Source organism: Magallana gigas, chromosome 2, assembly GCF_963853765.1.
Source record: "Magallana gigas chromosome 2, xbMagGiga1.1, whole genome shotgun sequence".
Lineage (NCBI taxonomy): Eukaryota > Metazoa > Mollusca > Bivalvia > Ostreida > Ostreidae > Magallana > Magallana gigas.
Genome location: NC_088854.1, coordinates 57,493,205 through 57,565,293, shown reverse-complemented (window position 1 = coordinate 57,565,293; position 72,089 = coordinate 57,493,205). Strand labels below are relative to the sequence as shown.

The 72,089-nt window shown below is 34.3% G+C and overlaps 3 protein-coding genes across 17 annotated transcripts; 1 reads left to right on the top strand and 2 right to left on the bottom strand.

Annotated features, from left to right (window-relative positions):
* Positions 1 to 5,550: 5,550 nt before the first annotated feature.
* LOC105327191 (QRFP-like peptide receptor) lies at positions 5,551 to 25,640 on the bottom strand. Of its 12 annotated transcripts, XM_034447768.2 has the most exons (6): positions 24,061 to 24,462; positions 13,330 to 13,427; positions 13,185 to 13,230; positions 11,296 to 11,393; positions 7,675 to 7,818; positions 5,551 to 7,517 (listed from the first exon to the last, which is right to left on the bottom strand). In XM_034447768.2, the coding sequence occupies exon 6, from the start codon at positions 6,935 to 6,937 to the stop codon at positions 5,759 to 5,761; it is 1,179 nt and encodes a 392-aa protein (XP_034303659.2). In that variant the 5' UTR covers positions 6,938 to 7,517; positions 7,675 to 7,818; positions 11,296 to 11,393; positions 13,185 to 13,230; positions 13,330 to 13,427; positions 24,061 to 24,462; the 3' UTR covers positions 5,551 to 5,758. The 12 variants fall into 12 exon arrangements, with proteins under 12 accessions (XP_034303659.2, XP_065933523.1, XP_034303662.2 ...); XM_066077451.1 differs by lacking the exons at positions 13,185 to 13,230; positions 24,061 to 24,462 and adding an exon at positions 25,297 to 25,640; XM_034447771.2 differs by lacking the exon at positions 7,675 to 7,818.
* Positions 25,641 to 32,183: 6,543 nt separating this feature from the next.
* Positions 32,184 to 60,006, bottom strand: LOC105318609 (cys-loop ligand-gated ion channel). 3 transcript variants are annotated; one of them, XM_011415814.4, is made up of 10 exons: positions 59,487 to 60,006; positions 43,679 to 43,807; positions 43,224 to 43,418; positions 39,407 to 39,664; positions 38,934 to 39,089; positions 35,809 to 35,982; positions 35,184 to 35,231; positions 33,448 to 33,465; positions 33,201 to 33,276; positions 32,184 to 32,723 (listed from the first exon to the last, which is right to left on the bottom strand). In XM_011415814.4, the coding sequence occupies exons 1-10, from the start codon at positions 59,712 to 59,714 to the stop codon at positions 32,566 to 32,568; spliced, it is 1,440 nt and encodes a 479-aa protein (XP_011414116.3). In that variant the 5' UTR covers positions 59,715 to 60,006; the 3' UTR covers positions 32,184 to 32,565. The 3 variants fall into 3 exon arrangements, with proteins under 3 accessions (XP_011414116.3, XP_011414118.1, XP_011414117.3); XM_011415815.4 differs by lacking the exon at positions 59,487 to 60,006 and adding an exon at positions 52,632 to 53,544 and having other exon boundaries at positions 32,191 to 32,723; XM_011415816.4 differs by lacking the exons at positions 33,201 to 33,276; positions 33,448 to 33,465 and having other exon boundaries at positions 32,186 to 32,723; positions 59,487 to 60,003.
* A 1,665-nt stretch (positions 60,007 to 61,671) lies between these two features.
* Positions 61,672 to 70,884, top strand: LOC105318608 (mucin-2). 2 transcript variants are annotated; one of them, XM_011415812.4, is made up of 11 exons: positions 61,680 to 61,867; positions 62,268 to 67,180; positions 67,313 to 67,413; positions 67,534 to 67,598; positions 67,699 to 67,895; positions 68,122 to 68,287; positions 68,525 to 68,686; positions 68,782 to 68,917; positions 69,089 to 69,217; positions 70,029 to 70,082; positions 70,690 to 70,884. In XM_011415812.4, exons 2-11 carry the CDS (start codon positions 62,269 to 62,271, stop codon positions 70,762 to 70,764), a joined length of 5,997 nt encoding a protein of 1,998 aa, XP_011414114.4. In that variant the 5' UTR covers positions 61,680 to 61,867; position 62,268; the 3' UTR covers positions 70,765 to 70,884. The 2 variants fall into 2 exon arrangements, with proteins under 2 accessions (XP_065933518.1, XP_011414114.4); XM_066077446.1 differs by lacking the exons at positions 68,525 to 68,686; positions 68,782 to 68,917; positions 69,089 to 69,217; positions 70,029 to 70,082; positions 70,690 to 70,884 and having other exon boundaries at positions 61,672 to 61,867; positions 68,111 to 68,247.
* The last annotated feature ends 1,205 nt before the right edge of the window (positions 70,885 to 72,089 follow it).

Genomic DNA, 72,089 nt, shown 5'->3' with positions numbered 1-72,089 from the left:
TAAGCTGTGACTAGTTGGATGACTTTGTAAAATTAGACATTTTAAAACATTAGGCCTGCATAAAGCAATGTACACTAACCATTCACGTGTTGAATTTCTTACGAAGCCTGATCTTTAGTCTGGACAGCACGTATTTTTATTACGGGCCGCCAGAATGCGGTCCGTTATTGCCTGACGTCATGACGTCAGGCATATCGAAGGTTTAAAAGTTGCAATCTCCGAAACAGTGCAGACAATGGGACAAACAATATCATTAAATTTCACAAAAAAGATTAACCAATACATATTTAAGATGTCAGCATTTACATTCACAATTGATGAAAAATGTTATATGGCATGTAATAACAACAGCGAACAAGAGTTTTCAAGTAAAAGGGACGTTCACCATACAGTGCACGTGTGTAATCCTGATTTAAAAATAGATCAGCATTCCACTATATTTTTAACGGTGAAATAGGGGGAGGTGGTCATCACAAGAAGTTGTAACATATTGTCTATTACGGTACAATGTAAGTAATAATTGGTGTTGGATTATCATTATTACAAGAGAGTCATCAGTTTGGATTAAAAAATATATATATTTATACAGCTGGAATGATTACTAGAGGAACTAAATCGCCGAAGCGGGGTGTGACCCGATTTTCGTTCAGCTGGGCGATTTCATTAATCTTGAAAAGGGGTCATAACTCGCGTGTCTTACTAAATTTAACAATTACTAAACAGGTGTGTATCTTAATTTGTTAGATTTCTTCAAAAACATCCGATCCAAAGTATAATATAAATGTATGTAGCTGTTAAAAAAATTCATCTGAACCCCTCCCCATGGATCTTCTGCCAATGGATGAGTTCATTCGTTGCGTGAACGGTAATAGCAGGATTTTGCGCCATAATGTCTCATTCATACTTTTTGCGCACCGATTAGTTGACGAGTCGATCATGCGAATACCCCAGAGCACACCATGTGTTCACATCACAGGCGCGTAGCATCGGGGGTTGGGTTGAGAGGGGCTGCTTCCCCCCTCCCCACTTTTTTGGCAGATGGCACTTTTCTTAACCTTATATGATAAATGGAAATATCATGGATTGCCCCCCCCCCCCCCCCCTCCTCTTTTGTAGCAGCATGCAATAAATGAAACTGCAAATAAGGAATTCTATTTGAATTGAAGTTACAGTTAGGTTTTTTTTCATGAATTTGAGAATTCATCCTTTTTTAATCGCTTATCAAGATGATTTTGATGAAGCTGCCCACACACATTCAAAAACAATGCGTGTTTGTATACCCTTTCTTATTTCATATGGTTGGAATTTTTTTAAAATGCCTTTCAGTTGATTTTGCATCTTAATATAACAAATGCAATTTAAAAAAAAAGACTAATTACTCTCCAGCTTTCAAGCTTACATGCACTTATATGATATGTTTACATTCCTAAAAAAAAATTGAATAAACAAAATAAATGAATTTCAAGTGATATATATGTACATGTTCTAGACTGACATTTCGTTCTTTGCACGTTCCATTTATAAATTTATGATCAGCAGCGAAAATTAAAATTCATTTCTAATAAGATAGCCTAATTGATACATGCATGCTTCCATTGAATAATTTTGTTTAGCCAGGCAAGCTTTTTGGAAAGCTATTATTACTTGTTTGATATACATTTAAATACTGTAACTGCGTTTCTGCGGGATAGCTTTTTGTTTACAGAATTAATACTTTGCATATTTTTATGAATTAAAAGTAAATTTGCACGAAGAAATATGTTTTATGCCTTTTAAAAAAATATCATATATTTTTTGTTTTGCTCGTAAATGTAAATTAGGTCATAGACTGTCGTGTTAGGTGCGTTTTTATCGAGACTATAATCTATTCGGGAAATTTCGACATAAAGACCCGAATGACATGAAATTTTATATAAATGATATTACTTCATACTATGGCAATAATCATACAATTACCGTTAGAAATGCTTACAGTAACGAACTCGATTCTCAGTAATAGTAGTAAAATGTTAAACTTCAAAACGTGTAACTGAAAATATATTAAAATCTACCATAAAAATTAGTACAACCAACTCGTTATTTTCTTCTTTGTGATGTGTTTTTGATGTAAATAACCAATGATGATTCTTACAACAATTATATTTTTTGCGGCCCATTTGACGCTTGCGTCAATATGATTTCTTGTTTGTTTTTAAACCAATATTGATCAAAATATTCAAAGAATCAATTTAAAATATTCAAAGAATCAATTTACATGTTTACACGAATCTCTGATCCGAAATTAATTATTATATCTGAATGAGCATACATATATTATACATGTACACATCACACACAGAGAGAGAGAGAGAGAGAGAGAGAGAGAGAGAGAGAGAGAGAGAGAGAGAGAGAGAGAGAGAGAGAGAGCTCGAGCTCAGATGATTTTTTTCCTAAGTATATAATCTTTTTTATTACAAGAAGAATTCCCGGTATATTATTTACTGTTATACAACGATATACTCCCACTGTGCATTCATTACGACAATAAAAATATTTTGCTATATTCACTGTCTCTCTTTTAAAAAGTTATAAGTATTTCGGTAATGATCAAAAAGCAGGTCTGACGTCATGTTTCTAAACAGGGTCACAACCTGAAAATAACACCGCAATGAATAAATAGATCAAGGTGTGATATTAGCTGCAGATCTGTAGCTCTCTGGTTGAAAAAATTCGGATAGACAAACCAGAGAGCTACAGTTCCAAGCGTTGTAAAAACCTCCGATTTACGCCGCCGCTTTTGTGTCGCTCGCTTCGGGAATTATATCCGACTTTAAAAGCATTCAACCGCCTAAAAAATTGGATTTATTAATTAAACATATAGTTTACCCTAACTCTGCTAACTTTGTTTTCCTTTCAATGGTTCACAACGGCCATCCTTCGCCTTGGAATATCATCGTTTTAAAAAACTCGCCTTATGACAACCATGTTTGATCTCGAGTGCGTCGATTTACCCAAATGGACCCAAATGGCGATTCAAGCGGAAAACAATTATAATAAAATCCTCATAATTTAGGGAAATTTGGAAAAATAAAAGCCGAAGGTCCAAAACAATAATTATTTTTTTTATAACATTATTTCAGTATATCTTTAAAAATTGTTTTTGAAAAATAAAGATGAGCATTTTATCTCGATTTGTAAAAGTATATAATGTATGTAATTATATTCAAATAATATAAATATATATATTATATAAAAATAAAACAACTTTTTAAAATGATTTTAATTATTGTTATGGACCTTCGGCTTTTATTTTTCCAAATTTCCCTAAATTATGAGGATTTTATTATAATTGTTTTCCGCTTGAATTTGGGTTCATTTGGGTCCATTTGGGTAAATCGACGCACCCGAGATTTCGCTACTAGGTAAACATGGTTGTCATACGGCGAGATTTTTAAAACGATGACATTCCAAGGCGAAGGATGGCCGTTGTGAGCCATTGAAAGGAAAACAGAGTTAGCAGAGTTAGGGTAAACTATATGTTTAATTAATAAATCCAATTTTTTAGGCGGTTGAATGCTTTTAAAGTCGGATATAATTCCCGAAGCGAGCGACACAAAAACGGCGGCGTAAATCGGAGGTTTTTACAACGCTTGGAACTGTAGCTCTCTGGTTTGTCTATCCGAATTTTTTCAACCAGAGAGCTACAGATCTGCAGCTAGGTGTGATATCTAATTGTTGTGCTGAGATTGTTATACAAAGCACCACCTACGCCCTGCTAGCATACAGGGATGTTAAACGGCAAAACCTTTATTTCAGTTACATGTTTATCTCAAAACAAGTAATTACTTACTCTGGGTATAAGCTTTGTATATTTGTTTCGATCTGTGAAGTCTTGCACATAACCTATGAAAATTGAGAGGAATCTTATCATTCTAACCAATATACCACACATTGGCCGTTCTTAAAATCACGCACTTTTTAAGAATGTATGTTGTCAGAGTCGTTTATCGTTATTTTCCCCGGTTTTTCTTTCAGCAAAATTGTGCCGTGTTGATGCCAATGGGTTGTTCTGTCATTGCCAGTGTTTGTGTTTTCTGACAAATGTTTATTTGAAAACAAAATTTCGTGTTATGACTATTTTGTAGGGAGGAAAATAGTCAAAACACCAAATTTTTATATTTTTAAATGAACATTTGTGGGAAAACAGTCAGATAATTCACAACAAGAGAGTGGCATTAACGCTTATTTTCCCCTGTGTAACGGCTTGTTACTTAAGTACACGTTAAGAAAATTAAGGAGTAGAATCAAAACGTGTCACTTGTTGAAGGGTTTCTTTACTGTTAATTCATAAAAATCTTCATCTAAGACAAAATACTTTATTTCGGCACCGTGCAGCTCTGTTTGTTGTGTTGGTGCTAATTTTCAGACGTTTCTGTCATAATGATCCTGATAATTTACTTTAAAACCTTTAATTCCGTTTTTAAGATAAACATAATAAAACCAGTCGTCCATATATCAGGATATATCAAAATTTAATATAACTGAAGTTATAATAAAAAGGCTTCATCATTTGCCATCCCGCCGAACTACAAACTCATATTAAAAATTAACCATACCTATCCCTAATCGCAAAAAAAAACCCCGATTTTACGAAATCCTCGCTTTGAAATAAAATCTGAAACAATATATCATTAAAAACTAACGCCAAATCAAATATGGAATCCAGTCTTCTGAATGAAACATTGTTTTTGACGCAGCTAGGAATAAATGTATGGTATAGATGTATATGTAATTAGATTTACGATACAGTGTATTTTAATTTGTTACATATCAAACATACCCAACAAACCCCCCTCATACTTATAGCATTAATAGCCAAACTTACCCATTTAATTTTCAAATATAAAGATAACGACTTTTAAACTAAAAAAGTTCAAGGCGATAAAAATGTTATTTAAATTCATGAACTTGTCTTGCTTTCCCCCATTAGTCCGCAATTCTCTTCAACCAACTAATCGTCATTGTCATCTTCGCTTTAATCAGAGTGGAACTGCTGTTTCTTTGCAATACTATTGACAGTTAATACGTTTTTTCTTTATTAAGGCTCTTTTTTGTGTTTCCAAATCTTATAATGTATCTTGCGCATTGACAGAATTACGTTGGAAAGTTTATCACTTACAGACATTTCTTTCAGAGATGTTTCGTAATTCTGTAGTAAATATACACAGACAATGTAAAGGTTTTCAATCGCTCGCTTTGATACTGCAGATGTGAATAAGCTTCTTATAAACTGAGGTTATCCTGTCCGTGTCTGTGCGATTTGTATCTGTTTTTAATAAATACCCTACTAAATTGATAGGAACTAAAGAGTACATTTGCTTTTGATGCCCTAATCCCAAATTCTGTGTGTTGTTTAAACTATTTCAAGCATACATATAGGGCACTGAACACTTGCCGATCCTCTTAATATCAATTATTTCTTCCCAATTGGAGGCGAGTTGTTTAAAGTTGTTTCAAGACAAAATAAACTGGCTTTGACGCCGTCTAATCGCCATCGCGCTCTCCCGCTTTTGTTAACTCAACAACATCAGAACATGAGTCGGTTCTTTATATGCTGAGAACTTTATAACAAATAAAATAATTCATTTCAGAAAAAAACAAGAAAATATAGATATCACAATGTTAAATAAATATTAAGCAATAATCGGATGATGCCGTGTTAATCAAATAAATATTGTAATGACACAAGTCTATAAATAAGACTGTTATGACGTCATAATCAGTGAGCAGTGTGTCTTGATAATCTAGTCGTCAGTTCCGTCATTTCTTGACTTTCGGAACTCCCGTCCTTGAATTTCACCATCAGAATAACATCGGGCTTCGTGTTCAATCTCCGTCTACAACATAACCTTATGAACGCTTTCTGAAACCCACTACTCATCATGCAATAGCAGATCGGGTTTATCGCGGAGTTAGAAATTCCAAGCAACTGAAACAGAGGGTATATCTGTTCGGAAACGACAACGCTGGCGGTCGTGATGTTAAATTCTAACCAAATGTTGGTGAAGTTGTAGGGTAGCCAGCACACGCTGAATATGACGACAACACAGATCAACAGTTTGACCGTCCGCCGCCTCTGTAGAATCACCCTCCGAGTCTGGGTGATGGGTTTGTCGTTGTTCCTCCACAGTACCAAACTTATCTTAGTGTACGCAAACACCATAGCGATCAGTGGTATCAAGAAAATTGAGATAAATACCAGGATGTTGTACAACTCTTTCCCGTTCGGTATGTCCCAATGCTCGTTACAAATCCGCTTGCTGAAGAATGGCGGAATTCCGATGTTTTTAATATTGTTCACAACCAATAAAGGCACAAAGACGGCGAAAGATATGCACCAAATGGCCACAATTACAAAGTAAACGCGCCGTTTTGAGAATATGATTTTTGCGCGTAAAGGTCTGTGTATGGCAATGAACCGGTTGATGCTGATCGTGAGAAGGCTGAGAGAACTCACAGAAATCGCGCTTCCTTGGAGAAACGACGTCAGTTTACACATCCCGATGCCGTAGACGTAATCCTTGTAAACGTACGTTCCCAGCGTGATTGGAATGCAGAAAAGCACGACCAATAGGTCACTGATGGCCAGATTCACTAAAAACACATTGGTCAAAGTTCGCATGTGTTTGTAATGAAAAACTGTGACGATGACAAATATGTTTCCGAAAAGTCCGACGATGAAAACGATGGAGTAGAGAAACATCAGAGCGATGGTTCGCGGCTCCTTGTATCCTTTGAGCTCTTCTCGCATAGTTTCAGCAAATTTCTCCAAGTCGAAATCATAGTAGTTGAAAGTGTCAGCCCCGGTGAAGTTGGCATCCTCGGATAGGTATCCAAAAGAAAACTGGGACATAACGTCTCCCGTCGCGTTGTCACTTATGTTTTGCAGGGACTCCATGCTTTGCTTACCCGTCAAAGACTGAGAAAGCCATGTAAGATACTCAATGGTATTCACTGCGCGCCGCTGTATCGATATTTCACTGCAAAAAGACTACTTATAGAGGCAAAGAGGCGTACGCTGCTGGGTTAACAAGCGTTAAATATATGCAGAGTAATATCTACTGTAGCATCATCGCTGGTCAGTTATCTTTCGACGATGCTGATTCCATCACATAAACACGAATTCACAATCTCCAGAGTAAACAGACACTTGTACAGCGTAAATGTTTGCAACGTTTCCATTCCAAAAAATCAAAGAAAATTATCAGCAATAAATCACCATCTAAGAGTTAAGAGCTATCGGTAGTACATCGGTGATATCCTTTACACATGTTAATATAATGTTCGAGTTATTTTGTTTTTCAAGTAAACAAAATACACCAGCATGTGTTTTAATGATAATTCCCCTAACAGGCTGAATGAAGTGGCCGCGCTCTTATCCTCTCGCCAGGTGTATTGTTCCGTGCGACACACTGTCTACCTGAAGGCTGACCAGGGACTGAGGGAACGATATTAATCGACGATTAACTCCGATAATCCTTCAAAATATGAAATAGTCAACAAATTAGTAAATCTGTCAGTGCAAATCATAAAAAAATCCCATTTCCAAATTAGGTGAATGACACTTGAAAATAGATGAATGACAATTAGCTACAACAAAACATGTTGTCTAAAACGCCTAACAAATATTTGTACATCCAACCCTCCATTGAACCATTGATTGAACCAGCGCCTGAAACTGTAAAAGATTGCTATCCTGTCCAGAATAGAGGAAACTCCTGGAGACGACTCCATCATCTACATATATCCAATCTGATTAGAACACAGACGGCAAAATATCTAAAAATATTAAGAGACCAATTACATTAACTGTTGTGATAGTGTGATGCAATTTAATTATCACGTTTTATCTGGTTCCACTTGAATTTTTTTTAACTTGGGGACACAAACAGTGATCCAGAACGCAGGAACCGGGACTTTCCGCCTTGGACGCTTTGCTGGGGTTGGTGGGGAGGGGGTTCTAAACGAAGGGGGCTTAATATTATCTTGCCCGTCCTAGACTTCATCTATCTTTTTAACATGGAATAGCAATTGATTATCTATGTTATTTACACGATAAAGTTAAATGTATTTGATCCATTGCACTCGTCTGTTCTTCTATTGACTTCAATGTATATCCACGCAAAATTGATGAGTACCCAACACTCAACAACTTAAGTCCTTCAACGCTTTCCACATCCAATAGGAATTAATTCAAATGTAAAAAAAATTAAAGAAAACAAAATAACCAATATAGAGCAGTGTCGAATTTTCTACATTGTATTTAAAAAACACAACAAAACACGGGTTTTCTATTTTTAACATTAGTTATTAAAAATTCCAGACACACGTAATAACGCTAGCTATAAAACTATCAGATAACTTAACAATATGATGAAAAATATCAAAGTAAATCAGAGAGACACAGCCGTGTGGTCATTTTACTATTTTTAATCATGAGGAAAAGTCGGGCATTCTTGGTTTCATACCACAAACTTGGTATCAAGGTTATACAAAGGCTTCCTCCGCAACAAAATTGTCTTTGTCAAGGTTAATGGCCATTTCTATCTAATTCTGTGGGGGGAATATTTTCACGATCAACAAAGGATGCCCTATAGTTCAAAGACAGAAAGAATATATTTACTTAACAAAGATAAAACACAGAAAGAATTGAACATTAATTTTTGATTGCTAACCTTTATAATAGATACAGCACAGTTGCAAAACTGTGCATGCACTTAACACCCATGGCCAAATAGAATAAATATTGACTTAATTAATTGGGTTTTTTTGTGTCACTCAAAAACATGTCATCAACTTCGCAGTACTATTTCCCCCAAGAAAAACCATAGGTTATTTTTTGGGTTTGATAATTTAACCTTTGACCTATAAAGCTTTTTCAATTCTATTTGAAATATTTATTATAGTAAGAATAGTATATGGATTGAACAGATGACTTTTAACTATGTACTTTTATGTAAGCTTTTTAAAAAAAAAGATCTTGTCGTTAATTGTACTTTAGCAGTCTTTTAAATCTTTTTTATTAAGACGGCTAATTTGTCGTGGCCATTTTTAGACCATATTAATCTCTTTATGAAAAGAGCTTTGTATAAATAGGAACATGTCAACACTTTTAGCTAAAATGATAGAAAGTTCCCTTTTTTTATTTTACTAAATGACAGTTAATGGCTAAATAATCAAGTCCAAAAGTAGGTAGATCTGCTGTTAATTTGTTCACCATCCGGCATATTTTATTAAGTATTATGAATATTTTCTGGCAAAAATTATGTCGGGGGGGGGGGATCATTTAGAAAACTTGGGAATATCTACAAGTGATGCAAAAACTACTACTCGATAGGAATCATTGATATTTAACGGACATGTTTCTTTTTCTTAACATAAAAATGATATCGTACAGTGCTTTTTAACTCTTTAAAAACTTTTTTGCTTTCTTCTTTTTTTTAATCTATTTAAAAGAGAAAGCACTGATGATTAAATCCAACAACAGCTATACAATGCCATTGTCTTGGGCCTTTAAATGGTTAAAACAACAGCTCTTTGTCGTTGATCTATCAGTTGAAGTGTTATCAAATGTGTTATTATAAAAATAATAATAATAGTTTATTTCCAATTATGGGCCCAGAGGGCATACAAGTGAAGATTACAGATATTAGATAGAAATGCCTAAAAGAGAGATTCTACATATAAAAATAGGCCATACACATACATGAACTTGTAACAGCCGGGCAAATGTACATCAGTATGTCAAAACATATGAACAGTGTGCATATAATATATAGTCATAAAAGTAGTTTATACAAATATAAAGATAGTATCATGATTTGTATAAGTAATTCACCGGTCATTTAGATCTCAAAGTATTCTGTCTTTCTTTGAAAGCATTGATCAGAAATTCACTTAACTTTGTAAGTATTTTTTTGTCTTCATTCGACATTAACCAGATAAATTTGTCTTTCTTTGTTAAAAGTATAAAGTTTTTGTTGAGTATTGAGACATAATGGGAAAATGAATTTCTTTCTTCTTTATATAATGGACATTCAGTAAGAAAGTGACTTTCATCTTCTACACAATTTTGGGTACATAATAAACACGTCCTTTTGTTTCTTTCTAAAGGAATTCTTTGACGAGTATTATTTTTTGCAAATTCATATCTACCTCTTTCAACTCGTAAGTTGTGCACTTATTCTGAATCTACAAAGTATTTTTCTTATATTACGAGATTGGATAAACATATATGATTCCATTGTAAAATTTTCTTTATACAAAAAATAAGTATATGTGTTATTATATTTACAGAAAGATTTGCGACATAATTTTTTAACTTCTGGATGTATTAAAATCTTTTTAATTAAAACCGATTAAACCACTCCCGAAGATTTCTTCGAGGCGGCATGATTGATAACGTGCCGGATCAGAGACTAGGAAAATAAATAAGAAAAAAAAGTCTTTGATTAAAAATGTTAGGACCAATAAGCAACGATTGAACAAAAAACAACATCTGTGATTTAAGTTAACATACTGTCAAATATGTCTACAGGACGTCGGAATGTTGCTTTATCCGTTCATTTCTGTAGCATTGTTCCAAGATTTAGTGCGGAACTTGACTCTACTTGACTTGATGGGCGTCAAGGCAGATACAAAACCTTTGCTCAATGTCCGGAATCTAAAGAAGTTTACACTATATCTCTACACCTACGTAACTTTCACAGAAATGTGTTGGTTCTTTTGATTATTCTATCTTCATCTGAAAATCTACTTCTAAGGGAGAAGTTCTTTTCCCATTTGTAAGTTATATTTTTGACCACTTTGATCTTTGTAATTTTTCAAGGTAAAATAAGACTAGTTCTAGAGAATTTAAAAGTGTGGGACCAAGCACAAACCTATAAGTCATTTCATATACTGATGTTAATTTCCACAGTTTTTGGTATTTTTGTAAATACTGGCCATTTCTTTTGACAGTCTGGATAAATGGGCTAATAAAATCGAATATTACGGATTTTTTATCATTTATCATTTACAAGCATAAACGCTCACGGGGCTGATTAAGGGAACATTATTGAGATTTAATACTCCTATATTGATAAGTGGTGCATAGAAAATAGAAAACATGGCTCTTTTGATTGATTAAACGTGACAATTATCAAGGAGGCATTATAACGCTAGAAACTTATTAAGGTGATTATCCAAAATATATGCAGGTTTATCTGATGTTATCCGCAACATGCTTGTGTCTTAATAAAGGAAGTAGCAACTTACTGTCTCCCGAAAGTGGCGAACACATTCCCACAAAACCACAGAATCTCGATAGGATATTAAACATTCATCAGTTTTCATGTATAGGATTTAGTAATTTGCTGAAAAATATTAATAAAATATTAGCCGTTGGGGCATAAGTCGCGCTTTTCTGCATTTCTTTGAGATCTACATCATCATCAACTTAGTTTAAACATAACTTATATTAATGGTGTTTTAAACCTTCCATGTTCTGTCGATGTTTTAAACCGGACATATTGTGTCGGTGTTTTAAACCTTACAGATTGTGTCGATGTTTTAAACCTTACAGATTGTGTCGATGTTTTAAACCGTACATGTTGTGTCGACGTTTAAAACCGTACATGTTGTGTCGACGTTTTAAACCGTACATGCTGTGTCGACGTTTTAAACCGTACATGTTGTGTCGATGTTTTAAACCGTGCATGTTGTGTCGATGTTTTAAACCGTACATATTAGAATTCAGAAAGAAAGAATGTGTGAGCAAGACCTAAGGCACAAGCTTAAAAATACTCTTTTTCTCCAGACGGTAATTATCACCAGTACTGGTAGAAATAAAAACGATTTTTATAAAAATGTTGGAAACTTTCTATAATTCAAAACAGTATATGAAGTACCATATTTTTGATATATGATATGTGATACAGTAATACGATGTATGTTTATGATGAATACTTATTATTATAATTATTGTACAATAGATTTATGTACAATAATATTTTTTTCATGTATGTAAAACTATGCTTATTACACAGAAGATATACCGGTATTTATACGATACGAGTATCAAAATATGTATGTTTTGTGATGAAGAATGATTTTAATAAAAGATAAAAATATAAAAAAAAAACCCAAAAAACGTACATATTGTGTCGATGTTTTAAACCGGACATATATTGTGTCGATGTTTTTAACCGGACATGATGAGTCGGTGTTTTAAACATTACAGATTGTGTCGATGTTTTAAACTGTGCACGTCGTGTCAATGTTTTAAACCTTGCTTATTGTGTCGATGGGTTAAACCGGACATATTGTGTCCATGTTTTAAAATGTGCATGATAAGTCAGTGTTTTAAACCTTACAGATTGTGTCGATGTTTTAAACTGTGCACGTCGTGTCGATGTTTTAAACTGTGCATGTTTATCGATGTGATAACAACATGTCCAATGTTTTAAACCGTACATATTGTGTCGATGTTTTAAACTGGACATATTGTGTCGATGTTTTAAACCCTGCATATTGTGTCGGTGTTTTAAACTGTGCATATTATGTCGGTGTTTTAAACCTTGCATATTGGGTCGATGGGTTAAACCGGACATATTGTATCGGTGTTTTAAACCGTATATACTGTGTCGACGTTTTAAACCGTACATGTTTTGTCGATGTATTAAACCGGAGATGTTGTGTCGATGTTTTTAACCTCACATATTATGTGTCGGTGTATCAAACCGTACATGTTGTGTCGATGAATTTAACCGGACATATTGTGTCGGTGTTTTAAACCAGGGATGTTGGGTCGATGGTTTTAACCGGACATGTTGTTTCGGTGTTTTAAAGTGTCCATATTGTGTCGATGGTTTAAACCGGACACGTTGTGTCGGTGGGTGAACTGGACATGTTGTGTCGGTAGGTTAACCAGACTTGCTGAATTATTTGTAAGCATATGCTATGTTTGCGTACCCTTCTTTTGTAATTAGCACGAAGGTATATCCAAATAGTCTATTAGCTCGACAGGAAAAACATTCCGAAAGCCAATAATGATAGTAATGGAGACACAACAAAGGTCTTCAATACTAGAGAGAATTAAAATTCAATTGCTTACGCCATTAATCAGGAAAAATCTAAATAATAAAATACGTGAAAACATTGATTACCTGCGCACGCCAAACAGGGAAGCTCAAACATGTTCATGCATTACAGCTGTGATTTGAAATACAACAGAGAAATCATAAAGGCCTGAGCCACGAAATATAAAGAACATATCAACAGTCCATGAACTTGTGAATTACACTGCCTTACCTACTAATTCGTTTCCAAGGCTGAATCGAATCTGGCTCTTCCACAGTACTGTCGACGTCACAATGACAATGGCACGTATTAGGGTTCCAGATACGGCCCTGTAAAATGACAAGGGCTACACAACATTTGATGTTAACTTACATCACACATTATACAAGCACAACATTAGATGTAAATCTGATGTAAGCTGGAAGAATCTCGCTCTGTTTGATGTTAATCGGTCGTCCAGGTGTTGCTTGTACATGGATTCGTAACGAGGTACACTCAGCAACAATCAACAGAAATTTCACGTGTAATTCCCGTTCATAAATTTATTAAATACACATTAGTTTGCGAAGCAATCTTATTCTCCCCTGGAGGAGAGGAACTCTTTCCCTGTGTTCGCGGTATTTCCTACGAACGCAGATTAGAGTTTTATGATGAAAAATTCCGTAGTCGCCAAAGCTATATAATTTGCAAAGCCTACACATTAGCGAAGGAATGATCCGTAAGTTTTTCTCAATCAAGAGCGACAAAAAAGTATAATAAACTTTGACTGTTTTCAGATTATCTTTTATCTATATTACATAAAGCATGCATTGTTACAAGAAGCCTCAAGCTGCCAGTTTTCAATGATGCCATTTTAATGACCATGTTCTTCTTCAGTAAATTTAAAATGGCTCTCTGATTAAAGTGTGATGTCATTTAAAAATGTTACAATCAATAAAGAAAACTTTAGTAGGATGGAATGCTCTTTTTACGACTTTGTCCTCGTTAACTTTTAGTATATATGGTTAATGAGCAATCATGCTGGATTCTTAGGGAAAAAAAAAGTTTTACTCTCATTTTTACTACCGTGTGGACTTTTTTTAGTAGTTGCAAATGGCATATACAGGAAAGTTTTCCTTTCTAGAAAGGGGGAGGGGTTGACGCCTATCTGTTGTTTTTGTTGTTGTTGTTGTAAATTTAACTTAACCTTTAAGATTAACAAAATCTTTACTTTTCCGGAGTCAAGGCTCCCTCTCCCATTATGATGTCGTTGGAAGCCTTATCCAACACCAGAGTTTAACAAATGCCATTGGTGAGGTAGTATATGATTTAGACAAAGGTATAGAGAAACTGGAAGTCCTCCCCACGATATTTGGGCACTATAACGATTTCTCTCATGTATGGAGGAGCTATCATAATGACAGATCGATAGGCTGATCAAACTCATCGCGGGAAAACAGTACACCGCGTCCAGTCCCTAGTTCATCAAATTCTTATGGTGTTGTTTCTTCATAGCTACAAGCGGGGCTACAAGAAGCCTAATTACACGTAGATTGAATAGGTCAGGCTATTCATTTCGCCAACAATATTGAGAGGCAATAATGTCATGGTAACTGAGAATATATAGTAAATGCATTTAGTGTGTACAAATAGTGTTCATTAACACACTGAACTCTTCAGTCAAAATAAAGGTCATGACCCCGGAAATAAGATTGGGTGAAATTCTGCCCTGATATAACTGTTTATAAGAGTTTATACGATAAGCCCAACAACGTCACGCTTTTACGAATATGAGACGATTCCATTGACGATTACATTGAAATGGACTGAACAGCAGGCATTATGCCTATTATGTTCTCTCCTGAAACTTATGTACATCTCTTATATTAAAACAAGTTGCTGTCCTTTAAAAAAGGACTACAATACGTGGACCATTTGCATGTGTTTCCAACGAAAACGTGAAAGCCTTAAGATTATCAGAGATTCCACCGACTCTAGCCGACTCTAGCCTTCTGCATTTAACCACTAAATTTGTACGTTGTATTATGTATACATGTATGTATAGCCCTGACTTTTTATCTCAGAATTAAAAGGGTTCATACTTCTCAAATAATTATGATCTATCTATGAATGAAATTTGCATGTATAGTATCAGGCATTCGGTGAATTCTACTATTTGCGCACACATTACGATTCGCATTACTTTGTTAACTATGCAGTGACAGCTTTGTGTAAATTAAAAATTTCATATTTTGATGCATTTTTCTTGAGATTTAATCTTTTATACAGTGACATAATTATTCAATCATACTTAAATGCTTAAAAAATTTAATCGGGAAGTTCTCTAGCCCGCCTACTATAAAAGTAAAGTTAAGCTACATGTGTATTCGGAAAACAACAAAACATATTGCAAATTATGCTACATGATGCATGTTGTAGTTTCGGCATAACATTAACTTATTTCATAATACTGATAATTCATATCACGTGCCAATCATTTTATTTAAAGGAATACTTTGTTTCTGTACTGTTTACTGACATCTTTACAATTACAGCGCCTTTGAATTTATATGTGCATATGGCACGGAATCCCGATACCGATTCAGATAAACGTGTGCTAACCTGGTTCCCTGAGCTACCCATTACGCACAGGAACCAGGCTAACTCATGCGCAGGCTGAATTTTCCCCATAGCATCCGGTTTAACCTCGCTTATATATTTTCTGCGTGGACCTCAGGGTCCACGCAAAGAATCGTTTATTTGTTTGTGTGCATCAGTACATGTAATGTTTTAATATAATACTTTATTACCTAATCATTAACAAACATGCATTTATACCTTAGTTTGATTTCTATGTTTATTTTCTCCACATCACAACGTCTGACTGTGCTAGTGTTATTGTTTATTTGACATTATTTGGACTGGACAAGACCATTGTGTTTTGGGGTTTTATTTTCGCTATCTGACAGTTTTAAAATATTTTTCCAAATAAATCTATTGTATAAAAAAGATTTTGAAAAGGTTTACCTAAAAGAAAGCCAAAGCGCAGAAAGAGCTTAATAATAAAAAAAAACGCTGCTATGATTCGAACACCCCCTCAGCCGAGAGGCACTGTCCACAGTCCTCCGCCTATCACACAGAGCGACCTTGACACATATTGATCATTGTAAAATTTTTTAATAGTTTGACAGCTATAAAGAAAGTTTTGAGGTTTTTTTATGAAAACCACGAGTTTTTACCCATAATGGGTCTAGACTTCACTTTGATAAATCAATATTAAAGAGTGAAAACTTATTCTTTTATCAAAAATATTTTTAGGTTGGAGTCTAGACCCATACATACCAAAAATGTATAACATAGCAAAGTAAATGGGCAGTATATGCACAAAACGTCGTGTGGTCTAATTTGAAAACCTAGATCTCTTTTGTTTACAGATTGGAAGCATGTTATTGATATGCATCGTTAAATTTATAATTTTAACAATGTATGTACAAGACAAAAAATATTATCTGTGCAACATTTGATCATATTGTTTTTATTGCTCCAAGATGGGGGATATATCGCCTTGTACGCCCCCGTCAAATTTGGAAAACGATGGAAAACAACTTTAATATAATTATGGAACAAATTGAGACGTAAAGGGACTTGGACACGATTTGAGCTCAAAATTTTGAATTTTATTTTTCCATTTTTAATGTTTAGAATGGATAATATGGGTATTTTTAATGCTTTGTCAAAATTTGAAGGTCAGATATTGAGTTATAAGCAAGGTACAGCGTTTGGAATTCTTTGTTTTGTAAACAAAGCTCGAGCCTTGTTATTGTTTACATATGTGTTTTATTGGTATAAGTTTCATTCAAATGTTGCTTCTTCTATTAATTATATATTTTATAAACACATTGAATAGGTTTGCCTTGTTTCCCACGAGTTATTATGTCAAAAAAAATGTTAATGCCATACTTAACATTATTTGTAAACAAATATAAGACTCGAGCTTCGTTACATAACAAAGAGTTCTTACCTCTGTATCTCCTTTATTACTTCAATTCTAACATTCAAATTTTGGTCCATCATTAAAAATGTGCAAGTAAACAATTTTATATATAAAAAATTAAAATTAAAATTTTGATCTAAAATCGTGCTCGTCCCTTTAATTCTTTTCTAGCAATGCACTGATGCATTGGGTGATCTTAAATAAGTAATATATTAAATACATGTAACAATGGCTATATAAGAAGAAATTCAAATTACACAATGACCGAAAAGTTTATAGTATATACTGAAGAGAAAAGTTTAAAATCTAAGAAAATAACCAACACAACTGTGTTTGGTTGTGCAGTTGTAGGTTTGATTTCCCAAGATTACTTTTTTTTTCTTCGAAGTTTAATAAGAGTGGACTGGTATTATAACGTTAAGAATATTTGATTTTACTGAAATACTGTCCCTGTCTCATTCTGAGCGTTTGATAAATCTATTCAACAGAAAGACTGTGTAAACCAAGACGAAATCAATTAGGAAAATCATACTAAATACCACCAAAAAAACCAACAAACTATTTTTGATTTTCGATCCCAAAACCCAATTAGTCTGGATATTTACTCCTCGATTTTTGTGTCATGCATCAACAAGTCAACACGCCATTCTATCATCAATACCTAGGTTCTGAATTTTCCTATGTTTTAGATATGCGATAGCAATTTTAACGAAGAAAGGTACCCTGTCAAAGGCAAAAATCCTTCCTGTTTCCCTTCTCCCAAGAAGTCATTACTAGGCGTTAATACAACAGTATTCATAATTAAATTTAAGAGTAGGGAGTTTAAAACGTTATCATGTTATTTATTGATTAGATTTTCAAGAAATATAAGGAATTGTCATAATTAAAATTAAATTAAATTGCTATATTCAAGATCCTAATCACTCTAATGCAGAGTAGAAAGAAAGAAAATTAAATTTAACTTTCTAAACGAATGTATAATCGTGAACAATCAAACCCCTTATTGGGGTTTATAACCAACGCTAAAGGTTAGATTAAAGTAGAAACCAGACTCATGGATTAGCATCTAAACTCGACTGATTTTCAAACATCGTTTATAATTGATAAATCGGCTCGTTAGATATCTGTGCTTAATCCTCCGCACAGCTTAACCATCGCTTGTCTATAGGACCACGTGGGAGCCCCGGAAAGCCCTATGACGTGTGACGTCTGCCAAACATGGTACAAAGGACAACTTATTAGCCTCAAATTGGAATATCAAGCTGCACTATAACAATAAAAGCTTCTAACGTGCATTCTGAATTGCGCAAAACGAGACGACGCACTTTTGGTCTAACTGTGTTTGTACACGTAAAGGTTACATGTACATGCAAGTAAAGTTAAACGGTCGTTAAACGAATTGAAACTTTTGAATCGAAAAAATAAATCAAGAATGTGCAGTTTTCTTTTACCAAAACTTACTAGAGAAAAAAATGAAACAAAAAATAGAGAAAAATTAAAACATTTAAAGAAAAAATCTAAGTACAATAATAATTTTTTTTTCCTTTTTGGGCTTTTTATTTACCATACGTTCACATCGTTACTACTGATGTACTATGAAAAACTTAGATACACTCACTTTGAAACTTTCTGATCTATAGAAGTAACGAAAAGGTATCAATACTATACCAAAGACTTCAACCATTAACACATAATTTCATGAGAAATTAAGTTTGTAAAAACAATTACATGTAATTACCTTTTCATTCAATTGGGATTTAGGTTTTGATATTTATTAAATCAAGCATTCCATGTATTCATTACATTACAATTGTTACTCTACACAATGCAAATAAGTACAGGCCAATGATCTTTGACTTATAGCATGAAGTATTGAACAGTATCAACAATATTGGAGACTTTATTTTATCAACCAAAAGCAAAGAGGTTATTTCACTATCTATGAATATTGAAAAACAGTGCGTGTCATTATTGTTACAAACATTGATAGAAGGACTGATATACTTGAGTGGCATTCTCTCTCTCTCTCTCTTTCTCTCTCTCTCTCTCTCTCTCTCTCTCTCTCTCTCTCTCTCTCTCTCTCTGCGATAATTCCTCCATTAAAGTTCATCGACATTCTGTTCGAGTTCGAGATTTAGAGTTTTTACAACTATAGAGAATTCAAATTGAAGTAACATATCATTTTAAATCTGTTCAGACCTCAATCAGGCCAAAACAAACCGTATACTGAAATCCAAGAAGCCATAACACAAAACAGCAATACCATTTCTAATTTCCATTTTTGGTTTTAATTGTTCGCACTTTCTGAATGTCTGGCGTTGGCTTGATTTATCGGATGCTGGGTCTTTCCCGGCGTCATCAATGACTGTGGGTCACAATCTAGGACACTGAACAGACGACTTGATGGACGGGCCTAATCTAACACACACCTGGTGATCTTTAACTGCGCAAATTCAGGTAATATCGGTTAATTCAATTTTATTGGCACCAGAACAAGATGAAGAGTAGATGATTAATCGGAAAATTATTCACTTCCTGTTTTTGTTTCAACCCTTCATCGAAGATTTGCAGCTCCTTCACGTTAAAAATTGACAATATTTGAGAGAGCCAGAGAATCCAAAGCCACATGACAGGCATCACCCTAACAGAGTACGCTTTGCCTCGTGCACCTTTACCATACAGTACATTTTAACGGAAAACTATCACTCAGAAGGCATTTCCTCGAGCAATAAAACGATGACAGATAAATCTATGTTTGGAGATGAAAGCTGGAGAACACTGATTAATCATTGCACAATTTTTATTATGAAATATAATATTTAGTGTATGGATAAACGAGCACGCTTTCTTATGTCATTGGGACTATAGCTCATTGCACAACCTTCTGTATACATAATTATGCCAGAGGAAAACAGAGAGAATGCCTATATTGTAGCGACGTACTAACTACATTGTACATGTATACTATTAATTACGTGACAATTACGTATATATATGTACGATCTGTAAAGAATATTTAAAATGAAGTTTGTATATATTTCTCTAAGATCTGTGCGTCTAAATATGTGTGTTTTTGTCCGTCTGTTTGTTTGTAGGGTTGACGCTTTCCAGTCGGCATGCAAAATTACATCTGTAATTTCCTCTTAACAACCTGTAATGCAGGTATCTGATCAAATGAAGGTCAGTAGTCAATGTTTGTAAAGGATCAAGGTCATTATATAGGTAAGATTTTGGGAATTTCTCATTCTCAGTGTTCTCGTGTTTTACACAGACAGATAACTTGTCTCTCTTGATTTTACATTGAAAACACTTCGTTTGTGCTTGTAATTGTTAAAAAAGAGAATGCTCAAATTACAAGGGGCGAGAACAGGAAGCGAGTTTCCATCCTCAGTTAATTTTCCAAGTCTTGCTAACAAGATACAAAATTTTTTCTCCGATTGATATCTATTGGAGAGACTACTGGTTTTCAGATAAACCAATCATGTTGGCCTCTTTTGGTAAAGCCGAGATCTATACATCTTGATTAACTTTGTAACCGGTCTCGGGGTCAAATAAAGTTTATAAATTGTCAACATTAGACAAAGTCGTCATCTCTTCATGCAAAAAAATGCTTTGGAGGAATAAATAATGTTTTTGTCGTCTTCGATATTCCCGACAACACTGATGAAGATAATTGATCCGTCATCTCATTCTTCAATAACTCACAGTATCAGTATTATTACAGAAAAATGAATTCTCTTATCTGCTTGATTTTTTTTCGATGACCTTCTGTTTAATTGATGCTGTAGTGCAGTCAAAACAGCATCAGGGCATTTAATTGGTGATTAAAACCATTTCTGAGTCCTGAATGTTTTAAATGTTGTCGTAGTAAGTGACTGGATATTACAAAGATAAAATCTGTATTTAGAGTGCTCTAAACCGGAAGTCAGTGATCTTTGAGCGAGGCCCCTTAGGTAGCAAGGGACAGTTTCGAATAAAGTACCCGTCAAAATTTTTGTAAAATTGAGAGTTGCTGTACTTGAAGGCTTATGATTGTTGCTAAAATTCATGAAATGATTTTTAATGATTATCATTAGTTAGAGGGGTGTCTGTTGTTGAAATTGATATGCAATATGTAGGCCCCTTATGTTAGGTACATGAGAATCAGAAGTAAAATGCGAAACCTGCGGCTATGACTGTTGTGCTGACTTTACACAGTGAAATTGCAAGTTACAGACGGGAGGTAAAATAACACGAAAAGTAGGTGGATGGGACATTGTAAACTATACACTGGTAAGTTTCTGACATGTGATAGTGCAACATGCACGCGGTACGGAAGGTCAACCCTCTGCAGGGAATTAGCTGGGGGAGGTCTAAAAAGCTGAAAAATCATGAAAAATAAGCAAAATATTAAAGGGTCAAAATCTCATAAAAACCAGTATGTAGAGAATTTTACAGGTTTTGACTAGTAATTTTCTTCAGAAATTGGTGATTGGCCTTATAAAGAGTGAATTAAAGGTATTTGTGCTGAATGGGAACTGAGGAAATTCTAGTTACAGAGTTCCGAAGACATGCATCTCTCGGCTACAGTGAATTGTATCAAAAAAACTGTCCCCTGCCACCTTAGATCAACGTCCTGTATCATGGTAGGCGGTGACACGCTCTTGGTTGTTACAGGTCCGGCCTATTGCGTTACCCTGTAAAACGTCGTTCAGACGGTGAAATGAGTAGATCCATCAACCCATCTTATCAATTGTTTTCCTCCATTATTTCGAAGGCATGTTCTAGGCTACATATTGAAAAAATTAACTCAACCTTGTGTTCCAGGATCTATTTTTTTTCTCCAAATGCAATTTTATAGTATGATATAGTTTAAAGATGTATGTGGCATATTCTAAGTGAATAACGTTACTGAATAAGATCTGATTATTTGCTCCATTACTTTATCTGAGGGTTGGACTTTAACATAAAAAAGATGTCTAAGTCAATCGCTCAACAAATCAAAGATACGAGAAATAAAAAAAATATTTCTTACTTGCGTTAAAAAAAAACCCAAAAGATTTGAATAAGCCCGCCTAAAATGGGTCTCATGACATCCATCTTGGTCTATCAACAGCAATGGCGACGACGAGAAAGCGTGGTAGACCGTGAGGTTTGACAGATTGGGCAAAGAAATATAACAAGAGACAGACTGACAAAGATAGAAGCAAAGGGAAGATCTTCCGAGATCTTGTAGATTGATGGAATAGGATGAAAGCCAAATTAAACTGAAAGTTTCTATCATGAAGTTGTCGGGGTTTTTCTAGTCAGGTTCGTGTTCCATGTGTTCCATGCCTTTACTTTATAAGTTATAAACCACAAGTGGATTTTCGTATAGAGAAATTTTTGAAGTAGGGATAAACACTTTCAGTACATGCATCCCTTGGTTTGTATTTACTCCGTTTACCGTGTCGATGACGTTAAAATCGTTTTTCGCCTTTATTAAAATTCATATCGTTCTACATTAATCAATATCGGAATTATAATGCTTCGAGTGTAATCTGTTTTAAGAATGATCTAATCTAACGTCTAATTATAAGAAGCATGTATATTTTTACTCAAACTCATGGCAACAATTTTACTCCTGATACGCCACATATACCTTTAAGAGCTAGAAAGCATTTGTCATTCTATTTTTAATTTGTATTTCCCCGTCAACAACGCATCTCGGCTATTGTGGCTTCGGCTCTTCGGCTTTCATTTCACAAGACTACCCAATCGGTGTATTTCAATTAGCCAACAGAGCTTATTTGCTACACGGTCCCGGGCGATCGTGTTCAGGTTTGACTCGTCCTATTGACACATTTGATAGAAGGCATTATAGCTCTGAACAAAATTAAGACATCTAGAGCAGACAGATACAGTTGTATGTCGTGTAGCTTCCATTTTGTTTTGGCGCCAAAGTGGTGTCTGTTTTCGCATTGCCTGCTGATGTCTTGTGCTGTAATTGGCAATGAGCTTCCAAAACATGTGGATGACCGGGTAACCGGGAATCAAAGCTTGATAGCAGGTTCCAAAGAAAATATTGATGTTAGCTTTTGGTTCAAATTTTTAGTGAAGGCTACGATAATTAACTCTTAGTAATGGACATATGAATCGACACAACTTTGTACAATTTAGTGCATCGGTGGAGGGAAAAATATCCTCTGCTTAGCATTTAATTTTTCCCTTTTCCTGGTCAATATGCAACAGCTATGTCGAAATGAACAAACACTGAGTGTATATGTATCTCCAACGAACATGGCATGACCTTACGAAAAGTTTTAAAGGTCAAGGTTTGTTCAACCACACTTTATGATCCCTTTAAGTGTCACTTCTCCAAAACGGGGGCTAAATATATTATACATGTAACCGTCTCCTTAATAAAGTCAGACTGCCTCGTAAGCAGAATTTAATGTTACTGTGACTGAATTCAAAATATTTGGCTATTATCAAACCATGTATTATTAAAATAAATAATTGCCTTAACATATTTTGATTTGGTAAATACAGAGTACTAGTATATACCTCTTTTCAAAAATACATGTCAATCAAAATCGTATCAACGTAAAGATATAGCTAATGGACGAAAAAGTGGAATGAGACACCTTTATATTGGGACGTACTTCCTATCGAAATAAACAAATAAATTCAAGTTTAATCTCATAATTTTTTCCTTACCCAAAATTGTTACTTAACAGGGTAGCTCAAACCCTTAGGGCGTTAGCTATCAATTTGTAAATATGAGTTTGAATCCCGCTAAGGTTTTTGAAAGTTTTACCTTTTCAAATATGTTGAACAAATATATTTTAGTCAAAAAGTGTAAAACTATTTTAGTTGTAATGTACTTTTATCAACATTAATATCGACAAGTGTCCCATACCACTTTAATTAAAATATATTGTTTGCATGAATCGTTTCTGATGCTCAAATGTTTGCATACACTTAAAGATGTTAGAAGATTCGTTTTGCAAAAAACTGAGTGATCTCACCTCTAGGCATATCCAGTGGTTCTTCTCCGAATAGGTTCCGAGTGATGTCAGTCGCACCTTCTCGGGCTTTTTCGGCAGAGCTCGGAAAAACGCTTCGAATGTATCATGACATTATTTTATACATGTACAAAACTGAGTTGCTTCCCATCGACTTTGATATTGGATAGAAAGCCTTGAATGTCTTTTCTAATGTATATTTTATGATATATCGTAGTTTTAGCTCAAATTTTCAGATAAAGCATTTTCTCTTATTCATTTCCAGGTTAATGAAAAGGGGGTCGTCATTGGCGCCAACTTTTATAATTCATTCGAAGTTGTTTCCGTTTGTTTGAGAGCCACAGGGAGTTGCGATTGTACTGATATAGATTGTCATTAGAATGCTGTCATGTTGTAAATTTTGAATTTACTGGGTGGGTGTAAGTACAACTAGTTGTCATGTTGTAAATTTTGTATTTACACCCACCCAGTAAATTCAAAATTTACAACATGACATTGCTTTTGATACCTCTTGTATATAATATCTTCTTCTTATTAAGAGAAAGCATTTATCAGGCTTATATTGCTGCCAATCTGGCATGTTTGCTTACTTGCATAGAGGGATTTAAGTTTTCATAAATGAAAAAATGAAAAGTTTACAGCATTATATATATATATATATATATATATATATATATATATATATATATATATATATATATATATATATATATATATATATATATATATATATATATATATATATATATATATATATATACTAATGACTATTTCATGAGTCGCGATTGCTGTCGATTAGGTATATTTGCTTTTGCATTACTTTTTTTACCATTGAACTTGAAATACATGTAATATCTATACCTATGCATTTACATGTATTTCATAAATTGAAAGCAAAAATCTCAATAAAATTCTTAAGCAACGATTCATAGCAGCATCAACATTTAATGTAATTCTTTCGCTTTTATCTTATTTACTATTTCCTGCTGAAACCAAGCTGTTCTTAACTTGGTTAATTTCTTTTTATTAATAATGAACTTGTATTTAATTACATTCTAGTTCAGAACTGAATATTTAGCAAGATATTTTTGAAAATCAGAAATCAGAGAGAAGATAATTTTTCAATGCTTTACAATGTCATTATCATCGAAAACTTGTATTTTTGGATATATTTTCTATGCAAAGAGCACTATGAAGCATTGTTGAAAAAAACGCTTTTTTAATAATTCAACATCTTACCCCTGTGATTTTAGGCTCCTGAACTGATTTTAGACTTCCAAATATCGGTCAAATATTAAGGCGTAAATTCTGCGCACTAGATTAATGGTTTCTACCCAGCCTGTTTAATGGTCAATGAATGGGTATATCCACCAGGCGTGGGATAGGATTCTAATGACAATCTATAAAAGAGCCGTATCAAAGTACTTGGGTCCGTTTTTAGTAATTCAGGAAAGGTACAAATGATGAGGGATTGTGTGTTTATGGTATTTATATTAACCCGGACTTGGAAGAATATACAAACTGAAACAACCTGTCGTGAACTCGTGTCGAGTGGAATTTGCGCAGTATGAATTCCGGCATTAGCTCACTCAGGATCTGCCTCTGGCTCCATTTCACAATCTGTCACGTTTGAGCAGGTGTTTCCTAAGGAGAACGAGAGGCTTTTTATTTTTTTTTGTCAGATAAACGTGACAATAAGTGAGCAGTTTTCCGACTACAATTCTCATCCAGAAATGTTGTTGAATTTTTGTCGCAGGTTAGAATTCGGACTCTTTTTTAACTTGCAAAATAAATACTAAGTATACGGCACAAATGTACAAATTTTGCAAACCTATGAAAAATTGTAAATCAGTTCTACAAAATATTGCTGCTGGCCATCATAAGAGTTAGGAGTCTTATTAAGCATTTGCAAAGAATCGCAACTCTTGATTCGTAGAAGAAAATCAATTGTATCCATTGCTACAGTTCTTTTGTTGAAAAAATGCAAGTAAATAATTATTCACTATTATTTCAAAGTTATTTGTCGTTTGAAGATAAAACTGCTCAAGATACCCGGTTGTACAGATGTAAATATATTGATTATTGGTTTATGTTGCTACAGATGTTTTACGCTGGTTGGAGTGCTGATTATTTTTATCAGGGTATCACCATTACCGACAGGGGACTAATGACTTTGACCTTAACTTTTGGAGTGGTGAGATAGTGAACCTTCAGCATTGGTTGCAAAGAACGATGGTTCACAATTCTTCTTTACACAGGTATATTACGACGTATTACGTCTACCTCAACGTACATGTACACTGACGCAAACGCCCAACGTCAAACGCGTTCAGGATAAGTATCTGATATTAAAGTTATATCAGGAGCACAAAAAACTGCTGTGTTATAAGCTGTCTAACGCTGAATACCAAACAAAAGAAGATGTGGGAATAAGATGGTACAACTGCCTATTTGGTCAATTGTTGGGCTACAAAATGACATTTTCAAGGTATAGTGCAGGCACGTAGCATCAGGGGGGCCAGGCCCCCCCCCCCCCCACACTTTTTCTCGCAGCAACAAATTGTTTAAATTTTACATATAAAAAATGAATTATAATGGAGTTGCCCCCCCCCCCCCCACTTTTTTGGAAGTAAGTAAAAAATTGATATGAAAATAAGGAAATGAGGAGTCAAATTGAAGTTACCTCTTCTCCCCCCCCCCGCCCCCCCCCCCCCCCGGAATAGGATTTTGAAGATTTTGGGAAACTTTAAATTTTTTTTTTTTTTTTTTTGCTTGTCAAGATTTTTTGGATGGGTCTGGCCCCCCCCCCCCCCCCCCACTTTCAAAAACGATGCTACGTGCCTGTAGTGGGTCATCTCTCCACATTTTTGTTGATTAATATCGGTTTAAATTCCGTTAAACCGCATTTAGACTATGACCAAAAATATGGAGCTCAGACCCACTCACACTGAGAAAAGGCATTGAAGTTCTAAAATTGACACTACATGGTGGTTTTGACACGCATACGCCAGTTTAAATCAACCTATTGCAAGTATTTTTTTTTTAATTTATTTATTGACAAGAACAAACAAAGTATACAATAACTTCAAGCACAAAAATCTAATTAGCTATCTACAAGGCAGCACATTGTCCTACCTAAAATACTATGGTTATATATTATTTTTGTCATCTAATTTAATTTTATATTGCTTATGAAAAAATACTTTAAAGAGTATTAAGAGTTGTATAGATTCCACAGATAATGTTTGAGTGTAGTACACATGTATATACAAATAGCGTAGGTTCACAAAGCAAGTAAAAAAGTGGTGTACACATAAGGCTAAATTAGCAATGTATAGAGATAAGGAATAAGGAATCATTCTTTGAGTATTATGAGGTGATAATTTTGGTTGGGGCGTGATCAAATCCAATAAAGTCCGAAGGGCTTTATGATAGATTTGATCACGTTCCGACCGAAATTATCACCTCATAATATTCAAATAATGATTCCTTCTTACTTATATTTATATAACATTAAGCCATCGTACGATTAAATATTTAAATTTGAGTAAGCAAACCCCGCTGGCGCCTCACTTTGGCGTCATTTGTATTATGGGTTATATAGTACAAAATCGATTCTTAGTGTTATCACAGGCAAAGACACTGGAAATGTAAATATATTTAAATAAATGTACAAGTAATATCCTGCCTAACCCGGTAGACAACATTATCAATCACACAGTCTCCGGGTGTAGAGATACATAGGCAGACCTTATGTATCCATGGTATATAACAGTCTACTATATTACAATTGCACACTGTAGTTGTCTGTATTATTAAGTTATAAAAATCAAGGAAAGAAAGAGTTTGCTGTCTTAATTAGGAGGTTCTTCCTTGTTTTACAGTCCATACCCCCCTTTTATGACAGCTCTACTAGAAGACAGGTCTCTTCTCAGTAGTTTTAGGATAATAGAATATTTTACATTATGATAATAAGACATATCACGTCATCTTTGACAGATTTTCAAAAACTTGCACTTAGCATTTGCATTTAGAAAACGTAAAACTGAGGCATAAAAACAAGTGGATTTTTTAACATAATTATATATATATATTCAGTTTCATTCATAGAATCACATCTACAAAGCATTTTTTGTTTATAAATTCTATAAGCTACATAAGTGATAAGTAAATTTAGAGATTTAGTTTTATCGCTTTTTTCATAGAAGAAACCAACAACAATATGTTTCCATTGTATTTTGAATGACAATAAATTACTAACAGTATTCCATATGTTTTTAACATTGTTACATTCAAAAAGCAAATGTTTTATAATTCTATTTGTTTACAGTGTACACATTGATTTGATATATCTTTTTTCCATTTACTCACATATACATTATTACATAATATATTATTTAAAAGCTTGTAACTGAATTCGGCTACATGTTTATCTTTTATATCTTTAATCTTGGATTCATATATATTTTTCCAACTCTTCTCATCATATATTTCAAATTCTTTACGCAGTATTGATTGAAAAGAAGGCTTACAAAACTTTTTTTCAATGAGATTTTTATAGAAAAAATTACTAGATTTACCAGTCAAGGTGTAATATTCCAGAGGGAAGTTGAAACTCATTACGCATTGTATGTTTATAAAGTTTACATTGCTGAATGAATAAAGTCTTCGAATTGATTTAGTTATTTGAAAAAGAATTTTGTATTCACATAACCAGTTAGATTTATTAATAATATTTGCATAATGCTCTAATCGTCTGAAGTTACCCTTGTCGTCAAACAAGTCTTTAATGTATAGTATTCCTAATTTGATCCAGTTTTCGAAGAAAACGGAGTTTCCCTATTATACTAAATTACAATTATTCCATATTGGTTGTTGTAAAATATCATCAGGTGATCTTTTTTCAAAGAGCAGTTCATGTTTACATTCATTAAAACAACAAAATATTTCTTTGTAGAATAGGGGTAATTTTATGCTATCTAAGGTCTCTGTTTTAATAGTGGAGCACTTTAAAAGAAAGTGTATATCGATATTAAGTTTTTTACACTGGTTACTAAGAATATCAAATAGGATGCCTTTTGAGTTAAGTAATCTTGGAATCCACGCTGCTTTTAATGATTTTAACTTACAATCTATGTCTACTATAGATAATCCACTTTTTGCTATATCTCCAATTAAAGTATTTCGTTTGTTTCTTTCTGTTTTCTCCCAAATGAAGTTAAAAATCAATCTCTGTATTTTTTTAAATAAAATTGCTATCAGGAAGACAAAATATTGACGAATTATATACAAGTTTTGAAATAGCTAGAGTCCGAATGATACATGCTTTTCCAAAGAGTGTTAATTTTCTTTGTTTCCAGGATTCAAATATCTTTTCCATGTCATGATAAATTCTCATCCAATTTGTATTATAGCATTCTTCCTTATCATGGCCTACATAAATACCTCAACATTTAATTGCTTTATTTGTTATTCTGATTCCATGAAGATCTTCAAATTCGTTTTTCATATCTCCTAACAATATGCATTCAGTTTTATTAGTATTAATTTTTGACCCAGCGCATTCACAGAATGCTTTAATAACATCTAAAGTATTCTTCATTGAGATTTCGTCTTTCATAGCCACTGTTAAATCATCTGCATGTTGTATACTTTTAATTTCATAGTTATTTATTTTAATGCCATTTATGTTTTGATGAGTGCAAGTATTTAAAACGTTTACAGGTTACAAACCGGTGTCACGTTAAATATAAATTGTTTTTAATCATTTAAAAAAAAAAAGTATCAAATTTAATGATATTTTAATTTTGATTTTGCAGTATTTAATCATTTCTCATATGGGCATTTTACACGCCTTATTCGCCCATCTTCTTTAGTTTGGGCATGAATAACATTTTCAAAGCATGCTTACTTTTGTAAGTTTGTCGAAAATTGGATTTGCGCTACAGATAATTAGTGCATAAGTCGTTTCATGAACGTTCCCTATATGACGACATGTGCAGAAAAGCTAGCTAAGAAATTGTCTAACATTGGTAGCATGACTTATTGGCAATGTACAATCCTTTGCCATTTCATTCAGATTACAATATACATGTATATCTCTGACGTTTGTTTAACGATATAGGCATAAACAACGTAAACAACGTTCATTTGTCAACCTTAGAACTTTTAATCTGTCGGATAAAAACTAGCTTACCAAAAATAACTACATATGTATAATAATACCGCCAAAACCAGAATTTGATTCGACGTTTTACTTCTAAAATTTTATTTCTCAACAGATTATCTCTGTGACTTTCTTAATAACAAGGTTATCGAACGATTTTCGAAAGTCCAACAATAGAGAATGTTATTTTATATAATCCTTTCGCACATGAAATGCCTAAGCTACTGACGATCTGCATAACTATACTGAGCGTCGATGGTATAATATTAATATGTCATCATTAATTAATTAGATGTCCAGATAACAAAAATCCTAGATATTTGCGTCCTGTGTCTGATTCAGGTACTTTAGTGGTTAAGAAATTCGGTGTACATATTATAAGACAGAATGCCACAATATGCTAGAGATATTATGATAGAAGCGCATGGGAAGTCGGGGGGAAACACTGTTTGTTGGAGGAAAATGGATAAAGACTTCTGATAACTTGAACTCTGAATTCAACTCCGAGATTTGTGTGACGTTCATCATAGATGACAACTGCAATAATTTTCACAAGCTCTGATAAATGTTCCATTTCAAGAGATTTCCGTTCTTTTCATTGATAATTATACAACTGTATAGACCCCTAATTCACGCAGACACCTGGCCAACAAGCATCTGAGAAGACTGCAAAGTCAATTCAAGTCCGATATGATGACTAGAAATATGCTTATTTTCATAATATGCATATAAATCAAACTTTAACAACCTCCGGCCGAAATACATTGTACAACAAACCAAAACGGCGGAATTTGTTAAAGTTTTTGATGGTTCACTGTACAGTGAAGGATTTGTTATTCACCGATATATATGGCATGTATGGGGACCGCATATGAAAATGGGTTTAGTTACAAATCCTTCCCGCTTCAACTTTTTACTACGGACATCCTTAAATTTGCCTATCACTATTTAACGTTCGTCTGGAGTCCCTTACTTTTACAACGTTTTAATCCAACAAAAATCTAATCATTAAGTTGACCCATTCTCATATTTATTTCGAACTCTGACGCCAAAGAAATTCCAGTCAAAGTGATAGATCGTAATTTGTTTAAAACTGCTCCGTAATCACATGTTTATATATATATAGAAAACAACAGGAATTTTTGAAAGACGTCTTCTATTGATAAATTATTTGCACAAAGCATCAAACATGAGACTCGTGCGAACTCCACATGTCTTAATATCCTTTTTACTTACCTATCAGATTAATAAAACATGATGAAACTGAATTAGAAATTATGTCTGTCGGCAACGCAGAATAAAGGTTTGATGTTAAGAATACAGTTATATTAACAACAATCTCAGAATTTTTCAACCCATAAATACCATAGTTTACTCATAAAAACGTTTTTGTTTCATGTAGATTACATAGTTAACGATAGAAACACTTCAAAATTAAATTAAACTCGTATAAATTGTCCCCATTTGTTGTTGTCTTGCTAAAACAAACCCTCCAATCATAATTGATCTGTTGGGGTATAATATATATATATATATATATATATATATATATATATATATATATATATATATATATATATATATAATAGGCATTAGAGTTTAGAATTACGTCCGAACATTGATTTTTTGCTTTGTCTTATAATTATATGTGTTGCATGTATGTATAATTGTATGTTCTGAAATAATCCGCATATGAGGGAAATAAAGTATGAATGAATGAATGAAAACCGGTTGATCAATCTCAACAAAACTCAATGTTGATCTGCAGTTTCTCATTATAGCTATACAGCAAGCTTCAAATCATCTCTCTAATTCATAACACAATAGAGACTTGGGAAAACCATTTTGGAAAATAATAACGATAAAATTTAACCTCTCCTTTGATAATTTTCAATCTAAAGTAAAATATTTATACAAGACAAATAATTTGTCAGGTAACTATTTTAATCATTGAAACTGATAGTGGACCAAGCAAGAAAAAAAACCACAAATGGGTTTTCCAAATAAAAGTTTGCAAAAGGAAATATGCGAAAGTTGTCAACGGTATCCTGTATGTTTATTTTGGTATTTATAGGAAAACCTTGAATGTGTACACATAATGCCGTTACATGGGAGGTATTAGTTCTCAAGTTTTAACCAAAACACATATATATTACAATATAACTGCAAAATAACATGATAATATAACACAGCGCCATGTCCGTGGTTTGCATATAACACTGTCTGTCTAACAACAATGAAAACAGGACACTGAATATCGAATGGAATGAGCAGTGTCTAAACATCGGCCACACTCGAGGTGTTCCAGTTAGTTTCGGAGTCTCTTGGATTTGTCCGCCATATTACATGGCTTCCTCCTGTTCCGTCCGTTTGTCGAGTGTCGTCGAGACCGAGAGAAGATCGACGGCGGACGACGGGTTACAATGGAGGACTTCAGAAAGGCCACATCCGGAGTCTTTTCTTCTCGTTACAACTTGCTCTTCACCAACCGTAGACCTTCCTGTGAACACAAAGGAATTTCTCGATTACTTTTTACTAATATAGGCATTTCTCAAAAAAATCGTTTACTGTGACAATTTTCTAGAAAAATAGGTAATGGAAATTAATTTATTCAGTCCACATGTTGATGTTAACAATCACAAATTTTGTTTATTAAAGGACCAACAAAACGGATTTGTCCCCTCTCTTTCGTATATAAATATACAATGGAAGAATGTCATTGAGGGAGTCAGCAATATTCCAGTTCCCCAAGAGCAAGCCTAGCACTTTACTTTATGAAAGCTGCACAGCATCACATGCATTGTAAAGATAGTGCGAGAACGTGAGATGAACTTTGAAGGAAATACATGTAGCTTTAGTAGCTAAGTGAAATGGACCCCGTGATGGAAAAACTTCTTTGATTGGTGAAGCGTGGCGAGTTGTATATTACGTAGACAAGCTCTGTGTGGTGAGATAAATCGAAGATTTTGTGAACTACCTGCTTGTTTCAGAAGGGCCGATAACTTTCTCCTTCCTCTATATGAGTCGAACCTCTCCGGCCGAGATATTGAATACTTGTTTGATAAACAAGACAGTTATACTATAAGTAAATACTTTTTTAACTGTGAAAAATGCATTGTTCTTGACAAATCGAGGTATAGATGTATGTTTAATGTGATTCATAAGCCGCGTAAAATTGAAATCTTGACGTGAAAAGAGGTGGATTTGGTTAAAGTATTACTTACTTGGGCAGCGCAGTTTATCTAAAAGACAGGCACATATACATGTAAGCTTTCTTTTTGATTGTTTTATAGATGAACGAAAATTTGGAAAGACTTTCCATGTGACATTCTTCGCATTAATAAATATAGAGAAACACTTTTAAATAATTTCGAACAAAAATTAAAGTAACCATACAATAAATTAAGAACATAGATACATTTTACATAAAATTAGGATTTTGGTGGCATTTTTTCATGTAATTATCAAACATCAACACGAACTATTTACAACCGTGCGATTGATTCGGGCCAAATGTAAGGGAAATTCCATGGTTAAGAAATACGTTTGATATCGACTTTCTAAAAATTGTGTAAAAATTTGCAAACACTGTCATAGAGAGCAGAAATTCGAAATAAACATGGAGTTTCTCTATTATCGCCGAATTTTAGAATAATAAATCAATTTCTCGGAGAATTTGTTGAAAATTCTACATGTTAATGAATGTGTCAAGTTTGATTTAGAAGACGCTTAATTTCAAAACTAAGCTCTTTCAATAAGAATATTAGTTTTGGTCAAATTACGTATGACAAATTGGGAGATCTGTTGCTAAATACCTAATATTTCCTTTATGGGAATGTCAGTGTTAGTATAAATAATCCCCATACCATGAATAAAATTTACAATTTGCAAGGCTTAGAATTATTTCTTTAATCGTTGGAACAGTTATCGTTTTGAATTATTTGTTTGAAAAGTTTACGGTTTTATATAAAGAATTTTTAAAAAGGGGGCAAAATTTGAAGTTATTTAAAAGGGTTTTATGACAAAAATGAAATGTCATACCAAGACTTAATTACTAGTATCTTGATAAGTACAATACATTAAAATGTGTTTTCTCCAAGGTACATTGAAAGGGTAATAAGTGTTAGAATGAAAAGGGTTTCTGGTTAATAATTTATTACATTTAAGACTTAACTGAAGTCTATTAGAACGGTGAAATGAATTGGACATCAATCACTTTCACTTTTGCTTTTTACTACATGTATGCAATAGTGTAAGAAATGAACGACAATATTGCGTTTTGCTTTATATTCTTGCGTGTCCATGTAATATTTATATATTCCATAAATCTTTAAGCGTTTTTCCGAAAGAAAATTCATCCTTTTTGTGGTTCATTCTAGAATACTTGTATTGTTAGTAGCAAGTTATCTTACAACAAAACGATCTTAATGTTAGCATTCTTTTGCTGGATTCGGTTCTGAAAATGTCATGAGTTACGTTATGTAAAGCATTTAAAAAATTGCTTCACTCTTATTTTTTTAAAATTTTTATCAGTAATAGTTGTATTTTAAAGTCACCCTTTAAACTATTAATCTTCTGTAAAATGTCGTTTATGCTCCACTGTCTACAAACTAGGTATTCTTCAAATTAACTTTGAGCCCCGGACACATGTATGGCTCATGTATTACACCGTTATTAGATAGATGTTATGAGTTTTCTTTGCTATCTGAGCTATTTCCTTAGGAAGATTTATGTTGAGAAAGATATGTATGAAATGATCTTCACAACAGTTTGTAACCTATTATAATTACACAAACGTTGCTATTCACTCTTAAAACAGTGTGGTATCTACAAGTTCTGATAGATAATGACTGACTTCCTAAACAAAACTGTAGAATATTCCTCTCAACAGTTAATTACTTCTATAACATTACAATCTTGCTTCTCCTAAGCGGCCTCGCTTAATGATCGCACTAATTACCGTGTAATCTCTGTCTTTTTGAGCCATTGTTCTTCTTTTCTTCCACGGCTACAAGGTAGAAAAACAATAGAAGTCAAAAGACATAAAATAAATGTTTTGTAACAACTAAATTTATACAAGAACATGTTCGTCCTTGAATGTAGACCCGATTGGAAAAAAGAGTTCATTTGCAACTGCATTATACCCATCCAAAGTTAAAATACCATAACTATTAATTTTGCATTTTAAAAATTAGAATTACAGAGAGAAAGAAATAAAATTAGGTATGAGAGGAAAGACTGTCAAAGATCAAAAGAGGGGTAAAGAGAATCGTGGTTTACTGACGTCATTAGTATAAAATATTTACATTTTTTCATTGTTCTTGCCTATGAAAACATTACGTATCGATAAAGGTCCAAAAATTCAGACGACGTATAATTTTGTCGCAAGCGGGGTTTCTTATTAATATTTAAATATTTAATGATACCATTGCTGAAAATTAAATAAATATAAGTAATAAGGATTCATTCTTTGAATATTATGAGATCATAATTTCGGTCGGGCTTTATTGGATTTGATGACGCACTGGCCAAAATTATCACCTCATAATACTCAAAGCATGATTCCTTATTCCTTGATTACTAACATAAAGGTATATGATGATGAGGAAGCCGACATTGTAGATGACGTAGATGATTCCGAGGGAGATGAGGACGATCGTTTCTGCCTTGTCTGCGATTGTTTCCTTGACAACAGTGACCAGTGCGTGCCACACACAGACTGCCGACAGCATGATCATGGCGGCTAGTAGGTATTTATCCTGCAAGTATCAAGAAACATTTATTGTTTGTTTATTTGATTTTGTGTTCCAAAATTCCAAAACATCCGTTACAAGATTGCTGATTCTTTCCATGTACGGCTATCAATTATCAACAATTAATCAAACTTAATTTTATTGCATCCAAAAGTTTCATTATACAAAAAAATCGTTTGTATACACCAATCCACAAATACCTTGAAATATAATTTAAATGTACAAACTATTTTCTATACTCAAAATACATTCATTATACGTAAATCATGAAAATGAGTTTGTGGTCAAATAAAAACGCTATGATACAAACAAATGCGGTAATTGCAGAAATCTAAGGATCAAAATTAGAATGAAGATTCATGCAATACAGATGACAATGTGAACCGCATTGTGATAAAAACACAATTACTACACATACAAGTAGTATTCAAAGTTTACAAGTAAGTCAATTTATAAGAAATACTTTATTTGTTGAACGTATATTATTATATACCATACGAGTTGATTTCTTTTTATTTGAATGGAAAAAGAGCATTGATTTCAATAATGGTCAATATGACAGAAATCTGCACTGGGTCTGTCCTACTGATTGGAGATCAAAGCATTGCTGTCTGTCCATTATTGTCTTTATTGCTGTACAAGAGAGTTTTTGGATATTGATCTCTGCTAACCAACGGTAAGGTGCCCGGATTTAGTTCGATAACTATATTATCGAAACAAAGGAGGGAATTTCTTCCCGGGCCTCTTGTTGTGGTTCTTAATTCTACAGTCTGTCGAAATCAATGCATACTGAACGTTGAAGCGGGGGTCAGAGGAAATAAAGGATGTGTGTATAGATGTAACATCATGTAAAACAAGTACAGCCGTTGATCGTGAGTGGTTTCAATAAATCAGAATGTTTCCTGTTTAAGATGACTCACATAGGATAGATTCCTGTATACCATTGCAACGGAATTATTTTTTTCTGTTTTCCGTACTCAGATTTACATTCGATTGTACCGGTAGATAGTCAAGGAACATATGACACTTAAACTGATGACTGAATAGCGCTGAGTTGAGTCATTCCTCGTGTAATTTTAAATACATGTACCTTTATTTGTATATCGTACAAGTATACTGCACATTGACAGCATGAAGTTTTGAATGGTTGAAGACATCGAAACCTTAATTAGCATCTAATATGGACAGAATCAAGTGTTATGATCTCTTAAAAAATAGTGGACAAGCATAGCTTTCAACCACTGCCACAGCCTTCAACCACTTCAATTCGCGAACCCTCATTTTTACTAACAATATCAGGATTAAAACAAAAAACCTGTTATAAAAACGAATTTAAAACATCAAAGCATGCATCTGGCGCAAAGATATCATACATCGCATATGTTTTCCGTTCCGGGTTTAAAAGGGGCATGGCCACGATTTGAGTCAAATTTTCTTCTTCTTTTTTTTATTGTTTAGAATGCTTAAGAAATGGTCAACCAAAATTTGAGTATCAATAGTAGAGTAAAACAAGATATAGGGCTCACAATTCTTTGTCATGTAAGCAAGGCTCGTGTCCTGTTTTTGTTTGCATTGGTACAGTATACCGTTGTTTTGTTTTTATAAAAGTTGTTTTCAACCTGATTTCTCTCTTCTAATTCGTTTTTAACATAACTGAATAGTTCCTAGTGTTTATTACATTCATTTTAGGTCTTAAAACTGGAATTTTTACTTCAACATATAAAATGTGAACAAAAACAAGACGTGAGCTTTGTTTACATGACAAAGGATTGTGAGCTCTGTATCTCGCTTATAACACAACGACTGACACTCAAATTTTGATTGACCATTAGAAATGTCTTACCAAAGCATTGTAAACATTAAAAACGGATATATAATAACTGTATAGAAACTAAAATAACGGTAATCTTGATTGAAAAATTCATATATATGAATTATATCTGTTATCTTGTAGAAGTATTTTTGCTGATTTTATAAATTTTAAATATGAGTGATATTGAAAAATTAAGTTCTCGTGTAATGAATTCTCCAAATATTCCGCGTTAAGACTTTCAAGTTTTCTCAAACGAAGGCGCAGTCAAAACTTGTGAATATTCTTATTGAACATAAAGAACAGATTTTTCTCAACACGGTCATTTACAAATTTCAAGCACCAGATGATGGTAAATATTCATTTCAAATTGGCGATTACAAAGTTTAAATTTATTTCGGTCCAAATTCCGGAATTGAAGGACTTATTTTTGCTGATACATAATCAATTAATGCTAATAAAAAATAAGCCCCGATTGGCAAAAATAATCTTGGTACAATGCTTATAATATCTAAACGATTGAGAGGTCTACCCCAATTTACCGATATTAAAGCATAAACAATCGAGTTCACAATTTTAATATATTAGTTTAGGTATCGATGTAATATTAATGATGAACGAGTATTCATTTCCTTAAACTTACATGTACACGTGTGTTACTGTCATAATCGAAAAGATAGCATGTCTCATGTCTGAATTCAAGTACAGTAAAACACGCTTATAACGAAGTCCCAGGGACGGGCAATTCAACTTCGTTATAAGCGTAATTCATTATATCCGTCAAGTTTACAACATGAAATAGAGAATTGGGAAATGAAATTCACTTCGCTGTAAGCGTCAATTCATTATAAGCGTGTTCGTTATAACCGTGTTTTACTGTATATCTGAGTCAAACATTGAACAATTTCTAGACCGTCATGGGTTCTGAAAATAACTAGTATACGTTTTCAAAAAGATGAGGTTCGAAAGAGAAATGAATGAAGGTTTATCCCTGTCCACTTCTCTAAAGGTAATAAGTAAAGTGTATGTCCAAGAAAACATTTCGATCTTCTCTTGCCCCACTTGTAAAACTGTTCATTCAATGGTACCGGACCGTACAGAATTAGAAAATCTCGTCCAATTACAATTATCATGGCCATTCACTTACCATATAAGTTAGGTAGGATATTCTTGGAAGGCTGGAATTGACCACTGACTTGAAAGCTACTGCTGTGAGCACCAAAGTGAAGGATAACTGCAGGCGGTTCTGGGGTAATTTCTTCTCCACCGAAAACGTGGCGAAAGCTAGGGTGCATATTAAAAACTGCAAACAATCAAAAACCTACTGCTTTAGAATATTAATTAAGGATGAAAATGCACACAATTACCAACAATTTGAAACTCTAAGAAGAGGAAGGTCATAGACTCCTGCTTCTCTACATTAAATAATAAAATAAAAGTGCTACTTGTATTACTGTAATTTCATTGAAAAGAACTTCAAACTCTATCCATTGTTTTATTGTTGAAGATACTTGTACGTGCTAAATAGCAAAGTAAATGAATATTAGTGAATTTCAATTTGACAAAAAACTGCATGATTCCTACATGTATTTGGATACCCTATAAGGATCAATTCCTTACTGTAACTAGGAATATATTCCATACAAAATAACCCGGTCTTCGGGCAGCCCGACATTTCACGGAAAGAGCCGAACGCCGGACACTGTTGTCCGCTTGGTCTATCACAAGGTCCCTTCGAGAACACTCGGTGTGCATATATAAATGCCATTCTTGTTCATCCACAAAAGATTGTTTGTTGACCACATGGTGGTCATCCAAGTCTTCAATTAGTTCCACTTCATAGGACGGCAGCTCGGAGGCCACGGTAATGGTTAAGTCCTGCAAAAAGGTGTAATCATCAGCGCACAGGGACTCATTTAGAGGGCTTACCCATAGTTCTCTTATGTCTGACTCAGTGATGTATTATAGTTTGACGAAAAGTATAAATGAAGCAATGCTACATGGGATTTAGGTCAAAGATGACATATCTGAACTCATGATCGTTAGTGATATCTGTTCTATTGATGATTCGGTGCAACAACAACAAAAAAACTGCTGAGGTAACTTAACCAAACTCCCGATGGGCACCATTGTATTAAGGGTCAAATCAAGAAACATACTTAGGACCATTAATGGCATTACCCGATCTTAACACAGGAATCTCTGAATATACCAAGGGTATAGTCTGATTAGTGATTTAATGTGGACGCCCGGAGCATTTATTATCTCATACATCAATGCAAGAAGAGTTTTAGCCATCCTAACCCGAATCGTGAAAAACGGGTTAATGAGATGCTAATACCAATACGGATTCTCTCGTGGATTTCATGGATTTACTTCATAGAACAGTGTCCTATTTCGTTGTTAAAACTCAGATCTCAACAAATGACCAGAGAATGGGCCTACCGATCAATGAACTGCCTCGTGCGCCTCTCCTTAAATATTCATATTATATATAATAAAGTAACATGTAATACAACCGCATGGTGATTAGGCACTTGACTCTCCTTTAATGTAGAATAATTTATACAAGAATGGAATACGGTCTGTACTTTTTTTTACCTACAGTATTGACACAACTCTCTCTCTCTCTCTCTCTCTCTCTCTCTCTCTCTCTCTCTCTCTCTCTCTCTCTCTCTCTCTCTCTCTCTCTGCTTTCCTAGATTTCGAATGCAAGCAAGCAGAAATACTTAAGCCTGCATCATGTTAATGGAGGAAATTACATTTCTCATGCTAAATGGCACGGATAAATAATTAATCGGAAAATTTGTTCCCAACGCAATAAAATAATTAGGTTTGGTGCTTTTCTCACACAAAACTACTAAATATATATGTAAACCAAATGTTCCCTCGGTGCATTTCATTGCTTTTGCCTACAGTGTGCGATCTTGCCGCTCTCAGACTTACAATGTGGAGTCCCAAGTGTCTTGGACAGACATGATATACTACAAATTATTGATGGAAACACCCGGATAGTACAAACTACTCATTACCTGACTTTATTCTGCATGAATTGTTAAAACCGGGATAAGTTCGTTACTTGAAGGGGTCGTGTGACCCACACTTTGCCAACCAGATCCACTTTTAATGTTTAAATAGGATTTTTTTTCAAGCCATATCAGATAAAGAAACATCCACAAGTTCTCGCACTTAAGGACGTTGGATCCTGCGATCAAAAGTCTCTATTTTTTTTTCTAAAGTATTTTTTTAATATCTACACACATATCTAAACCAAAATTCAAATCAAAATTGTTGGGTCTATATGCTCCTTTCGGTGCTACAGTGTATTTAATATGACCTTTCTGCACTGAAAGTGCAAATTGCACATAAATCGCTTTTCCCTCTATAATTTTTTATCGAAATAAACTATGATATCAAATACAAATTTACATTATTTAGAATTAATAAAATTAAAATTATCATAATGAAAAAGTTTGCAATTTCTTCACCTTATAGATATTTTGACCTTTTTGCACTGAAAAAATACTATTTTTATTCATAAACGATTCACCATGCAATTAAATAATTTAAAAGTCTCAAACTTTTTCTCAAATTATGAGAGTTGTCAAAAGAAACTTAAAATTCTGAAAATAAAACCAAAAGTATGGGTCTATAATGTAAATTTTGAGATATGGCATGAAAATAAGCTAATTTTAAGGGATAATTGGAGTTGAATTTTTCTTTACTTTTATGAAATATCACTTAAACATGCCAATATATGTCGATAGAAATATTGAAATATTGTTGAAATATGTTTTTTGAAACAATACGAAGATATCATAATGCATAAACTATCTGAAAATTTGGTCTGCACGGAAAATAAGAAAGCTAAAATTACGGTACTCTAAAACAACTGAGTTATGAAAAATGTTCATTTTCTTCTTAAAAACCTTCCGCCACAACATATAGTCCCTTACTACACTCTCTAAATATGGAATTTTTTCTTCATTATTTTATTCAATAGAGTTTATTTGGCATTGTAAAAAAGGAATTTACAAGTAGAATTCATATATGACATATAATTTCCAGACTAGAAGTGACACAAAATGGCTATCCAAAATCAGAGGATCGAACTCATTCTTTTTTTAATTTTTATAGGGGTCTTCATTAGAAGTAACAATAAACACGAAAAAGGAAAGAGTTCGTTTTATTATCGACCCGCAATCTGGATTAATTATCGTTTACTTTTCGCTTTTTCGATAAATATGTTCCCTTCAACATTTTCATTATTTTCTTTGAGGGACGGGATTACAATTTTTTAATTATAATTCAAGGTAACTGATACCCGTCTAAATAAGTTATCAATAAATATATCAGCCTGAGAGTCAAAGTGTCTACTGAGTACTGAATCATCTACTCATACATGTATAAAACAATGGATACGTTTTTGCCTGATGCGTTGTATCCCGATCTTCCATACACAAAGAAAAATCACGTGCTTATACTTCATTTGAAAATGTTAACAAATTATCTTAAAGAAAATTATACATATGCATTTTTTTTTACACGAAATGAAAATCTGCAACTGTTAACAGTGTATGTATTTTTAAAATGGAAAACTAAAAGAGAGAGGCTTGTCAGGCAGAACCTATTTCAAACTGATCATTATCATTGATTAAGAGATACATAAAACAGATATAAAACCATATCAGACTTATTCAAAGTGGTAAGAAGGCTGTGGAATTTTTTATCAATGTCACTGGCTGATTTACAAAATATAAGGGAGGCGTCATAAACAATTGATCAGCTTTCGTTAGAGACCCAGGTTATCTCTCTATCATTGAGGGACATTAAACATTTATTGGTTTTCTTTCACCATTAATGGCTTTCTTTATCTTTGTTTCGCCCTTTGATGGTATATGTTTTATGTGGTAAAAAAATAGTGAATAGTGTTATTTTTTTTTTCTATATAGAGACAGGTTTATATTAATTTGGTGAGACTTTGGAAATCAAAAGAAGCGGGAGACATGGACGGCTGCTAGAACATGGAATTCCTCTTAACACATTCAGAAGAGGTTTCTATTGGAAATTCCAGGACATGTTGTTGTAGCTGATGTTTATTTATAGTGACATAACTATTCATTCTCATATATTATATCAACAAAAATAGATTTAACGTACGGTTCATCGGTCGTAAATACCTCTATAACACGATACATGTAAATGAAAGAAGAAAAAAGACCCTAGCATTAAGAGCAATACTTGTATGGCACACGTTGTTTAAAGTTCCAGAATCATTCCTAATGGTGTCAGAAGGGTAGGAGGGGGCAGAATAAACCTATTATAGTATACTTTATATTAATTGTGGGAGGAGAACCCCCGCTATTTACGGTGATTAGCGTTTAAATATAGCTGGCGGATGCGGGAATGTTGGTTCGTGACAATGAGGGCTTTGTACCTGTACATCAAATGGGAAATCATCCAATTCCAGATTCTCCATGAAAGTTCCCTTAATAACCCGCTTCTCTGTGATGAATGCTTCTCCTTTGTCATTGTACAGAAGCCGGTACCGAATTTGTTCCTTTGGATCGCCCAGGGAATTTTCTATGTACAATTTGGGATTCCAGAATTTATTGAATTCTATGGATTCGGACTGTGGAAAGAAAGGAACAAAGAAGCATTATATGACTCTGTATGCATAACAGACACAATAAAATCTGTTATAAAGAACAAAATCTAACAGACGCGGCTGGCAACGTCCATCATGGGAGAGGCGTTATGTAAATTGTCAATCAAGATTCCGAATAGAGATGTTGCTCATCCTTATAGTGCCCATTCTATACAAATGGTAAATTAAAAAATGTTATATACATATAGATGTAAATTAAAATTTACAAAAGCTAAAATACTTGCCGTTTTATTTTGACCATCTAGAGTTGGTTCCCTCCATTTCGCTTTCACAACAACATCCGCTGTAAACTGCTCCTTTAGTGTGTCGATTTCGCCGACTTTGAAAAACTGCACACAGATCTGGACCTTAACCTGCAATGGGTTAGTGGACATTTTGATGAAATACCACAGAAAATGATTCTGTAGCATCACTTTTTTAGTCAGCTCACGATAAGAACAGTTATTTGTCTTCATGGACATTTTGCCAACAAAAGTATTCACAAACGAAATCGGTATGAACGCATCACAAGTCACCAATACTGAACGAATGCAATATCATATACACTAAACAATATAACGTAACTCGTAACTCCTCTCTAAACGAGTAAGATATGTCTTCATGTTCTAAAATGATCCGTATTTTAACACTAATATACACCATATAAAATGAAAGTACAATGTATAAAACTCCAACAGTCTGAAACTCCAAAACGCCGGGGAGCGAGACTAACCATGATATCAGTTTACTATGGCAAATGTCCTTTATCGATACGAAGCACTGTTTTCAATTAGTGCTTTACTGCCATATATGAATTTTTCATAGCGATTCCATTCCAAGGAGCGAACGTATTGTAAAGTGTCAGCAACCCTCAAAGTTTGATTAATAAATAGCCTTGTAGATAATTGATTATGCAGATGGAGAGTCGTTCCATCTACCAAGACGTTTTGGTAAGTCCAAAGGGAAAGCAGGGTTAGGTTTCGGCAAAACCCTAACCGTGACTGACACTTATGGCAATCTTAAAACAGCCTTCTCCCCATAGTTTCGTAATTAACTATTCCGCACTACCCACGGCAAGGCATGTCAATATATGAAAAAAGTGATTAAAATTAACGAATGCTTGAAAACTCCCGGTTCACAATTAAATGGTTTTGGGTTTACAAGTACAGCTTAATGCCAATCTGGGTCTGTATCGACACATTTTTCTCGTGTTTATGTTTTCGCCTCCATTGCTAGTTTGGGTTTGACGTCGAATATGATACAGCCGACGTTGAAGAGTTATGTAATTAAGACCTCGTGTGACAGGAGGAAATGGCTACGCCGCCGACATTTATTGGATCTGTAGCCGATCAGAGGGAGAGAAGGTAGGGGGAGTCGGCGATGAGTAAGACAGAGAAATAGAAGTTCATGCTGGCCTCCGTTCCGAAAGTCATTGAATAGGGATAGGGACGTGGATTAAACGTTTAAGTAATGGTTCTGTAAATAGAGATAAATACAGCACGGTCCCCCACGCCTCATCATCTGGCTCTGGACAATGTCAGGTCCAATATGTGACCATAACTAGCCATTCAGAAAACACTCTCTAGATAATACTAATCTATAACGGAAACGAGATTACATATTCATTTGCATATAAAGCAAAATACACCTGCTTTGGATGATGCATATGAAAGAAAAGCAATAAAAAGAAATATTTCTTAAAACCAACCTTTGTACAATTGCAACATAAATTGATTAGTTGTCCTAACCAACTGACATTACACCAGTTCCAAGGTGCCATTTTTGCACCAGTTTATGGTGTATTTTCAAGAAAAATTCAATTATGTCATATAAGATAACATTACTTGAAGGTTCAAAACTACTTTTATTATTGATGTTTCTAACCTGTCATGTGATATATTTACCTTTAAAAAAAATTCATACGGGAAATTAACCACTCCCTGGGAAAACCAATGTTCCTATACGGTTTGTAGAATTTCCTACCAGATCTAAAGTACTTCCTATAGAAATGGAAATTCTGATAGGATTCAAACAAGACTTCCTTAAGATTTTAAAATCCGGTGGGAAACCTAAATTTCACATAGGAAAACTACCTGCTTGAATAAAACTCCTGTAGAAAATAATAAGATGTATGATTTTAAGAAAATCCTACATGATTTTCATTATATTCTGTATGAAAATTACTATTCTCCCTCGGGAATAATTATTTTCCCATGTAATATTTATTTTTATAGGCAAATATCTTAACTGTCATGTGGGACACACTTAAAACAAGTGGTTACATTCTCTCAAAGCATTAGTCTATCATTTCATATAAAAGGATTCTGACGAAAGTGCATCTTAAGCGGGAACAAAAGTGGCACATTGGCACGGACACCCGGCACGATGTAAATGGATAAAAACGTACATCTTTTATCCAATCAGACGTTATCGGAACACCTAGGACAATTTTTAGCATTATAATCCGAACACTTTAATATCGTTCGCAAACTTCCAGTCGACTTTAAAATTCAAGCTGTGTACTTAACAATATTGATTCTGTTTCAAAAAAGAAATATTGTGATATTTTATTTCATTATAGATATCAAATATTGATATGTTCATAAAAATCAAATAATCAATTAAAATTGGACGCAAAAAAATAAAAATCTTTGGAAACAGTGTAAGAAAATACGGTGTAATGCAATTTAAATAAACGTAAGTCGAGTTATATCAGTTTTTATTTCAGTAGAAATTAAACGTTTAACGTGAGTAGGTAAGTGGAACCCAATGACATTGTGTGTATATATATATATATATAAAATATCGTGCAATAATGAATAATGTAAACCATTCGAATGTTTGTAGTTAAGTGGAACCCTTTACAATTTCAGAAATGACAGTAAAAATAATCGAGCAAAAATGTGAACCTTTCGTGGGTCAGCGTCCAGCCCCCACTTTCTGGGGACGATGTGAACGTCTTAACAATAAAATATCCGACGAAATATTATCATCTTTAAAAATGTTCAATTCAAATGAATGAGGAAATTATAAATATTCATTTAGATCAAGTTTATTTTCAGGTCATATATGTTTCTTCCCTTTGTTTGTATTGTCATGTACTTGAATAGAATACTTCATAAACTATACTTGTTCGGTCTTATTTATATTAAACAGGGATTTTAGGTTTTCTGGTTGGTTAGTCAATGGCTATTGTTACCTTTCCTGGATATGTTACGCAATCAACTGCAAAAAAAGGGGGGGGGGGGGGGGAGGCAAAGGTCAAAACTATCATCGTTAATGGTACATGTAAATGGTAAAGACCGTCGATTAAAAATTATTTAAAATATACACATAACATTGTAGTATCATTTGTTTCCACGTGTGATTACCATAGCCAATTTACATTCGATCATTATAGTACGATTTTGAAAAATCCTAAAGCTGATCACGTGATTCATTTTTTGATAGCGTGACTTCTACGATTACCCAGAGACCTATAATTGCATGATAGAAGACAATAAATTATATATGCAAGCCGCTGTGGCTAACACCTCTTAAACGTGATATAAAAGTGTATATTGATTGGCCAAAAGAGAGGACCTGATGAGGGAATAAGCACTTAATTGTTCCTCCGACACAAAATACCCGGAACTTGGTTCATTTATCTATAAATCTATGATACTCTTGTATGATAAACACCGATTGATGCCATGTAACAGAGTTCTAGAGTGCGCTAATAGGAACAGAGACATTAGGAGAGATTACAAGAAAATTAGTCCCATGATCCTCAAAATTTAAAAATAACATTTTGAGTTTCATAATTGGATATCTTTCATTCAAAGTATATTTGAATTGATTATTTTTTAAAAAAGAAATTTATTTATCTATTTTATTTATTATTATTATTTTTTTTTTTGCATTTCTTCTTGGGGGAAGAACAAAAGACCTCGTTTTACAACAGAACATGACTAGAACAGCTTGTTGTAGACGTCATTAGAAGAAAATAACTGCTAAGCCACTGGCGCAGTCTCAATTCAATAAAACGGTACGTTGACGGTTTCAAAACAATTAGATTACATTTTGTGAATAATTATAAATAAAAATTTTGCTCCTCTAAAAAATTTACTTAATCAAAAATTGATATGGCTCTTCTAACCTGAAGACAATATGTGGTGCTGTAAGCAAACTTTGTAAAACTGATTATAATTAAAGTTTGATAATTACGATGCTGATAGTTCTGAAAGACCTGGAATTCGATTTAGAGAAAATGAAATCAATAAACATGCTTTATACCATCCACGACTCAGCGGGCTTGGGTTTAAGGTGATATTTTTTTCAGATTACAAAATATTATTTGCAGTTATTTTGAATATAATAAACAATTCCTGAACCATAGGGGTCTTTTCAAGGTGAAATATTTATGAGCCATTACATGTTTGTCTTCAAAATATATGTTTAATCTTTGACATCAAAGGTGTAAATATCGGTAAACGAACTCGATTGTCAATGGCAAGCAGACTTATCAAAGCACAGACACACAAATAGCAGGAACCTACACCCAATCCAATTTACTCTCTGACATAAAATCATCCCCTCGTTAATTCATCATTTCATTGATCAGAAAAAAGTATCAATAGAATTAGTTTGTGTATTTATTGATAAATATAATGAACTTATATGAAGTCAAAAGTTCATGTCAGTGAGATGACCCCAATTTGCACTTCATAACAAATTTGTTCTTCGGGATATTTAGATGACATCGCGTTAATTTTACAATAGCTGATATTAGTAAACATCTCTAAATAGATTCTAGAACTCCTACACATCGTAAGCTTTAAAAGCATTTCGCCATCAAAAATAAAAACTTTATCGAGCAACAGTCCATTGGGGTCCAGTTACATGCTTTTTATTCTTTAGGGATGAACGCTGAATTCAATATGCCAACAACGATTCACAAGGATGAAGAAAAGTGGCTAATTTGGGTATCGTGTCTCTCCGTGGCCGACATCTATCCCCATATAATAGTTTCTTGGACAATAATGTCAGCTTCTGATGCTGTTAAGAAGACGAGTGTACTATTATTGTCGAAAGAAAGAAAAGGTTCCGTCAATGCTTAAGTGGACCGTAATGGACGAACAGTCGTTGCGACATTCTGCGACATTAAATGGGGAGCCGTAAACAGCTATGAAAAATGGCAGTTACTTAAAATTGATTTATGTTCGACAAGTCAAACATAAATATTTCATAATTCAATTATTAAAGTCGTCCCTAACATTAATAAGCCTTCTCTGTAGATGCATGGTATTTCACTTAGACCTGAAGGTAATTCATCTCGCAGCAGTTGATGTCCCTGTTATTGCAAGTCAATTATCTGCAGACATAGAATGAACGATAACTCTCAGCATGTGTCAACGGTTCACAGAATATAGTACCGCAGCCATCGATCCACAGACACATCAGACATACGGATTTTGTCCAAGAAATATTTGGTATTTTTAATTACTTTAGATAAGTGCATATTTTTCTTAAAATAATTTTTGTTTTTGCTTTCGTTTAAGGTGCTACAAATTTTGACTTTTTCTTACTGTACATCTGTGCAAACATGTACTTTTGCCCTTAAACCCCAAAACAAGTTTCAGAAAATCTTAATATCCTTAATATCTTATCTGGTTATATTGGGGGACCTTTGAGCTTTACAAGAAACATATATAAAGATTAACTTATGCATGGTGATTGTTCGAGCAAACAATCTTTTGGCAATATTGTTTATTTTCCTTTTCAAAAATCTCATACTATGAAGTACAATATACATGTCCAATTAACACTGCTCAGAGACATAAGAGAAATAATAACTATCAAAACCGAACATGGCAAAGAGGCAAATTCAGAAAACTTGATAATTAGTGCTAGTTACAGATCTATTTATAGAGAATACAAAAGGAAAGAATAGTGTGATAAAGGATGCCGACGTTAAAGGATGGGCTAAACATCTGTCGGTAGAAACGTTAGCTAATATGATGTCCATTGTATTGCATAAACCCACCGAGAAAAACGAAGGCGGATGACTAGACAGCCTTGCAACTGTCTGAACAAAACACTGACAAAAACACCGGCTGGTCATGCCTTTTTAAGAGTCTGGCATTCACTGAATTATTATCCAAACAGCTTTATATTGAGTTTTATAATCCAGGATGGTGCAACGAAATTACCATACGATTGAATTTTTGGATTATATTTCGCCCGAGGGATTCACCAAAATAAAGAGTCTATAAATATCTATTACGATTAGAGTAAAAGAAAAGAATTATCTTCACATTTTTATATGATGTACAAGACTTAAACGTTATTCCATGCACTATTGCAGATACATGTATCTTGCAAACAATATTTCATATGAGAGAGAGAGAGAGAGAGAGAGAGAGAGAGTCCATGCTCCATGAAATTCCTTTATTTAGGTGAATATTGTTTTTCTTATCATTTAATATACAATTATCTTATAAATACGATAACCTCTGAATCAATCAATTTGAAGACATATTTCCTTGTCTTCCACAAAAAAAATCGATCCAATGCTGGTGCTTTCATGCATTGTTTGACCAAGGAAATAAAAATTCTATATTTATGAAGCACAGATACTATTTTACCCTCAGGAGTTTCTTGATGGATTAGAATGCCTCAGACTTGAGCGGGATTAGGCGGTGTTTTCCGAGAAATTATAGTTTTTAATTACATCGTATCTATTAATATGCCCATTTCTTGATATCAATCTTGTTTCCCGTATGTTGATGTCTTGTGATCTCTCAGAATAAAGTCCATGAAGAACATTCGTTCTCCAGAGTTGCCGAGTAGTTGGAGAACCTTATGGTAGTTACATGTACATCAGTTTAGTCCGTGCAGGGCAAACTACTGGATTATTTATTTCTATTCAAAGATTATCAATAGAGTCACAAACCCGCTCCCTTCCAAGGCTACATTTAGCTAATGGGATCGTTTTGGTATCAATTTATCCACTGAAATATTTGGTCTTTCATGACAAAAAAAAATTCTATTTGGTTTCTTTAGTTGTGTAGACCTTTTTGATTTTTTTTACTTATGCAAACCGTTTTGGTAACGTTAAAGGATGACGCATCAAAACTGTATTCTTACAGCCAGTTATTTTATTATCTTTCCTTAACGGTAGAAAATTGAGTTATTTAATAGCTACCCAATTTATACTTCATGAAACTGGATTGGGAAGGTTTATGCTTTAAAATACCGATTGGTATTTTAAATTTGCATTAATTTAGTGATGTTTAGTCTATGTAAAATATTGATACATTTTAGAATAATCCGATCTAATATAACCAACTTAACTTATGGAAAATTTAGTATTTATTCGTTATTGAATGTTTTTGCTTTTTGAAATTATATTTGACACAGCTTGTTGCTGCCAGCTCTTGATCCAATGCTGCCCTAACCAACTTAACTTATGGAAAATTTAGTATTTATTCGTTATTGAATGTTTTTGCTTTTTGAAATTATATTTGACACAGCTTGTTGCTGCCAGCTCTTGATCCAATGCTGCCCTATCTTTAAGTGTATATCTGCATTATTGATCACTTTTTCAACTAATGTGTTCAGTTCCGCCTGATCTAAATTATCGTTTTAGCTATGATTGCTTTACTTCAAAGATAGTTTTTAAAAAACCCATAAAAAGCTGAATTAACTATATTACCCTTTCATTCTAATGTAAATATGATTGTCTTATTTTACACCCTCTAATGAAATTCGTGCAAAGAATGAAATATTTACAATTTTTCATAAAACTACGAAATTTTCTTTTACCATGCACTTTGTTGTTTATTTCGTGGGAAAAACCCCAGTGTATATGTTTTAGTACTTTATGGTAAGAACTTCGACGTGACTAGAACCCAATTATGCTTACATACAGATGGAGTTGACTGGTTGGATGTCCTTTTTTCTGTTTGTGGTTTCATTATTTTTCAGTATATTGATTTCAAGGGCCTACACCGACGCTCGACTTGTTAAGCAGATTATCGCTAACTAAGTGACGAATCACACGGCCTCTCCTTCCGCTATTAGAGTCCCACCGAGTTCACAAGACCAATATATACTCGTAGAAGAGACAGCTTACGGTTCCTTCCAAGAAACTCTATTTCCTCCCAATCAATTCTTCTTTCAGTTTATATTGTCTCAGTGAATACATGCCGATCTCTTTATTAATAATGAGCTTATGCTCGAACAAGCACATAAATTTGATGAACGAGGGCAGGATGATTTGCTCTACACGATTAATTCTTTGATTCTGTGGGGTTAGCTTGGGTAAAATAATGCAATAAGACAGAATGGAGGAATAGCGTAATTTTTAAAAGAGTCTGAGTTTTTAAGAACAGACCCTTTTCAATTCACGTTTAAGAGTTGGATTGGTTAGGATGATTCAGAGATCCTGCTTCCATTACAAAACATTATAAATATACAATATATAGACTAACAACTGAGGTATTATTTCCATCATTTGGTGAGAAATTCTTAGAAATCTTTAAGTTGTGGAAAAAATTCTAAATCAAGTTGTGACATCAGATAGTTATTGTTGTATCATGCACTAATGCATCAGAGTTTATACATACACCCATTCGAACAATACGAACCCAAGTTATTTTACATGTCTCTAGAACGGAGGGTTGCAAAGTGTTTCTGACTCTACTCCAAAATACACATCAGTATAAACAGTGATCATTCATGCTCATGATTCCATTTCTGTTCCATTTGTTCTTAGAACGCGCCTATTGTTCTGAGGCTGTTTATCAGACATGGAATAAATCAGATGCTATTGATGAAATCCAGTGACCAACTGTTGCCATTCCAGATTTGTCATATGTAAACAACATCGGATATGATAAAACGATATGATCGCTGATCATCGATCATTTCATTCATTCTTTTATATGACGTGTTCGATATCCTGTATTTTGTCCTCGTGGTGCGACAGATGTTTTTGCAAATCGTGTTCCATTACCAGGAAAAATAAGTGATAATGATCGAAAAAGCACAACCCGCTGTCTTATTTTTATCAAGGTCTGACTTGAAATGTCACAAAGAAGGGTTTGATGCACAGCTGATTTAGTCAAAGTATTACTCGATTAACAAAATGGTAATTTGTTAAATGTCACCATGTCAGTTTTGTTAGGGTTTGTCATTGTCCGATACGAAACTTACCTTCAATAATGACCTCTCGTACTCCTCTGACGTCAGATTGATCATGCTTGGGGGTCGGTGGTCGGGGCTGCCCTTGGCAAGTAGTCTCATCTCATACCCCACCCCACCGTAAGACTCAGGGGTTCCGTTTGTAAAATTTTGCATAATCTCCATTCCAAACATGGCTGACCTGCTGAATTGTCACCAGAAGTGAAGCAATTGCTTACTACAGTTTCAAGTCTATCTCCATCACTATATGGTTATGTTTTTAGATAGTCAGTTGAATTGTAGAACCGGTAGTACTCAGGCCTATCGAATCTGTGTCCGGACGATGCAGCCAACTGCCATGCGCCTTGGCATCCATAATTCAGAAATAATCGACAAATTTTCTAAACCTCTCATACATTTCATCTGAACGTTTCACAAAAATTCGTCACGAAGCTTTAGAACAAAACAGTGGCAGTTACCATATCGGGGCAAATTCTTTAGTGTTGGCACAGAGGGACATTGCAGGCCGAAAGATCCTCATCCATATAAAAGAATTGGCTAATTCCACCACTGCCAATTTCTGATCAAATTAGGCCCATTACAATGTAGATGTTCTGAATACATCAGCATCAGCTATGTACATTGAGGACCCTGACAGACGAACGCTGTTTTCTCGCATGATTACCAGCTTATGAAAATCGATGTCGCAATTCTTCCGTTGACACTTGCTATACATTCGTGCAGTTTGTTCATTGCATTCAGTGGCCCGAAATTAACTCCAATATAACCCCAAGAATTTCAATGTAAATCAGAATTATCGTAGTCTCTGATCGATGTCACGTTTATTCTTTGAGGGTAAATCTGTTCTCCGTATGAAACGTACTCCGAGAATAATGAGATAAGCGTACAGAGGGCACTAACGCGTTAACACGGGTTTCCACTTCATTAACAACCCGGGCGATAGAGAGGGGACACTTACAATGAACAAATAAAGACGCTATCCTATGTCTAAATAACTTAATTATGCTGATGTTGAGTTCAAGGGGACTTGGAATAATCCGCCATCTTCAGTTTCATCCAATGTCGGGGAAACTGTTTCCAGTGGAGGGGTGGTAACGGGTGTTTTTAAGGGTACGCGGTGTTAAACACAAGTTAAACATTAGTAAACCCTACAGTGCATATATACTGATTCCAAGTTGATAGCAGAATATCTTAATGTTACGGGCACGCTGATATAAATAGAAATTAAAGTTTCTATTTCTGATATCATTTATTAGGATAATTTGGCGCAGCAATGTTTTATTGATATACGTATCAATGTTAATAAACACCATCGTCAAGTGGTGAACATTCTGTGCTACTTGTGTACTAGCAATTCTGTCTGTGCTTGTTGCGCTAAAACATTAAAAAGCATCTCTAATTTAAAGCTTTGGATCTTGTATGCTAAGAATGTGCAAAGGATAAGTGAAAACGATATGGAATAGTTTGCTTGAATTCAATTACACTCAATCCATCAAGCAGTTGCCAATATTTCTTACAGTGTGGATTCTAGTGAAATGTTCAATCTTCAAAACAAAACATGACCGATACATGTCAAATCACATCAAATCAAAACAAAACTTAAATATGGATAGGATGATGTAACCGGTACTCCTTCTTTTTATTTTACAGCGATTTTAACTATGTTTGACCTTGATTGTTATAAATGACCGTATATGGACTAAAACAAAAACAATAGCCTTGGATATATCACGGTCAGCACAGTCACATAAAATTAATCATCAATAAATGCACAAAATGCACGTAATTAGTTCGACATAAAATAGCACTTTTTTGTCTGTTGATCTTGCAATGCATTTAAAACAAAGTGTCCCTGGCGTAATGTCAATGCCCTTGACATAAGTACCTCTGTGAAGTCATTAAGTTTGGCACGCAGAGATAACTTAGCAGTTAGTGCTCTAAGTCAGGCTGTACACTGGACATATTGTCCTTCAATCGAATATTTACATGTTGCATAGAAAGAACCAGGACATTTTTATGAGCGATTTTTCAACGGTAATAGGTAATGTCATTAAGTCTTGTGTACTAATTATTTTAAGTTCAGAATTGCTTGTTATATTTACAATGTTCAATCCTTAGCAAGTCTATGTGTTTATAACATAGATTTGTAGTGGAAGTTTTAAAGTTAATTTTGATTTTGACTTAGTGGTATTTCGGAAACCAACGCAAATTAATGCTCCGATTAAATGTTTTTGACCGCGACTCCGCATTTCATATATCTGCTGAGTTCACGTACTTCAACTTTGTAAAACGTCTGAATACCGATGCAGAACTTCCTTTGATTTTTATTCTAATAAAATGTCATGAAGCACAGATAACATTTTCATGATAAAAACAATAGAAACTTTAAAAATGTAAAAATTTGTCAGAATCGCTCTGAAACTGAAGACACACTATAAGAGATGAGACATTCCTATCTCAGTATCAGACTCAGGAAGAGGGAGACTGTGACCGGTGCATGACCGCTAGTGAAGGATAAAGAAACCATCGCTACCTAAAGGAAAATCCATAGCAATGCATTCCATTGGATCACAAATTAAGTCGCTCATAAAATACATGTTTACCGCGACTGGTGAGGGAAAAAATCGAAAGTTCCCTACAGAGATCTTGGCGTTATTAACTTTCTCTCTGATAGATGATGATATAGATATTGATATACTGTGAAATCAACAACCTTCAACCTGTATCAAATTGACAGGTGAGACAATATCTCATTCTGTGTTTGAGAGTCATAACATCAACATCTTAATAAATCACTGAGAAATCATCAGGCTTTAATGGCGATCAAAATTCTCCGATTCCAATATTCCTTTTCTGGAACTGACGATTCCTAAATAACAATATCTAATAAATCACAATCAATATTTAACATTTATATGCTTTTCATTGATATAATTATCGTGGCCTATTCAATTAATGGTCCAAAAATTCGGCTTTCCATTAAATTATATACTGTTATAAACCTATAAATTTGGAACAATTCCCGAAAATTGAATCTCGCAACAATGACCCTTTCTGCAATATTTAATATTTTAAATAATATTTGTTGTATGAATACATTACCTTAAAGGAGTCGCACTACAGATTTTATTTAATACAATACTAACTGCATTTTTATAATTTTATTTTGCTACAAAAAACCTGCTATTATAATTATTTTATATGTTACTCAATCCAGCATGGTAAACAAATCAAAAGAGTTTGTCAGAAGAAAAATTTCTTTTATAATGACTTAAATACCATACCATTTTTGTGCAGGACAGATTTTGCAATTTTGCTTCCCAAAAAGTCTAGCAAAAGTTGATAAACTAAAATGTTTTTGTGTTTTTTCGGCATGTAATAAATTACAATTTACAATAAAAATTTCAAGAAAAGTAAATATTCCAAAAAGAAATTAAGAGTTTTGTTGTTGACCTATAAAAGTTGTTTATGCGTTGTCCAATCATATCTAGTCAGCATATTTGAATGACCCAGTTGATGTGGTGACCCCAAATAGCGTTCGTCTTTTACATACATGCATACCAATATAAGCTGACCTAGGAATATGTACAGTTCACAAGGATCCGGAGAGTATACCTAATTTCGCTTACGTATGTGCATTCATATCCCTCAGGTTTTGAAGCAACGACTCTTATAAAAGCATACGTTGCATGGTGCATTCTTGTCTTTGACAGTCAATCAATAAAAGAAGAAAAGATTATGGAGGCTGAGTGGACAACAAATTCCCATCAGATTTGCCTCAAAACTTTAAAGAATGATAGTTTTGACTATTATTTAGTACATAAAAAATTCAAATATTTCAGAGTTAATTTTTGAATGTTTTTCTCTTTTTATCTTGATACAGAGCTCTTCATTTCATAGAGGTAAAAATGGTATTAAAAATGGCCACGACCATTCAGGCCTCTCATTAGTCTTTTTAACCAGCATTGGTAAGGCCTCGCGGTCATGCATCCTTTTTTGTATTTTAACGAAACAAGTACTTATTGTCGTGATATCAAGCCCTATCATCAAGAATTCTCTTCAAGTAAAAAGCCACGAATAATTTTTCCCATCCATTTTCCCCTAGATCTATGTACATGTACCCTGAATATTTTTCAGAATAAATGACCATCTATTGTAAACGTAGAATACAAAAAAAAACCATTGCAACTATCTATTGATCACATCATATTCTACACATATTTTAATAACAACGGGGTTGAGAGATTAAAAATCTGCTTAATTATATGATATCATCGATATAGCCTACTAAAGATCGACATCAGATACAAAACACGAGAACACCGTATCCTAATCAGATAAGACGAGCTATGACGCAAGTTGTCTGAATTTTCACCTAAACTTGAGGAATTTAATTTTCAACAGTTTATGACTGTAAACACCTGTTCTAGTTTCCTATAGATAAATAAGAGACAGGCGGTGTAAAAATCTGAATTCTCTGTGATTGTTATATAATCACATATTCCTATACATCTATTCAGCCTACATAAGAGAAACAGGGTAAATTGTACATGTCTACCTTGCCCACATGAGAGAAACAGGGTACATTGTATATGTCTACCTTGCCCACATAAGAGAAACAGGGTATATTGTACATGTCTACCTTGCCCACATAAGAGAAACAGGGTACATTGTATATGTCTACCTTGCCCACATAAGAGAAACAGGGTATATTGTACATGTCTACCTTGCCCACATAAGAGAAACAGGGTATATTGTACATGTCTACCTTGCCCACATAAGAGAAACAGGGTATATTGTATATGTCTACCTTGCCCACATAAGAGAAACAGGGTACATTGTATTTGTTTACCTTGCATTGTTAAAAGAAAGAAAAAGGTTTTACAACTACGTCCCGCAATATACATGGACGGATCATATGTGATAGTGTTTGCCATGAGCATCTTCCGTTCGTTTGTCCGTCCGGCCATTTTAAAAAAAAATCTTGGACTTTCAGTAGGGCGTAGCTATCTATTCCTTGCGTCAAAACAAATTAAAAATGACGCAGTTTCAAGCGAAATATGCATCGATTGCGTTGTCTTAGCTCAAAAGCCAGACAAATTTTGTTGATTTTAAAGAGCCATATCTGAGTGGCCAGCGATGAAATAGACAGGCCTACGTCACATTGCTATTTGACACAACTACCCAAAGTCCAAGCTCTTGTTAAAACGGTTCTATCATTTGTCAATCTCTGTCCGTCACAATTCAAGCATACAAATAGCTTAGTATGAAGTAAGTGTTCAAACTATTTTATCAAATTTCATTTCAAAGAAACATCTGAACAATAGGAAATTTCATGCAAAACTGGGTATATCAATAATATCTGATCATGACCTTGACCTTTCCAATGAAATTGAGTTACATAATTTCTAATTTTTCATTTACTTTTCACGGAAAACTATTCAAGACATTCGTATATTTTCATACAAAGATGAAATATTAGTTTGGACAAACTTTTATTTTTTTTTCTATATTTACTTTTTCTTCGCCTAGTGTTTTTATCATTTACTCTAAAAAAAACTAATGTACACATCATTTCTACCATAGGCCCAAATACAAGGCAAATTTATAATTTTTTAAGGAACAGATTTGTCACTAGGTAAGGCATATATATGTTTTCTTTGGACAACTTATATAAATATTCTTGCAAAGTTGATGAAATTCTCTATTCGTCTGCCAGGACCACCCTGAAAACTGAGTGCGGGGGTGATTTTCCGTAGATCGAAAGAATTCCAATTTTAAAAAGCCATTGCTGTCAGGAACTTATCTGTCAGTCGAAAGTAACAAGTTAATGAGTGAATAGTCAGTGAAGACCGTAATTCCTTGTATCCCTACACGATACATCACAACTGACATCAAACAGACCTGGCAGTAAAATCTTTGAAATTCCCCCGCTGATCTGGTGTGACTGTATGAAGGAAAGGGGGAACCTGGATTCAATACACGACTGAAGCCAAAGATAACACACTCCGGGTATCAATTATTAAATCAATTATTTAACGCCGGCTTTCACATTAATATTGATTATGCTTATAAAACATAGCATTTAAAATAAAACTCAACTAGTATTTTACTTTTGCAAGCGTTTTTTTTTTCAGTTTTGAAAACAATTAGCACACTACTGTCTTTGCAAACATAAAAAATAAAACTTTTTTCGTTTCAAATTTTTCTATCATCAGATCAGCCATGCAAGGCGTAATTATTATTATTGATTTGAGAAAAAAGTCATAGTCGATGAAGTTGCACTGTGTTTCGCACGCTGAGAGAGAAAAAAGAGATGATTCAATACAGGATTCAGTACAGGATATTTAGCGCCGAGATAAGAGCGCCCGTTCACAATTACGACGAAATAAGTGGTTTTCAATGTTTCGATATTGGAACAAATCTCTCATAAAAATAACCAAAGTTATTGAGGTCGGTCTATGGATGAAAAGCGATGCAACGTACGGATGATAAATAAGGCCCATCGTTGACATATTGGTAAAAATGATTTTCAGATGTCGACAGGCAATAAATGTGGCTATAAAAAAGCTACACAGTTCGACGATTATTGGCAGACAGTTTGATAATGAGCAAAAATTGCCAACCGCTTTCTTATGCTGACATCAAGAATAATGCATGTGGAATGATGCTTAGAGTATAGGGCGCCGTCTGAGGATTATCTAATAGAGGATTATGACGTCACAGATTAAACAAATTATAAATAGTAAACAAATCAACCAAGATGTTAAGGGAATAAAACAAGCTGTCTGCATCAACATCTGACATGTAATCAATTGTAATCAGACCTAATTATCTGCATAATTACTTCATTAATTGACTTAATACCTTGTTCTTATTCTCCGATTTCCTTTTCTTCCTCTTTTTGGACGAGTAGTTTCTACTCAAACTGCCGCTAGTGACGGAGCTCTCCCGGGAGTGCGGCTGGCGGTAGGCGGAGGACTTCCTGTTTCCGGGCACCCCGCCATGTGCAACAGTATCAAGGGTCATGTAACTATAGGCGACACTCGTCATTTTATTCTTGGTATGGAAAACAATATCATCGAGTATCAACATAATATTAAGACATCGGATACCATTGAACGGATAAGGTCAAGGTTGGTCAGTGGCGTTTGTTCTCTTCATGTATTCCGAATTCCAACATAAAAAATTCACTAAAATAAAATATAAATATCCAATCTATTGATCGATTTCGGGTTATCCATTTTTTTCACAACATCTAATAAATTAAAGGCGTTATTATTTAAAATCTACAATTGTTCACTGCTGCCAACATTGCACCAGTGCATAATTTCTGTCAAATGGCATCATCAGTTCAAATAAGCGGCGAAGCTGGGATGAAGGGAAACCTACAGAAGCTGTTTTTACAGATAACATATGTCAAACAAATCTAGTCTATAAATAGAATGGCGTGTAATAGAGATGCTGGTAGAATCTGCAAAAAATAGCTTCTGTCGGGGGAGTGTTGTCATGGCGACAGAAATGCCAGGATGTGATACAGTAACATATAGAACCTTGACCGCATGAGTTCACGCTCGAGATGAAATTAGTGTGGACATTTATTATATCGTTCGCCATAAAAAAGCAATGCCACGTAACGATAGAGATATTTTTCATTAACAGGATATTTGACATTTTTATATATCTCCAAATTATCTTTTACAGGAATGGAGGCGGTAAAATGGACGAGATCACCGTCGGTCCGCGGCATTATCCTCCCACTCTGTGGTATAATGTTATTGAGATACACAATTTGTTACAACAAAACCATTTGAACGTCGTAACGACGAGCTTTTAAATCATTTTGTTCTATTGATGCATGCTATACAGAGATAACGGACACAGTATCTCCTAACATAGCAAAGCACAAACAAGATAGAAAAGTGTTCTTCTCTTGCAAAATTATGGGACCATCAATTGTACACCGTTTACTGACGGTAGCAACCAGCGTTGGGTATCTATGAGTGTCAGAACAGCCAGTCGTCAGTGTCACCGGGGACAGCTAATGCCATCTCTCTCCATTGTAAAACGGTTCCTCCAGGTGCTTCATGAATACCTCTGACGTATTGTGAGGAAGGGAACACAGTTTTTGAATTTATATTCTGTCACTTTGGTATGCTGTGGAAAACAATAGGTCTTTTTCAGATGCAATTGTTTGCTGCTGTAAGATAATAAATACGGGTTTTCTGATAAGCAGGTTCACAAAGATATCGATGAATATCATTTGTTCGCTTATGAAATGGTGTTTGTGGGGTCAAATGTGGATTTGAGGAATTGTTTGAAAATAGAGCCAAGAATAAAGAGGTATTGTGCACAGATAAAGAACCCTCAAGTGAAAATAATGATATGTCAACGGTTAATATTGAAGTTGAACAGATAAAATTATATCGTCTTAATCTTTTTTCTATAATTCTTTAGGTCACAAAGTAAATAAAAGTTCGAACTTGCGATGGTTTGATAAACCGGCATTGTAAATACTTAAACTTATATTCTTATACAGTGAATAAATAAATAAAACACGACAAATCTAAGATAAATGATCATCTTTATTAAAACGTTATCATCCCAAATAACGAAAAACAAAGTAATTTGTCGTGCCAGCATTGTTTTCACGGTAGAATATTACTTTTACATTGAAGCTACATTCATGCTTATGGAATTTTGATAATGGTCAACGCCTAGTGGTGACCGTCCTACTGGGTACTACGCAGATGTTGAATTCATACTCAATAGTCGAATTTCCAAAAAGCCCACGAACGCTACTATTTAAATAAAGTGGGTTTTAATAATGAAATACCTTTTGCGTTTTCTATAGAGTCTTTCAATGCTTTTTGGAGGATTTTACCCGATGCATTAGAAGTGCCCAGTAGCACGGAGGTGTGGCGATAGGGCGTCTCTCTGCTCTTTAATCTCTGTAAACAACCTCTAGATAATGAACAATGCTCGGACAACCTCTCCCGTTTTCCTTATCTATTTAAAGGAAACCTATGCAAACCTGTACCGATTAATGAAGCAATTCATTTAAAAATCGGGATCGAACCACTTCAAAGGTCTCCATGACTGGACACAAGTTTGAACAAGAGGGGCAGGGACTTTTTCTTGTGCACTTATCCTTATCAAAATTGAGGCATCAATTACGGAAAATTGCCCTGAACCCTCAATGTTCATGTTAAGAAACTTGTGTTAATTGGGGAGGCTTGTGTAGCAAGGTAAGTTACTTTGATACTATTTACTCCTTCTCTGATAAAATAAATACAGTCTAATTAAATTTCAGGTAAATCAAAATATCAGTACCAACAGCGACTGTTATTCTTTTTTCTTTTTCTTTTTACAATATCTTATATCATAAAAATATACAATATATTATAAATCTTACAATATATCATACATTCTATTTTATATTTAATAATACAAGTAATTTCTTCTCAATTCAAGAACCGTACCTAATTTTGTATTTAGCAAAAATTTTAGTGTGTATATACGAACTAAAAGCATTTACAATTTAACATCGGTAAAACCCTCTATACTTTTAATTATATGAGATATTAAGAAGTTAAAAAGTACTCATGCCAACGCAAATCAGTGGCTTTATTTCTTTTTATTTTTTAGGATGCATTTCAATACTTTTCGGTTGTGTATTGGAATAACTAGTTTGTGTATTTTACTAATAATTGAGGGGAAGCAAGTGAGTGCCACATGGATAAACACTGACATTTTGGTTCCTACAACCAATCAAAATCAATCAAAGCAAAATAATCAAAAAGCCAGTGCAGGAAAAACTGACGTATTGACACAAAGGAGTACGTTACAACAAAACGCTCAAACAAGTACCCAAATTAATGCTTCCAAGACTGGCACTGCCAACTTTATCAAAGGACACCATCTCCAAAAAGAAATGACTAACAATGAGAAGAAGAGCACCGATATCTCGGGGGTCTTTCCCACGAACACTATCGATATAGAAAATAATAGTTCGGTCAAAGTGAAAGCTACGACAGATAAAAAGCCTTCAATTTCAACTTCATCGACACCCTTTGGCAAAGCTACATACAAAACAACAAAAGTTGTGTCTTCATTACCTTCTAAGGACACAGAGTCAAAAAATTTTACATCAGGTTCTCCTGTCATAATGCCATCATTAGGCACATCTAACCACGGAAACACAAAACCTGTCATCAGTAATAAGACTACTAAATCTATCAAAGGCTCTACATCAGTCACATTAGAAACTTCAGAGTTAACACTAGATATGTTTACAGAACAACGTCCCATTCAGTCTACGCCATTTCATGCACTGACGACAGCTACAACGAATTCGTTGACAGAAATGAACTCGGCCAACCTTAAAACAACAACTAGTTACCCATCTTTAGCCAATACAGCTAGCTTTTCGAATTCTCCCAAAGAAACCACAAAGTTTGGTCCACAGACAGTATCGACAAATGGACCTCCCTCAGAGTCTACTGCTTCTACTGAACCACCACTCAACACTAAACCCCAGACCTCATTTTTCACTGATATGTTTCCAAAATCGGAAAACAACCAACAGATATCATCGACCGCATCCGTTGCTTCAGTGTTATCTACGGGTAAAAAATTTTCAACTGTGCCGTCGAATTCTACCAAAACTACAATTGAACAGCTGGATACCACAGAGAGTGATACGGAGACTACGTATTCACAACAAGAACACGCCACGTCATATAAAGATCTAGTTCCTTCATCAACCGGAGTACCTAACACAGAGTCCGTGGAAAAATCTACACAAAATATGTCAGAAACTGAACATCTGTGGATTACCAAGCCGTCAATTCAGTTTAATTCTTCCGTCGAAAAACCATCTACAAACAGCAATGCATCCAACCAACCTGGGATCACTCCAACCACAACCAAAACAATACCGTCAACAGAGATAAAAAACAAATCATCATTAGGAACAACCCCGTTCTTTTCAGCATCTTATACAGATGTTACATTAAAGCCTGAAACTGAATCCCACACTGCAACCCAGCCTAATGCTACAGAAGAAACGACCGGTGTTGTCACTTCAGAAAGGACTACTATAGATGCATCGTCCTTGGGTTCTACAGCAACAAACCCGTCTGAAACTTCTTCGTTAACTAAAAGCACGACTTTAAATATACACACAACAGGAAACATTCTTTCATCTACAGAAATAAATCATACACAAACTAGCAATGTCCCAACAAAAACAACAACGACTGGAAGTGAAACCACTACAGAAGGTATGACATCCTATGGCAGTCCGACAACAGCTGTAGAGACAATCGTTCACACAGACGATACAAAGGGTGAACAAAGTACACAACAAGCATCACCAAAAGAGACAACAGATTATCCACCTTCATCTAATTCCCAGAAAACTGGTATTTATGAAACAAAAAAACCAACTATCTCTCCTGAGGCACTAAGTACAAAAACAAATGACAGTGAATATTCTACGATGCGTATACAAGTGACTGTTTTAGAAAACCAAAAGTCTACATCGCAGACACGTGCAAGTGAAACAATATCATATCAGCCTCATTTATCTCAGACATCGCATGCAAGTCCAACAGAAGCAACAAAAGAATACCAACCTCCTTTAACATCAACTACAGCCGACAAAGAAACAACAGAAAAACATCAAAACCCTACTTCACTTCATGCCAGTGATAGAGTAACAACAGAATTACAACATTCTACATCACCTGATGTCAATAACAGAGAAACAACAGAATATCAATCTTTTCAGACAGAAACACCAGAGTATCAACCTTCTTCTGCATCACCAGTCATTGACTCAGAGACGACAGAAAATCAACATTCAACTTCACCTCGTAATTTTGATAAAGAAACAACGGAATTTCAACCTTCTTCTACCCTTTCTGCCACTGGTAAAGAAACAGAATTTCAACTTCCATTTACTTCACAAACGTCTGATAAAGAAACAACAGATTTCCAGTCCTCTTCTACACCTCATCCCACTTTCAGTGAAACAACAGAATTTCAAACTTCTGTTTCATCGCATACTTCTGATATAGATACAACGGAATTAAAACCTTCTACCTCGCCTCCTGTAATCACTAAAGAAATTACAAAGATTCAACATTTGTCTACAACACATTCCAGTGACAAAGAAACAACAGAATTTCAACCTTCTGCTTCATCACAAACGACTGTTGATGAGAAAACAGGATACCAACAATCCTTTACATCTAATTTTACTGACACAAAAACAACAAAATTTCTACCTTTATCTTCATCACATACTTCTGATACAGAAACAACAGAATTCATTCCTTCTTCCACACAGTATGCTACTGATATAGACACGACAAAATATTTAACTCCTTCGACATCACATGCCACTGATGAAAAAACAACAGAATATCAATCTCCTTCAACATCGAATGAAACTGATAAAGAAACAACAACAAAAAATCATCCTTCTTCCTCATCACATATTACCGATGAAGAAACAACAGAATATCAACCTCTCTCTACACCTCAAATTAATGCTATAGAAACAACAGAAACAACAAAATCTCTCTCAACATCACATACCACTGAAGAGGAAACAACAGAATATCAACCCCCTTCAACATCTTATCCAACAGATAAAGAATCAACAACAAAATTCCATACTTATTCTACATCACATGCCACTGATGGAGAGACAACCGAATATCATCCTCCCTCTTCATCTAATGTCACTGATACTGAAAGGGAAACAACAGAATATCAACCATTTTCAACATTACATGTTACTGATAGAGAAACAACAATATATGTATCTTCTATGACGGTAACAACAACAGATCAACCTCCTTCTACATCGCTTAGCACTGATGGAGAGACAGAAGAATATCAACCTCTATCAACATTGAATGAAACTGATTTTTCAACAACTGGTGTTTTAACTACTCATGCAGAATCTACAAACGCGCCACATCCATTAATCACAGACAATGAATCAACAGAATACCATTCTTCAGACGTTGCCACAACAGAAATCCCTAAAATAAATGACACGACAGCAATGACAACAAAAAATGCTGTAACGGGAACCACTACTTCCATGTTAGGAATAGAAACATCTGCATATACTAATGAAGGACAAACTTTTTTAACCAGTGATACTACCTCAGAGAGATTGTCCACATCGAGCGTGGGAATGTCTACGGAGTTTGAACTCCAATACACAACAGAGGAGCATTCAACTAATAGTGAAATTTTTTCTACACAATACGAGTTAGAAATGACTACGGGTGTCACCGATACTATTGAGTCAAAGTTTACAGAATCAACAACAACCGAAAGATCAGACACGACAGGAGCCTACCAAGAAACTGAGCCTAGCACCACAATGGAAATAGCAACTGAAGAAGTGTCTACCACGACAAATGATGCGCCATCAAACACTGGATCCACTGACTTTACACTGCAATACTTGTCCACGTCAGAAGGTTCTTTATTAGAAACAACAAAGTCATCAACAAATCATCCAGGGGAAGAAACCACGTGGTCATCTACAGTCGGTTTTTCTGCTGAAACAACGTCTCTATTGTCCGGCATGACATCGCAAACAACAATAAACAGTGCAGAAACCTCTCCTTCTGACAAGAGGGACACTGATGTACCTGTGAAAATCACTATGTCCACAACTGTCATGGAATCATCAAGCATTTCTGAAAAAACGTCATTAATTGAAAATGTATCTACAGAAACATCAGAACAAGTCCCTACCGTTGAATTCACAACATTGGGGTTAGGGAATTCTTTCACAACAGAGGAAGGGGCAACTACAACGATCATGACTCATAAGATCTCCACAGCCCAGGAAATTCCAAGTTCCACTGAGCAAGTTTCTGCTGCGTTTTCAACACCACAACTGATGGAAAATACTTCTTCCACTGAAACAGCTCTCCCGATGACCGCCAGTTTGACTCAGTCCACCAGGGAAACACTTGGCTTTTCTGAATCAACTGTAGAAAATGAAGAAACAACATTGTCCAATTCGGCTACAACTCCAAATGCCACTCTGGGTCTCCAGACCACGGATATTTCAACGATCCCATCAAAAACACAAGAAACAGGCTCAAACATACATACAGATATCTCACCTGTTCATTCCACGATTGACAATATAAAATTTTCAGCGATTGCTTCTACCGACAAACCCGAGTCCACTGAGGAGACAGATGCACAATTCGTGACTAGTTCGAATGGTGTTTCGGAACTTCCTCAGACATCTTCAGCGGAGTTAGAATATAATTTCACAACCAATGGCGCTGAGGTATCTACGACAAAAAACAATGGAATTTCGCAATCAAAAGGTATTTCTGGACATCAGACGACATCTGACCACCACTCAACAGGTACCTCTTCATCAAAAGCTAACACTGGTGTACCTGGAAACGAACCCACTACGCTGGAGTCTGTAACAGGGTCTTCCTCTATACCAACACGGGATGTCACTTTTTCAACACAGTCTTCTGCAAAGATCAAACCACACATAGGTACAGTTGGTTCCTTTTTCTTTGTTATTTGAAATTGATGGATCTAAAACTAACTGCTTGTTAATCCGATTTGAAACTAGTCTTTTAGAACAATTTTGAGGATTATCCATATATGTGGTGTGTTTTTTGTAGATTCTGCTTATTTTGAATTTGGCATTGTGATATGGATTTCTGGAACATTCGAAAGGAAACTGAAAGATGATTTTAAGTTCAAATCAGAAATTAGTTTACTGGTAAGAATAAATTGTACAGTTATATAGCAAATATTCATGATTGATTTTTATACCCCTGACATTATCCAAATAGATACTATTGTAGTAATGAAATGTCTTAATTCAGTTGCATTTTTTAAGGTAAAAGACAATTTCCTACCAAAGGAATATCGTAACATCTTTCAGTTAGTGGTCGCCACTGTTACGTAAGATCTCTTCGTCATATTTTTATTGATTTAGTTAAACTATTCAATTCTCATAATTCATAAATGCATGTTTTAACGCTTGTTGATATTTCCTCTTCAGGAAGGGTAGTATAAAAGTACATGTCCAAGCCAAAGTGAAAGTCGGTAGTCTTCGTAGAATTAATACTACTGTTGAAAGGGCAGTTCAGAAAATGGTCAATACACTGGAATCGGTCAATTATACCAAGCTCAACACCTCTAGAGGGAAGTTATATGACAACAAAGGGGATGTCAGAAGATCATTTCTGTTGCATCAGAGTATGTTTATTGTCTCTAATATTATTGTCATATCATTATACAGTTCATTTCTGCAAGTATATTGAATTTTTATCCAACAATTTGCACGCGACACTTTTTCGGAAATCTCATCCGGTATTTGCATAATGTAACTGTCAGAATTTCGTTCATATTTGCATGTGCAAGAATTCAAAACAAACATGCATGATTCAAGACATGACCTCTGTACACTTAAGATTGATTGCAGACGACACTGAGTGCGACGCAGTAGACATTTGTGGAAGCTTTCAAAAATGCATCTTATCCAACAACAACACCACTGCCATATTATGCAATCCCATGCAGCGTGCGTGCTACCTTGAATGTGGTCCAAATGGCGAATGCGTTCAATCAGTTGACACTACTTACTGCAGGTAAAGATGTCACAACACGGTGCTTGTATGGGTCTCTTAGATAGAGGAGATATCCTGTAAATTTCTATTTTGCACAGTTTTCAATAAGTTTGATTTTTTTTTTTCAATAAATTTGTCTACAACATATATTGAAAGGCATTTTTATTATGTATTGTATATTAATGCAATATGACAAATAAAGTAATGATGATGTTGTAAAGCTAGATAGGAACATGAAGAAATGAGTATTCTTTGTAGCTGTGCCTCTGATTGGTTGAACATTTATTATGGCGTGAACTGTGAGAGTCGAGCAGTGTCGCTAGAAGCCCAGCTCGGAATCACTTTCGGGTCTCTTGGAGTGGTGTTTATGATTATTTTCGTTGGATGCCTTATCAGATCACGGAGAACAGACAAAGAAAGGTAACTCTGATGATGATATCTGCTCTGTTATTGTTTAGATCAGATATCGTCTTTGCGTGTGTTAATTTTGCTGACCTTTCATTTTATGTATGAAGTTTCTTGGAAGACGATGCCACAGGCTGGCGGGGTTTGAATGGTGGGGATTCCAGGTGGTCCACCTTTTCTGGAAGATACTCCACACGAGATGTCCCATACAAAAGATCTCTAAGAGATGGGAGATATTTAGTTCCGGTAATTGAGCAAACAATAGAAAACCCTTTTTTATAAAGCAAATCATTAAATTTTGAGATTCCATTTTGATTTTAGTAATTTTTGAGACACCCTGGGTTTATAAACAGGGTGTACCAAATTGGATAAAGGCGTTGTGGTATATATAATAATAAGAAACCTCCAATTTCCCAGGCTCATGACCCATTTGGGAGTGGTCGGTTAACAAGGCCCGGTCTTTATCTACCCAGAAACGGCGGACTTATGGCCACCAGTTTTATTGATGCTGTACCCAGCTACAGCCATTTCAACCTTGAGGCAGACGTAAGTCACAATTAGTACATACAGTTAATAGGTCAGACATAGCCATAATTAAGCCACAGATAACGCCCATGTGCCATTTCTAAATTCAGGATGTAATTTTCACACCCGAGGCGCGACACAGGTATACTAGTATAATATCTTTTTTATTGATAATTATGTTATTTCCTGTTCTATTATAATTATTACTATTAATATCTTTATTAGTACAGTTCGGTAAATTACATGTATCTTACCATAAACAGGATTATTTTCAATGTCAGTTGCCTGTGTTCGCAGATGACTTGTGAAAATGACTAAGAATTTGAAAATATCAGTATTAACGTGGTAAGGTGTTTCTACTTTTGTGTACAGGGTCAATAAAACTTGAGTTAGTGATGTAAAACTTGGATATCTTTGCATGGTCTTTTGGATATAAGTCGTTTTGAGAAAATACTATTTCCTTTACCTTAAAATCTTTAGTTGTTTGTACTTTCAATTCATTCTTCTACCTATTTGATTTAAGGGTTTAAGATTACACCCAATTACAAAATTTCAAAATATCCGAGTTGTACCTAGAGGTCTAGTTTATACTATATTCACAACGTTAACAGTGACATTTGGGGAATGTACGAGATGAATATGTAAAAATATCTTCATATTCTCAATATTTTTATTGCCTCAATTGGTTAACCAAACATTTAAAATTGTCTTCCATGTACATTCCAACTCAGTTTACTGAAATCGTGAAATTATTACCTTCCTTAATTTAGAAGTGATTGAGTTTATTCAAACATCATAAATCTATGAGTAAGTTATATTTTCATTCATTTAGTTCACCATCAAAAGGCCTGTTGTGTCCAAGGAACCAAGTGCAATATATCTGACAGTAAGTGGAATATCAGTATCAGATCGTGTTCGAAGGTTACTCTTGTTTAGGGAAAGCAGATTCTATATAAAGATAATTTCACCTCATAGATCCGTGTGAGAGGAAATTCCAGTTAATAGAATGCTTGTGCAAGAGGTATTTTCATGTAACGAAAGGTAATTCCAGTTTCTAGAATGTGTACAAGTGGAAAAACTAGTTTAAACCGGTTGAATTAACTTTTATTAAGAGATGACTTGCAGTAAAGGTAATTAAAGTTCAGAGACATCGAGTAGATGTGCATGTAAGACACAGCATGCCCGAGGTAGAATTCTAGATTTAAAAAAATATCTTTGATTCCAGTTGATTAAGTATTCTCTATTTTTGTCCACCTCTCTAAAGAGAATAGTTCTTTGGATAATTCAAATTTGGATACAGCGTGTTCGATTATAGACATTTACACAGTTATATAAACGGCTTTCTGTTCTGGTTTAGACAGAAGCTCGCTGACATTATTATAATTGTTTAAAGTTCATACAATAGGACTTAGACATATACTTGTTTTATCTAGTATTAAGAAATTTAAAAACAATGCGATTGAATGAAAGATTCCCTTACATTTCATTAACAGGACCAGTCGTGGGGATCAGTGGGTTACACCAATCCTGCTTTTTATGATTTTGTGGAGGAACGGACTCATCTCTAGTTCACACATCTCTCAACGGAATAAATTGAAACTAAATTTCTGTAACACATCATTATGTACATGTTTATTCATGTTTAACGATATGTATGATATGTATTTCTTGTAATAAAAAGACAAATATATATTTATATACGGTACATGATGGCCTTCATAGTTATGATTCTAGTAACTATGTTTATTCCACATTTCACTATTCATAAAAAGTTAAGTACTCCCAAATACTAAATTGATTAAGTAACGAAGCCAAAGAAAACTATATATATTAAGTTGTCACTTACCTTGCCTCCGACACTCTCATCGTCTTGTCCCAAAGTAAAGTAGAGTGGGTTGTGTACATTGGACATCAGAACGACTCTGCATCAATGTGGTTTTTGGTTTTGGAATTCGTGTTTCCCCGGGGGTGGGGTGTGCTCAATGTCTATTTCTAACACACACACACACACACACACACACACACACACACACACACATATATATATATATATATATATATAAAGCACTAAAAATAACCAACGACACGAACAATATTGTCAAATTTTCGGGACTATATATATATATATATATATATATATATATATATATATATATATATATATATATATATATATATATATATATATATATATATATTTGCTATTAACTTTACTATCACATTCTCTCACTGAAAACATTGGTAGATAAGTGGTATATAGATATTTAAATCTTTTTGCTGAGATTACTACATGTTTTTGTTGCACTTGCAAAGCATTTAAAGGAATTGATTCTATAGCTTCTGAGTAGATAGTATACTGATGAAGAAGATTGTGGGAATAAGGCGTGTAAATGCCTACAATAGGATTGACTATAAGATTCTGAAAAGTTAAATTACCAACAAATCTTAAATATGTTCAATGCTTGTTAAATATTGATTTGATCTATTTTCTTTTCAAAATTATAATGAATATATATAAATGTTCTGTTTAGAACCAAACCCTCTCGCCTTATAATGAATATTTTCAATAATTAAGGAATGAATTCAATATTTATTAGTTTTATACGTTTTTGACGTTAGTCTTACTATGACGTAGGCAACATTCTTTATACGATATAAAATGATTTTTTAGCCAATCAGAAAGCGCGTTACAACCAGAATTAAATTATGATGTGATAAACAGAAAAAGAAAATGAATGTTAATCCATTGTTAATCCATAAACATACATGTATTTTTTATCTGTGAGATTTTAAGGACAAGTTTTTTTTTGTGTTTCTTTATATTCAGATATTATAAAAGAGTAATTTTATTAATTATAGTGATTTTATGGTGCACGTAGGCTTGTCATCATTT

Excerpts from the sequence above, each read along its gene's own strand:
- LOC105318609 (XM_011415814.4), bottom strand. The coding sequence starts at position 59,714 with ATGTTGATACTCGATGATATTGTTTTCCATACCAAGAATAAAATGACG. Across the intron at positions 43,808-59,486 it reads AATCGGAGAATAAGAACAAG|GTTAAGGTCCAGATCTGTGT; the intron begins GTATTAAGTCAA and ends AACCCATTGCAG. Across the intron at positions 39,090-39,406 it reads GGAATATATTCCTAGTTACA|TTTTTAATATGCACCCTAGC; the intron begins GTAAGGAATTGA and ends GATTGTTTGCAG.
- LOC105327191 (XM_034447763.2), bottom strand. The coding sequence starts at position 6,937 with ATGGAGTCCCTGCAAAACATAAGTGACAACGCGACGGGAGACGTTATG.
- LOC105318608 (XM_011415812.4), top strand. The coding sequence starts at position 62,269 with ATGCATTTCAATACTTTTCGGTTGTGTATTGGAATAACTAGTTTGTGT. Across the intron at positions 69,218-70,028 it reads ATTTCAACCTTGAGGCAGAC|TTCACCATCAAAAGGCCTGT; the intron begins GTAAGTCACAAT and ends TCATTCATTTAG. Across the intron at positions 70,083-70,689 it reads CAAGTGCAATATATCTGACA|GACCAGTCGTGGGGATCAGT; the intron begins GTAAGTGGAATA and ends TTTCATTAACAG.